General features: G+C 46.1%; 2 protein-coding genes across 2 annotated transcripts; both read left to right on the forward strand.

Annotated features, from left to right (window-relative positions):
- Nucleotides 1-864: 864 nt before the first annotated feature.
- LOC306972948 (uncharacterized protein) lies at nucleotides 865-45,538 on the forward strand (the record flags this gene model as incomplete). The annotated part of the gene is made up of 11 exons (XM_079569687.1): nucleotides 865-922; nucleotides 23,063-23,115; nucleotides 23,318-23,395; nucleotides 24,320-24,415; nucleotides 24,480-24,639; nucleotides 26,561-26,754; nucleotides 37,327-37,550; nucleotides 37,614-41,463; nucleotides 43,054-43,756; nucleotides 44,387-45,459; nucleotides 45,509-45,538. 11 exons carry the CDS (start codon nucleotides 865-867, stop codon nucleotides 45,536-45,538), a joined length of 6,519 nt encoding a protein of 2,172 aa, XP_079425813.1.
- Nucleotides 45,539-46,197: 659 nt separating this feature from the next.
- LOC306972955 (uncharacterized protein) lies at nucleotides 46,198-52,379 on the forward strand. The gene is made up of 5 exons (XM_079569697.1): nucleotides 46,198-46,264; nucleotides 47,057-48,789; nucleotides 49,054-49,205; nucleotides 49,956-51,115; nucleotides 51,750-52,379. The coding sequence occupies exons 2-5, from the start codon at nucleotides 47,149-47,151 to the stop codon at nucleotides 52,034-52,036; spliced, it is 3,240 nt and encodes a 1,079-aa protein (XP_079425823.1). The 5' UTR covers nucleotides 46,198-46,264; nucleotides 47,057-47,148; the 3' UTR covers nucleotides 52,037-52,379.
- The last annotated feature ends 19,710 nt before the right edge of the window (nucleotides 52,380-72,089 follow it).

The following is a 72,089-nucleotide window of genomic DNA, read 5'->3' on the forward strand; positions in this document are numbered from 1 at the left end:
TGTGCCTTAAGTGCAGGTGGAAAACTATACAATGTTTACCCATATCCAAAGTATCAAACTGGGAAACCGGGGAACATGTCTGCAGTGGCACACATCCAAAAACACACAGGGGAACCACTTCATGACATCAGCAGGTGGGAGGCGAGCCCTTTTAGGAGACAGACTGAATATGCAGGGTTCCTCCCACATGCTTGAATCGAAACACATCCCGGTAATGTGGTGACAGGGGTCCCCAAATGTTTCTGCCTGGGCCCTCTATGTGCAAGCCTTTTGAAATCTCCAATTGGCTTTTATTTTTTATTTTTGCTTTATTAAACTAACACGTCAGTGCCAAAGGGGACCCTCTGCAAACAAAACCTCCCGCCCTACATTGTGGCATGTGTAAAGTGTTTCAGCTGCAAAGACCCTCTGACAAACATCCCGCCGCGGCCCGGTCCGCCCGCAGCGCCGGGTTTTCTGCTGGCTGGCTCTGCTTGTGTCTGCCTTTGGCCTCTCTAAGCCCAGTAACAAGGCGCAACAATGGACGGGCTTTAGACTGACCACTAAAGTGCTGACTGTCTGCTCGCACTAACACCCCTATTCTGTCCGCTGGGCCGGACCCTGCTACTCTGCGGGACAGTGGTCAGATGTGCCCCAGAGACTGTCCCCTCCGCTGGACCCTGCCTCACGGTGGACTGCGCTGCCGGCCGAGCCCTGCCTGTCTTCGGGACAGTGGTCAGACGTCCCGGGGGGAGGGACCGCCTGTGCCTGTAGCTGGGACCATCCGTGGATCGTTCCCCTGAGCAGCTCCGGCCCTGCTCCTGCCCTGCTCCTGTCCAGCTCCTGCCCTGCTCCTGCCCAGCTCCTGCCCTGCTCCTGCCCAGCATGTGTGAGTGTCTGCGCGGCCTGCTGCGGGTCACCTGGACGCCCTCCTCGGACACGGGTCAGTACCACAGCTGTGTTGGGGGTGTTCGCCGGGGGTCAGCCAGGCGCCCCCTAACACAGCTCAATGTCCTCGACGGGGTCCAGACATTTGCAGTCATTCTAGAACGTCAGGTGATCATGTGAGCTGGACCAGGGCCGATAACTCAGAGGGAGAGACACAGTTTTGGAAAGAAATGTCCAAATGTTTTCCCTGATCTTTACCTGGACGTGATGGGACTCACACACTTATGGCTGAGGGTCCTTTCATCTGACCAACATCAAGCACAACAGTATTGTCTCTGCTACTGGACACCCTCAGACCTTCATGTGACCTTCGTTCATACGTGCTGAGAGAGAAGGCGTTGAACTGTGTGACAGTTTCTGTTGTATGTGGATAGGTCCAGCCAGTAGAGATATTGAACTGTAGATTCTTTATTTATCATGTGTTGTTGGGATGTGCTTAGGGACGAAACAGTTGGGTCTGATGGTTTCTCTGGGTTTGTGCCCTTTAAAGTTGGAGTAAACTAATAGAGTCCCATGAAACGCCTGGAATGAAGTAACAAAAGATTGACTTCATTGTATTGAAAATCTACACGAAATCAAAAATGGCAATAGAAGGCTTCGTTTGTGAAGGATGTTTTACAGCCGTTTGATGGAGGGTGAACCTGCAGCTCGTTGTTGTTGTTGTTGTTGTTCATTATATACTCACTACTGCCACCTCAGGTCTTATGTGTAACTGCAGCTTCTATATTAAGCTCGTGCATGACGACACTTCAGACCTGAAGCAACACCTTTCTGAGTGACAGTGCAGGATTTTAGAGGCAGTTGTGGTGAACAGGTCTGAGCTCATTCTACACATTAGGACATGGAGGAACATGTAGGGGGAGGAAAATATTTAGTTTAACAATTTTAAACTCCATATGGTCCCTTTAAGGCGAGTGGTAAACAGGTAACATTTTGGGCTTGACCTCCAGTTAAACTAAAAAACAGTAACTGTTAGAGCTGGGTCAGTGTCAGGTTAGGACCTGCTCCTGAAAATGAAATATTATATAAACCTATATATCCGCTGTTGAGATCATTACAACATGCAGATCATTTCAGATCATATCTTTGCAAGTTTTCATTTTTATCTTTGACTTTCTGTTGTATGTTGAAAACCCTCTGTCTTCATTTTCACTTCATTTCTATTTTAGTTCATGAGTGGTTTCTTTCCAATTCTAAAACAAACAGAAAATGGGCTTCAATTGAATGCAGATTTCAAATGAAACTCACAAATATGAATTAAAATAATGAAGACAAAATATCCGTCAGTGTCACTTCCCAGTATTTGGAGATATTCTGGTCTCAGCTCTGATGTCTTTTGCCCGGTCACTTTTTACTGAAGGTCTTTTTGACATGTCATGGGGGTAACGGCCATTTGCATCAGCGGATTCATGAGGAAAATACAGAACAATGATTCGCTGACTGAGAGTCACAGCCCCACATCACACTTGCTCTGGAGCGTAAACGAGCAGGTGAATGTAAGTAAGTGTTTTGAGCTCTCGAGAAGCAGAGACTGAATATGCAGGTTTGAGGTTTACTTGAAACCTACACGCAAGGATGAGTGTCACAAGAGTCCGAGATAAACGAGGAGCGTCGGTTGTTTTGGTGTGCTCTGTGAGAATGAGAAACAGCACAAACCATGGCTTTGCTTTAAAGGGCTCACCTGTGATGTGCACGCTCCACTTTGTCCACCAGGGGGAGCCAGAGCCAGGTCTGTGGAGGTTTAAAGAGACACCAAGCATATAACTATAACAGCAAAACCCTGTGTCTGATGATTGGATCAGATGCCCTCCCACGCACCACATAGGTCCAAACTGAAACCTGTCACAGAGGAGGAAGGAACGGTTCATCGCCTGAAGCCTCTGAAGAACATTTCTCCAGGTGAAGGAGCCTGTTCTGCTCTTCATCAGAATTGCAGAGAGATGCGTCTGCCCTTTGAGGCAGAGTGCTCAGTTGGAGGAGCCAACATAGATCATCTCTGGCTCTCAATGAAGTTAACGCATTATCCAGTTTAATATGCCTGTGAGTGTAACGTCATGGCAGGCAACTCTAGCGTGTGTACTGTTCTCTCAAGAAATATTGGCTCTTCTGGAAAATATGTGAGACAAAGACAGTCTTCTCCACTGGCTGTGATCACAGCTCTGAATCATCTCCAGGAACTTCTGATCAGGCTGAACAAAAATGAGACAATTCCTCAGCGCCAACTCATTAAGTCCATTAAGTCAAAGTAACAAAGGAAAGTCAAGCCCAGGTCCATGAAGAGAAAACTATTCCAGGATTTTTCCATGGGAATTAATAGGAATGAACCTGTTACTGATCAGATGTTTAGGGTCTGTAATTAGGGTTAGGAACGTCAAATGCATATAGGCTGTAAGCTCTCCTGTCAATATGTTTTGAGATTTAATTCGGACCCCAACCCTAAGATTGCAGACAACAGGTTAACAGGAATATATGGGAGTTAATGGGAATAAACAAATCTAGAGGTTCTTTACAGACAGATAATGTGAGAATGTGATTTGACGGTTGTACTTTCAAATATCTATCACAGCAGAGATGAAAAGTGTCTCAAAGAAATCATCTTCTCCGTCTGACACCAGGGTTTTTGGCCGTGGTCGATACAAAGAAGGGCTTTTGGAAATGGAAAAGAATCTGTATCTATGTTGTGTAAATTAACCAAGTGTATACAGTATTAAGAGTCTGTGCCATGTGTCTGTAGATTGCTCTATCGTTTAGGTCTGTTCAGTGTCTGTCATTATCAGAGTGAGACACTTAAGGAGAGTGTGATTGGTTTATTTCACACAATGCAACCAGCTGCAGCTTCTCTGTCTCTTGGCCAAGCAGCGTTTCTGAATATTTCTGTGAACTGCATTTGCAGTTTTTGTGTTCCACGTTGTTTTACGAGTCAATTTCTCTATAAGGCTATAGCTTATCTTCTACATCTTTGCCATGTTTTTGTGGAGTTAGCGAATTTCTTACTGCAAAATATCCTTGCTAGCTATGAACAAAAGATCTTTTTTAAATCAGAGCTAAAGGCTTTTGAGCAGCATTAGAAACCTACAAATCCAGAGATGTTGTCTTCTGAAGCACACAAGTCACCGGGGGCCCCTCACACCTGCAGCACAGTGGGGGCGTCACAAGAGGCGCTACAGGAAACACAAAAGGGGCAAACGAGGAGGTATTCGGGCAAGTCTTACAGCCAGGGGCGGACTGGCCCTGGACTCTGGCCAGCCTGGCCCAAATTAGCGTAAATGCGACACTTCCACGAATACACCCGCCTTAACCGAGAGCATTTTCTCCAGTTCGGCTTTACCCAAATCAAAAGGCTTCTTGACTGGAGAGCAACACTGTAACGCCTCATTTGAAAGCTAAAATCTAGAAAAGTGATGGTAACTTTTTGTCACGTTGTCACTGCATTTTTGTCATGTTTTTGCATTACTTTTTGTTTTCATCACTTTTTGTTTTCATCACTTTTTGTCACTTTTTGGTTGTGTTTTTGTCTCTTGTTTTTCGCCTTTTTTTCATGTGATTGTTGTTTTTTCATAGTTTTTTTCATTGCTTTGTCGTCACATTTTCCTCACATTTTGTTGTGTTTTTGTCACTTTTTTGTTGCTTTTCCAGCACATTTTTGTTTTTGATGCTTTTGTTTTAAGCTTTTAGATTTGGGTAAAGCTCGGTCACGCCCGGGGGTAAGGGTAAGGTAAAGTGAGAGGCCAGAGCAGTGGCCCTAGAGCCAGTGGCCCTTCTGTGCTCTTCCAGAATGGACATATGGCCAGTCCGCCCCTGCTTACAGCTAAACCACACAAGCCTTCTATCCCAAATATCATTCTGGCTAGTGTACGTTTACTGGAGAATAAACTGGATTATGATCGTCTGCTACGCTCCTCTCAGAAGATGTTGAAAGACAGTTGTGTTTTTATGTTCACTGAGACTTGGGTCAACTCTAATACACCAGACAGTGGAATCCAGCAGAGAGTTCAGCTTCCCGATGGCCCTGTGTACGAAACTGGCTTTCCACTGCTCTCGCGATGCGCTGGAGGCTCCCTCGGCAGGAGGTAGTGTTGCTGCCGTGCCACGCAGTGATGGAGCTGGTCAGGATGCTCTCTGTAGTCCCTCTGTAGAAGATCCACACAGTGATGGAGCTGGTCAGGATGCTCTCTATAGTCCCTCTGTAGAAGATCCACACAGTGATGGAGCTGGTCAGGATGCTCTCTATAGTCCCTCTGGAGAAGAACCACACAGCGATGGTCAGGATGCTCTCTATAGTCCCTCTGTAGAAGAACCACACAGTGATGGAGCTGGTCAGGGTGCTCTCTATAGTCCCTCTGTAGAAGAACCACAGTGATGGAGCTGGTCAGGATGCTCTCTATAGTCCCTCTGTAGAAGAACCACACAGTGATGGAGCTGGTCAGGATGCTCTCTATAGTCCCTCTGTAGAGGAACCACACAGTGATGGAGCTGGTCAGTATGTTCTCTATTGTTCCTCTGTAGAAGATCCACACAGTGATGGAGCTGGTCAGGATGCTCTCTATAGTCCCTCTGTAGAAGTTGGACATAACGGAGGCTGGGACTCTGGCTCTTCTCAACTTGTGGAGAAAGTAGAGGCGCTGATTACTTTCCTTGACCAGTGATGTCGTGTTCATGGTCCAAGAGAGCTTCTCTGTGATGTGCACACCCAGAAAGCAGCACCGTTTATTGTTAGAGGAGCATGCTTCGAAAGTCCACAACAATCTCTTTTGTCTTCTCCACATTTAGAGAGAGATTGTCCTGTGTGCACCACATGGCCAGACTGCTCACTCACTCCTGTAGTTTGACTCGTCTCTGTTGCTGATGAAGCCCGCCACTGTTGTGTCGTCTGCAAACTTGATGCAGAGGTTTGAGTCGTACTTTGGAGTGCAGTCATGGGTCAGCAGAGTGAACAGGAGGGGGCTCAGCACACAGCCTTGGGGAGCACCCGTGTTCAGTGTGATGGTTCTGGGGGACCTGTGGTGCTCCCAGTCAGAAAGTCCAGCAGCCAGTTGCACAGTGATGTGTTGTCTAAAAACAGCATTCTAACGTAGGAGTCCTTTGTTTCGAGGTGAGTGAGGGCTGTATGAAGATCAGTGGAGATGGCATCTTCATTTGACGATTGGACCGATAAGCAAACTGGTCTGGGTCCAGGGCGGGAGGGAGAACAGACTTGATGTGGTCCATGACGAGCCGCTCGAAGCACTTCATAAGAATTGGAGTGAGTGCTACTGGGCGGTAGTCGTTAAAGCAGGAGGGTGGGACTTCTTTGGCACCAGAATGAAGGTCGTTGCTTTGAGGCATGTTGGGACCACAGCTGCTGCAGAGATGTGTTCAAATGTCTGTGAAGACTTCAGTGAGTTCATCAGCACAACCTTTCAGCACACGACCTGGTATGTTGTCTGGACCCGGTGCTTTGCATGCGTTGATCCTGCTCAGAGATCCTCTCACACTCTCTGGAGATAGCTTCAGCACCTGGTCTTCTGGAGGGGGTGCTGACTTTTGTGCCGGGGTTCTGTTGAGTGCCTCGAAGCGAGCAAAGAATTCATTCAGCGTGTTCAACAGAGCAGTGTCACTGTCACAGGTTTGTCGAGGAGCTTTATAGTCTGTGATGGTCTTTATTCCCTCCCACAGACTCCGAGTGTCTCTGCTGTCTCTGAAGTGATCCGTTATCTTTTTGGAGTACTGCTTCTTGTCTTTTTTGATGCTGCAGGACAGGTTGGTCCTAGCTGTCTGCAGTTCCTCCTTGTCACCAGATTTGAAGGCAGCATCCCTGACCCTCAAGAGCCACTTCACTTGTATTCCAAGGTTTGTGGTTGGACCTGATAATGATGGTCTTAGAGTCTGTAACCGCTGTTACTCTCTTGGTTCATCAGGGGGTAAACGCAGCACAGATTGGCGCTGATACACATTATAAATACAGCCTTTTCTCATGGTTTAAAGGAATAGGCCACCGTTTTTACATACTAAAATATGTTCTTACCTCACTTTAGACGTGTTAATATATCCCCGTCTGGTCTTTGTCCGTGCGCTCTGTCACGCAAACGGAGCACATACGCAGCCTCTCCCACATGTCATATAGCTCCAAAAAAGCTCACGATAGAAGCTACCAAGCTCTTCCACGTGTTCCCTATTTAAATAAAGTTACGTGAAGTGTTTTCATGCGAAGTATATTTACACAGAAATGTAACATGTCGATTTTATAAGCAAATAAAAAGGGGGACTATATTGTGAGGCGTAATGATACGAGGAGCAAAACGTCCGCGCAGTAACTCCTAAAGACTTCCCCCGCTCACTTCCGTCAATAACCTTTAGGAGTCACTGCGCAGACGTTTTACTCCTCGTATCATTACGCCTCACAATATAGTCCCCCTTTTTATTTGCTTATAAAATCGACATGTTACATTTCTGTGTAAATATACTTCGCATGAAAACACTTCACGTAACTTTATTTAAATAGGGAACACGTGGAAGAGCTTGGTAGCTTCTATCGTGAGCTTTTTCGGAGCTATGTGACATGTGGGAGAGGCTGCGTATGTGCTCCGTTTGCGTGACAGAGCGCACGGACAAAGACCAGACGGGGATATATTAACACGTCTAAAGTGAGGTAAGAACATATTTTAGTATGTAAAAACGGTGGCCTATTCCTTTAAGCGCTCACATGACAACTGTTTGTTTGGTTCGATGGACAAGTTTAAGTGCACGCTCAGGCCTACGTGTTTTACTGTTATGATTACCGTGCATGTGTACATCACAATGATTATGTTAGCCTACCCATCACATGGCTCATTGTGAGTGAAAAAACTCACTAGCGACTACAGAACGCCCGTATTAGACACAATTATTCATTAAATGTGCATGCGAGTCGTGCATAAACATTGTGGAATGCCACATATGGCGGCCGCTGCTGTGGATCGAGAAACAAAAAAACATCTATAGTGAGTGACGGGTTATAGGGACTTGGCTTAACTTTTTTTTGTAATAACTCATCATCTCAGAATATCAAATGTGGAGACTAGTGGAGGTCACAGCTAGTATATAAATAACGGCGAATGCTTCATGTTAGTGTGGCATGGTGAGGAATGCAGGTCGATAGATTGTCAACAACGCCACCTAGGATAGGCCTAGGACCCTGCACAAGGCAGACACAGGTTCGTTTTACCTTTATAAGTAGGGCAGAGACAAAAACCTTTAATATAAAAATATGTATTTTTATTTAACACTTTAAAACGCCAATGTTCTTTAAAATCGCACAGTGGAACAAAATAAAGTCAACCCAAACAAAAATACAAACCATGCGACAAACAAATAGAAAATAAATCAAACACCAGTTATTTACAGTTAAAAATATACAATATGTACATTGAACTGTTCCCGTTGAACAGACGGGAACAGTTGTGGGAACAACAGTGGGGACTCGAGCGTTGGTAGCACTAAATAAAACTCAAAAGGTTTTACCAATTGTTGTCATCCAAAGCAACAGGGTGGGAGGAATTTCGCCACTGGTAGCAGCGCGTAGATGGTGTGGGCCAAGGCGGTATCCCCAGCAGACGCGGGAGGTGCAGTTGGTCCCGCTATGGTGGAAACGAACCATGTTAGGAGACCGATGGATTAGAATTTAAGAAAGAGGAGTCAGGCAGAAACCAGCAACTTACCAACAGGAAAAGCACCGGTCTCTAGACCCCGGCGGAGGCGCGCTCCCAGCCTCCGCAAACAACGTGCGCGATACGCACCACACTAAATAGGGAAGAAGGAATTAGGACGGGCAGGGCACGGCCAGACGGGTCAACAAGGCAAGACGTGCCGCTTACCCAAACGTCCCACGCTGATGGCCCAACAAACCCTGTCGCAGCCTCTACAGGCCGCGGTGACACTGGGGAAGGAGGAAGAACACTCGTAGTGTCTGCCGTGCACAGTACAGTGGCATGAGAAGCAACTATGTGCCAAACTCACCGGAGAGGTGTAAGCGGTGATTCCCAAAGCAGCAGCTGTAGGACAGCCGACCAGGCGTCAACATGCGCCAGAGCACTGGAAAGAGAGCACTGTTGAGCGCCAAGTGTGCATGAATTGTGCATAAAAGGCGGCATACAAAACTCACCAACGCAAAGTAAAAGCAGTGAGTACTGCACGGTGACCACGGCGTGTGAAGCCACCGCAAACGCTTCCCAAGGCGCAACTTCGTGGAACTTGTGTGAAGTTGGCCCCCCCATAGTGTCCGATTTGCTTCAAAATTGTGCCATTCGTTTGTGCACGTTTGTGCACATAAAATTAGCGTTTGTGCGCACATTGTTTTTGAGATATTGATCATTGATTGGTAATTGATCAGTCCCCCCATAGTGTCCGATTAACTCCAAACTAGTGTCATTGTTTAGCACTTCGTTTGTGCACGTTTGTGCAAATAAAACTAGCGTTTGTGCGCACTTAGTTTTTGAGATATTGATCGTTGATTGGTAATTGGCTCGGGTCTTGGTCCTGGTCTGATCTTTGTTCAGGTCTTGGTCTGGTCTTTGTTTGGTTCTTAGTCTTGATCTTTGTTTGGCTCTTGGTCTGGTTATAGTTGTGGTCTTGGTCTGGTCTTGGTCTTGGTTTTAGTCTAGGCGCATTGAGTTGCCTTGTGTACGAAATGCGCGGTATAAATAAAGTTGCCTTGCCTTGCCTAGTCTGGGTCTTGGTTTTAGTCTGGGTCTTGGTTTTAGTCTGGGTCTTGGAAAAGTTGAAAACTGCTGAAAATCAGGAAAAAGACGGACGTTTAATAAAAGATAAAGAAGATGAAAACCAATTATTGACGACGGAAGGATTCCACAGTCAATCAATATCTCAAAAACGAAGTGCGCACAAACGCTAATTTTATGTGCACAAACGTGAGCACAAACGAATGACACCATTTTGAAGCAAATCGGACACTATGGGAGGGCCAACTTCACACAAGTCTTCGTGGACCCACAAAAAGACCAGCGCGGGAAGAGGCAAGAGGGATCTGATTCACCGACCCAAGCCTAAATCCCTTCGGGTCTCCACCCCACAATCAGTGCCAAGCCAGGAGAGCGAGGAGGAGCGCGAGGAGGAGCGCCCCAAGAAACAGGTATGGGGAGGGCAGATGCCCTCCACACTGCCACATCAGCATCGTGCTAATGCTAACGGCTAGCTAGAGCTTGCTACGACTGCCCTTTTTTTCACTTCTACTGAACAATGTGCTGTGAGAAAATATCCATATGGACCCGATTTACATTTGCCTTTATTTGTGTGTGATAAATAACTTCAGATTCCATATTTGTGTTTATGTGGGAAAGTGGGGATTTTAATGCCATCAAATAAAAACAGTCTTCTATCACTGATTAGCACTTAGCTCAGCTAATCATTTAAATGTGTTGTTCGCATCTCAAAAGCTAAACGTTTGTTAGTTTTAGAAAAATATCACATAAATGTACTTTTTGCTATCGTTGGTGTCTGGCATTTCACTCGCAGTTTTGTTACTACAAGGCTGACGACAGCTCACATTACACGCTAAAAGAACAAATCAGCTGATGTCCACAGTCAGGTGCAGAGGTCGGGACGCTCGTCTTGACCCGAGGTTCCCAGTCGTTTTCCCCAGTTGAGCGAGCGTTCACGTGAATCCCCGAACTGGGAAGTCGTTCCTCCGAGTTCCTGAGGACCACATGAACGCACCGTTTGGGCTTTAGGCTCTGGTCAGGCAGCTTTTGGATTTGGGTAAAGCAGAACTAGAGTAAATGTGGGGATTATGAAGTTAAAACACACACTACCACTGAACTTTATTGATCTCACAGTGGAGGCATTACATCAGCTCTTCAGAACTTGGGGGTGTAAATAGTCTGGAGAATGTGCATACAAATACTAGTAAACAGAGGTATCTTCTGTACAAAGAATAATAAAAACTCTAACAGAAGGGGGGGGGGGCTTTAATTTGAACTTAAAGCCGCCAAAGGTCAGACTAGTCAGTGGTCAGTGGCCTCCTCCGGTACGCTGCAGCCCGCCCCCTCGCACCCTTATATGGGTGCGTGCCTCATCCCCCTGCCCAATCCGGAGGCGGGACATGCCCCTCTCCTAGTGCCCTGTCCCAGCCCGGCCCCGGGGCTGTCAGAGGGAGCAGCGGGTCGGCTGGAGCAGCACCACCACTACCGAGGGCACCCACCCACCAACACACCGCGACTACACCCACCGGACATGGGCACGAGCAGGTCAGCACCCCCAGGAACACACTTCACTTCTTATAGGACCTTTTAAAAGTGTATCAAAAACATAGTCCCCATCTTTTCCAAGACCGGATTCATTGTCTGCATGTGGATGCCTCTCGAAGGGCTCTCTGCCGTGACTCGTGTGCCGGAGCGGTCTGGCGCAAAACAATAGCGTGTTGTTGTGTTTGCGCTCCCTTCAGCCGTGTGCGCAGAGCAGGACATGCCACAGCCGCGGGACACTGAGCTATTCACACCCTCCGGGGGGAACTATTTGCAGCGTGGCATGTCACTATCCTCTGCCCGCTGTTTTGTAACCAGAGCCCAGAGCGGAGCGTCCGGCCCGCACGCAGGACGCATTTAGACCGCACAACATTCAGCGGGACAGCGAGGGCCCCCACACCAGAAGGTTGGCGGCTCAATCCCCAGCTACTATGAAGCAGCCCAGGGGCCGATCTCCTGATCTCTGTTCAAAAGCTCAAAATCCCCAACTACAGGATAGACATTGTTTCCGAGGGGCATTAAAAAAGATTCAGGCATTAGATGTAAATGTATTTTTCTATGTTTACTGCATGCACTCTTACGAAAGGAAAATACCAAGATTTTTTTGTATTTGTGGCATTCAAAATATTTCAGTAATTAATTACATTAGCATTACATTTGACTTGCTGCGTCCTGTAGACACCCTGATTTACCCCATGTGCATGTTTTGGAGACATAATCTACACATACACACAGAGAGAAAGTAAACAAACAAAATACATCAAATACATTCACAAATAATGAAGGCGCCTGTTGTTGAATAAAACATTTTCATCAAAACACCAAGTACATTAGAATAAGTCGACAAAGTCTAAAGGCACATATGATGAATGCTTTACTCCTGTGGGAGACTCTACACTGTCCTGAATGGATAAACTGTGGTGCACAGAGCAGCAGGACAGCGCTCAGTGATGTGAGGGCAGAAGGAGTGCATCTACATGAATGTCTGAGAGCTGATTGGCTGAGAGGCAGGGGGGGGGGGGGGGGGGGGGGGCAGGCTGGTTGATACTTGTGGGCATTTGACACGTTACTCCTATGTTCTAAGGCTGAGTGCTGGTATGTTGAAAGTCCTGACTGAGACATTGGCTCAAAAGAGATGAAGGTTTGTATGACACATTAATACCAGGAGCTGCGATGTCTGAGAGAAGACTGTTTGTAAAAGCTGGAGATGAGGGAATTGTCACCATCAATGACATGACAAAATAACTTATGAATTGTCTTTTGTGACCATTTAAATTGTGAGCGTGACTTCTCACATCTCTCCTTTACCCTGAACTGTCCCCGTCCCTGCTCCAGGTCAGGCATGAGGTGTTTTTCCTTTTTTTTTTGGGCACACAAACCAGATGGTTGACAGTCCAGTTCCAGCTCAGATCAGTGCACACTGTCGTCGTATCCTTGAGCAAGACACTTCTGAGCAGGGCGTGGTGCCTCGTGTCCGGTTTCACTGCGGGACAGCTGCAGGGCCATGGTCACAGGATCTGCTGACCTCCATTCCAGATCTCCATCAGCTGCTAATGTTGGCCCAGGGAGGAGGAAGGAGCGGCAGGCCAAGAGCCAGGCATTCTGAGGCAGGAGCAGGACACAACCCAGGCATTCTGAGGCAGGAGCAGGACACAACCCAGGCATTCTGAGGCAGGAGCAGCACACAACCCAGGCATTCTGAGGCAGGAGCAGGACACAACCCAGGCATTCTGAGGCAGGAGCAGGACAAAACCCAGGCATTCTGAGGCAGGAGCAGGACACAACCCAGGCATTCTGAGGCAGGAGCAGGACACAACCCAGGCATTCTGAGGCAGGAGCAGGACACAACCCAGGCATTCTGAGGCAGGAGTAGGACACAACCCAGGCATTCTGAGGCAGGAGCAGGACACAACCCAGGCATTCTGAGGCAGGAGCAGGACACAACCCAGGCATTCTGAGGCAGGAGTAGGACACAACCCAGGCATTCTGAGGCAGGAGCAGGACACAACCCAGGCATTCTGAGGCAGGAGCAGGACAAAACCCAGGCATTCTGAGGCAGGAGCAGGACACAACCCAGGCATTCTGAGGCAGGAGCAGGACACAACCCAGGCATTCTGAGGCAGGAGTAGGACACAACCCAGGCATTCTGAGGCAGGAGCAGGACACAACCCAGGCATTCTGAGGCAGGAGCAGGACACAACCCAGGCATTCTGAGGCAGGAGTAGGACACAACCCAGGCATTCTGAGGCAGGAGCAGGACACAACCCAGGCATTCTGAGGCAGGAGCAGCACACAACCCAGGCATTCTGAGGCAGGAGCAGGACACAACCCAGGCATTCTGAGGCAGGAGTAGGACACAACCCAGGCATTCTGAGGCAGGAGCAGGACACAACCCAGGCATTCTGAGGCAGGAGTAGGACACAACCCAGGCATTCTGAGGCAGGAGCAGGACACAACCCAGGCATTCTGAGGCAGGAGCAGGACACAACCCAGGCATTCTGAGGCAGGAGTAGGACACAACCCAGGCATTCTGAGGCAGGAGCAGGACAAAACCCAGGCATTCTGAGGCAGGAGCAGGACAAAACCCAGGCATTCTGAGGCAGGAGCAGGACAAAACCCAGGAGGGAGCAGGCTCAAACCCAGGGAGAGCAGGTTTAAGCCACACATTCTGAGGAGGGAGCAGGCTCAAACCCAGGGAGAGCAGGTTAAAGCCACACATTCTGAGGAGGGAGCAGGCTCAAACCCAGGGAGAGCAGGTTAAAGCCACATTCTGGGTTCTCCTGGCCCACGGACAGTGTGTGGTGCACTGAGGCTGGACGTGCACAGAGCGGTGAATAGAGATGGCAGTTTCCCGGCGGCAGACGAGGGGTGGTGCTCCAGGAAGAGGGGTCAGGAGCTGGGGCTGAGGAAACGTGTGCTGACATTTGAATAGGTTTGGACAGTTCCAGGAGGAAGTCTGGGGTAAACAGAAGGACGAGTTTGTCTTTGCAATAATAATGACAAACTTGGAATTTTTTAAGTTTAAATGATAAATAGTCTCAACTTTATTGAAAGCTTAAGGCAATATGGATGATGTGATCTTGGTGGTGGATTATACATGAACACGCCGTTTTTATTTGAAAGCTAAGAATGTGAAAGTGAGAGACAGTTCCCAGTTAATCGTCTTAACACATTGAGTACCAAAACTGAAAAAACGTGTTTTCGCTCCCATGTGTTGAGTGCCAATTACGAAACGAGACACTCTATGTCATATGGAGTATCATATGTGTGATTTTGGGAGCTCTGTGACGAACAGAACTGAAATAAATGACGATCAACAAGAAAAGTCTCATTTGTGGCGGTGCCACAGATTCAGCACCAGCCACCACGGTGCGGGGGCTGCTGCATCTGTCCCCCCGGCCGCCTCTCTGGATTGTTGGCACAGCTAAATCCCAAAAGCAACAAGCAGTTTTATGGTTGTACATTTGCAGCTTCAATTTTCTTTTGGAAACTTAACTCTAAGCTTTTAAAAGGTTTTTGGCTTTTTAAAGGGGCTAGATACAAGTTGGTCATTTTATACACACTGCTGCCACCTCAGGTCATACGTGTAACTGCAGCTTCTATATTAAGCTCGTGCATGACGGCACTTCAGACCTGAAGTAACACCTTTCTGAGTGACAGTGCAGGATTGTAGAGGCAGTTGTGGTGAACAGGTCTGAGCTCATTCTACACATTAGGACATTACTGGAACATGTACGGGGAGGAAAATACTTCATTTTTAAACTCTGTATAGGTAGGGCTTATCGTTCAATGAATCACAGATAAACAATATATTTGTGGGCTCGATATTTATCGTCTATACATTTATTAGCATTTCCCCCCTATTTATTCTTTGTAAAACTTTGGTTTTTAACTAAAGCAAATTGAGTTACATTATATTTCATGTTTTTTGCAGCTTGTGTGGTATTTCAGGATATGATTATGCACTTTTAGAACGAAGGTTTACTGTAATTGTTTTGCCTGAGAGTTGACAGTATCCAGTATCATCAGAGTCAATAATATCGTTGATCGCAATACTTTCCTGCCTTGATAATTTTGTTATCGTGACCGGCCTATGTATAGTCCCTTTAAGTGGGCTTTTTACTTCTCATCTCTAGACAGATTCTCGGAATGACTAGAGATATATTTCTCCCCGTCAGAAGTACTGCGAACCACGCCAAATCATCAACAAATAAAAGTGAATGAACCTGAACTGGTCATTCTTCTGAATACCAGAGCATCTATCTTCAGTGCTGACAGAGGAATGTGGTCCCCCTAAACAGCCACTTCCTGTTTACACGTGTGTGTTTCCGGGAGGTGCAGTGGGCCTGTGGGCGTGTCCTGTAGTTATCTGCTCATCTGGGTGTTGATGATGTGCGCCTCAGGGACCCTCTGCACACTCGAGGCGTGTTTACGTCCTTGTGAAACAGTGAGTACACTCTGGGGGTCATTTATTAAGGCAGATGCTAAATAGCGAGCGCAAACATGCAGCTATATGTGGACATGTTGCCCCTAATTTACCTTTTCAGATGACGTTTATTGCAGATTTAGCGCCAGAAATCCGACGTGCATGTAAATGAGACAATGCTCCGTGAATGACTCCACTTTGACACGTGCTACTGCTTTACTTGGTCAGTGACTTCCATCCATCCATCCATTTTCTTCCGCTTTATCCGGGGCCGGGTCGCGGGGGCAGCAGTCTCAGCAGAGATGCCCAAACATCCCGGTCCACACACACCTCCTCCAGCTGTTCTGGGGGGACCCCGAGGCGACACCAGGCCAGCTCAGAGACATAGTCCCACCACCGTGTCCTGGGTCTTCCACGAGGCCTTGTCCCACTAGGACATGCCTGGAACACCTCCCGCGGGAGGCGACCCCGAGATACTTGAACTCCTCCACTTGAGGTAAGGACTCCCCACCGACCTGTAGAGGGGAAGCCACCTTTTTCCGGTGGAGAACCATGGCCTCAGATTTGGAGGTGCTGATTTTCATCCCGGCCGCTACACACTCGGCTGCAAACCGCCCCAGAGCGCGCTTAAGGTCCTGGTTCGTTGAAGCCAACAGAACAACATCATCCGCAAACAGCAGAGATGAGACTCTGAGGCTCCCAAACCGGACGCCCTCCGGGCCCTGGCTGCGCCTAGAAATTCTGTCCATAAAAGTAATGAACAGAACCGGTGACAAAGGGCAGCCCTGAGGAGACCAACACGCACCGGGAACAGGTCTGTCAGTGACTTCCCTTTGATTAAATACAGTTCACACATTCAAAAGCAGCTGCCACGCTCACAAGCAGTGGTACGAGGGGCTATGGCTTTGGAGAAGTATTTTCATGTGAACAGTGGACACAGTGGAAGAGACACTTGGACTCCTCCAGCTTCAGACGCAGGACAAATCTCTTGGCATGAAGTGTTTAGTCATTAGAGGAGTGGGCTGAGAGAGCGGGCAGCAGACGTGTGAAGGCCTGCAGATGTGAGTGGCTATAATAAGACGAGCTCCACCAAGGCACGACCACCTGCTGCTGTCTGTCTGAGTGTGTTTATCTGCTTTGGACATGGCACGGATTCTGTAGTGGAATGAAATGAGATTATTGCAAAAGCAAAAACTCAAGTGCCTTTATCAGTGGTGAACGAGGAGCCAGTAGTTGTTGTTTACATCGCTGTGTCAGTGTTGCTCTATGCTTATAATAAACTCCTCCATGTCCAGAATTGGGATGTTGGAAATGTGTTTGAAAAGTTACGAATGAGTTTGGAAGCAACTAACTATTTCAAATGTATGCCCTCGCTCTCAAATCAGGCCTTTCTAGCTGCGTAGTGGTGAAAATGACTTCCATGACTTGGTCTCATGAGGACAGGACCGTAGACCAGAGCCTGCGTGGGTCTGTTTTAGTGGAGCAGATTAATAACCAGTTTGACAATGTACTCTTCTACATTTCTGTTATTGAATTTGATGTATTTTTGATTGAAAACAGCATATTTAAGGGAAATTAGGCCAAATATCAAAATACAGTATCCAAACTAACGTCATCAGAAGGGGGTCCCGAGTGGTAGGTTGTGCTTTTGGGGGTCACGGCGTGAAAAGTTTGGGAACCCCTGCTCTTCTACCCTCAAGTTGGGTTTCCATGTCAAATCAACAAGATATTGAACCTTTTTTTGTGTCAACCATCCGACCTGATTGTTGTTGCTAAGGCCAACAGTGAGAGTGTGAAGTTTCGGAGAGTCTGTGTCATTTGTAGCAGATTTGTGTTTTTGGCATTTATTACTATTCCGTTCTCTGCATTTGACCCGTCCTCACTGGGGCGACCTGTAGGAGCAGTGGGCAGCTGCAGAAGGCAGGCGAGCAGGGGACCCATCTCCAGATGTGGAGCCAGGCTAATGGTCAGAAACGCCTGGCTGGAGGTAGTTTAGTAGCACAGTGGTTAGCGCTCGTGCTTCACAGCTAGAAGGTCCCAGGTTTGATTCCCACCTGGACGGGGCCTTTTGCATGTTCTCCCGTGTCTGCGGAGGTTTTCCTCAGGTTCACTGGTTTTCCCTACCACAAACATGTACAATAGGCCAGGATGAATAAGAGTGTTTGAAAGTGCACAAGGGGACGACGGATGGAAATTAGCCCAATGCTACAATCCGGTGAGGCTTGTTTACATGCATGAGTTCAGTAACATGCACTGTCCCGACCAAATAAACCAATAAATAAACTCAAACGCAAAATCTACTGGAATAAAAAGATACTAAACTTACAGTTGTAGTAGTCCCGAACCTGTTCCCTGCCCGAGTCCCAGCACAGCTGACGCTGGGAAACTCTTCTGTCCCGGGCCAAGCGTCTTCGTCCCCCTGCCGTTCCCACAGCTTTGCTATCAAAGCTCTTCATGAGGAAATGGCGCCAAATATCTGAGATGAATAAATCCACTTCATTTTGCCTCACGCGGACATTTCAAAAAGAGGAATATCTGTTTATCCAGCCTGCACTTCTGATTGGTTGGTTACATTAGGGGTAGCAGATGACACTGCAGGCCCTGGGGGGCGCACTGTCATTGTACATAGACTTCTGATTGGCTGATAATCTTGTCAGTCAGGCTGAGTGTCAAACATGTGGCGGTCTGACAACACTGGGCCTGCAGAATCTGTACTGATGGCCCTGAGAAGAAGCAGCTCGCCAGAGGTGTTTAAGGCACTTTTTGAGGAGGAAATTACAGTTACACATCAGCAAAACTCAACTGTACATTATATAAATAAATAATAAATAATATACAACAATAAACATATACAATTTAGACATTTTACACTTTCTTCATTTAGCCAGGGCTAGCAGAGAAGGCCTTGCTGGACCACCACTGGTTTTACAGTCCATGTACAGCGCCTTTAACTGTCCTGTGATGAGGCCAGTCCTGTTACCCATTAGCTCTCCGCCCGGCCGTGAGAGAGACGGTGTGACTGTTATATAATGCTGTGGGCGGAGGTGGGGTTTGGTGCGAGATGTTTGGGTATTTCGAACCTGTCCACGGTGGGGGGCTGCGGCGGTCAGCGGAGTGCACAGATGGTACGGCCAGAGCTGCGAGCTGAGGCCATGGAAAGAATGCGAGGCGCGCTGTCCCCTTCAGGGAGAGGGGGGTTCTGGGTAGAGGGGGTGGAGGGGGACATGCCTGCCGGGACACCTGAGCCCCCACTCTCAGAAATACCATCACAACACAAATGTGGACTAAACATTTCAATGTGATCTACCAGTCCATCACTGTTAGATGATCTGTGTATAAAAGGATCTGTATCCTGCTATTTTATCCATCCCAAAGTAAAGTATAGGCATTCATATCATATATTGTACCTCAACTATGGACTATGGAGTACTCATTTTTGTGATAAATATAAGTAATTTCTGGGAGTATTTTGCAAACCCGGAAGACACGTTTCGATTCAGTTAACTCCGCCCCCTCTCTCCGAGCAGATCTGCCCATGCATTATTAGCAGTAAAATAAACATTAATATCACAGCAATAAGTGAAGTTACTTCACAATACAGTTGTAAGGAGTTGACATCTGCAACACAGCTTCACACACACGCTAACACACAAGCTAACACACATGCTAACACGCTAACACACAAGCTAACACACATGCTAACACGCTAACACACACGCTAACACGTGTTTTGATTGACTCACTGCTCTGTCCTGGCTGCTCCATCACTGTTTACATGATGGGACTCGCGTTGGTTATAAAAGTGAATCCGCTTTGATTCAGGCGAAGGTTCACCAAACATCCATCAGAGACAGTCACAGAAAACAATATTTTGATGATTGTCGCTGAATCCCGGAGAGAAAAAACAACTTCTGACGAGTGGCCTCTTTGGCAGGTCGAATAAAGTCCTTGCAGCCAAATGCGCTTTTTTTAAAGGATCTGTATCCTGCTATTCTAGCCATTCCAAAGTTAAGTATAGGCATTTATATGATATATTGTACCTCTACCATTATGAAGCACTCATTTTTGTGATAAATATAAGTGTTTTCTGGAGGTATTTTTCGAACCCGGAAGACACAACGCTTCGATTCAGTTAACTCCGCCCCCTCTCTCCGCACATACTTTACCGTAATATAAATAAACAGCAATAAGTGAAGTTACTTCACGATGCAGTTATACGGAGTTGACATCTGCAACACAGCTTCATAAATGGCTAACACACATGCTAATATGCTAACACACAAGCTAATATGCTAACACACAAGCTAACCCGCGTTTGGACTGACTCACCACTCTGGTCCATCGCTGTTTACATTATGGGACTTGCATTGGTTAAAAAAGTTAATCCACTTTGATTCAGGCGAAGGTTCACCAAACATCCATCAGAGACAGTCACAGAAAAACAACCAGAATAAGTTGCAACGAGCTCCATCGTCAGCTGCAGCGCAAACATGACTGATCTGTCCAGACGCTCAGGGGATGTGTTTGTTTTGGCCTCAGCTGACCTGGAAGCACTTCGGGCACATCCTTTTATTTTATTTTTTTCCTTTTTTTTTTTTCTCTTTGCATCTCTCTTACGACAGAAATAATGAAAAAGCTATTTTACAAATTAAAATCCGGCCGTAAGCATAGAATTTAGACATTACATTACAGACGTCGAGCACTTCCGTTCCGCTGTGACGACACAACTGAACAGGTCAGTCGTTCACCAGCAGAGGGCGGAGCAGCTGCTCAGAGAGCAGGATTCAGGAGGATTACTGAGAGCTGCGTGAATGAAGCCACAAACCACTCTGGGGGTGTTTTTGATAAGGAAATAGTATAACAACATGGCTAAAAGCTCTAAAAAGTCGATTTTGCATGATATAGGACCTTTAAGGAAAAAGAACAGGCGTCCAGAGTAGGTTAGAAAGAGCTCTTTCTTCACAACTTTCAGTGCAAACATGACATCTGTTCAGACGCTCAGTGTTTTGTCCGCGGGGTCAGCGCCTCTTTTGTTTTTCAGTGTCAGTCGTTCACCAGCAGAGGGCGGAGCAGCTGCTCAGAGAGCAGGATTCAGGAGGATTACTGAGAACTGCCTGAATGAAACCAAAAACCACTCTGGGGGTGTTTTTGATAAGGAAATAGCATGGTTAAAAGACAAGCACTCCAAAAGGTCGATTTTTCATGATGTATATATATATATATATATATATACTGGTTAGACGATGGCTATTTATTTAATCATTTGAGAAATTAGGCAAATTTGCCTGGGTGCCCAAAGATCTGAGTGGGGGATTAGCGGCTATGAGTCATACAGTATTCAATGCAATAGTCGAGGCCATTAGCAATACAATAAGCCCCAAACACCTCAGAGCACTCACAAGTTTAGAGCACTTGTTGATCATCCAGGTCCAGGACTACGGTCTGGCCTGGCTCCTTCTCCTTGGTGCGTGCGTTGTGCACGTGTCGTGGGCTCCAGGCCTTCTCGAGGTCCTGGCCTGTTTCACTGCCTTCACCGGAGCTGTTTGTTCCTCTGGTTTTGTCCAGTCTCATTTTGCCGTGCTCTTTCGGCGCACGCTCAGTGTGCGCACGCACAGGCGTGGATTGCACCGAGCTATGTAGTATTTGGCATATGATTCAGGGTGGGTTTGCCTGCATGTCTGCTCATGCATGTTTATTTGTCAGTTTGTTTGCTTTACATGTCAAGTTAATTTGTCCATTTTCCTTTTATTCGTTTATAATTTATTTGTGCTTGTTTTGTTTTGCTTTGCTATCGCATGGTTTGCTTCTGCCTTTTCTTGTAACAATTGCCTAATTATCCGATATATTTAATTGCTGATTATGTAATGGCGCTGCCCCAATTGTTTAAAGCTGCACTGTGTAAGATAAAATTGTTAAAGGTGTATTGTGTAACGTTTCTCTGCTGTTTTAAAATCACCACTAGGCCTATTTTAACTTTTGTACTTACTAAATTAATATTCTATTTGTAATAAAAATCCACCTCCTTTATTGTCCTGACCTCGCTCGGCCTTCTGGGGAAATTATAAGCAAAACCAAACCAGTCTGGTCCATAACCCTTATGGTTGGTGCTACACTTCAAACTGGTTAAAGGAGAACAAGGAGATTTAAAAACAAGAATCAGCCTAATGACCAGGGGCTGCTCATTGATGAAGACGGCAATCCGGGTATTTATGACGTATCCCCTTAGTAACAACGTCCGCCATGTTGGCATCGGGGAAATTCTTCAAGCAATTCCTATGGGCGTCTATGCAGCAAACACGCAAAACTGTTTTTTAGTGGCAGGTTGCACCAAAGAAAATGGCCTAAACTGTGGTCGTTTCTGAGCTTGTTCCTACACATGCACACTATGATTTAAACTGCTTCACGGACCTATAAATAGAGCTTTATCTCATGGTCTGGAGTAGAGCTGGAAACGGGCCAAAAAAATCAAGCCCGAGCCCGAAACAAACCTGACATAAATAATGATTTATTTAATGCCCGGTCAGAGCCTCTGCACAGTGCATTCATTTCAGCAGAAGCACCAAGAGAAGAGTGCTGTATGTGAGAGGTACGCGCAGTCGCGCACGGCACGTGCACACACCTGTGGGAGACCTGTGTGTGGTGTGTGGGGCAGGTTACACGCTCGAGCAGCAGCAGGCTGTGAGTGTCCCTCCTGCCGTCTCTCTCTTCTCATCCTCGCTGTCCATAAACATAAAGCAGGAACCAAACTGCTCATTCATCCTCTGTCAGTGAAACGCTGTCCTGAGATGAAGAGTGAGTAGCGATGTTCTCTGTGTAGCACAGGTATCAAAGGTGCCTGGCCATGCTGCTAAAATGCAACAACAATCAGCACGTGCGCCAAGGATCCCAGGCAATGGCCGCTGGCTGCTCTGCTTTATGCCCACAACACTGGGGGCCGCCATTGCTGTAGTACCTCCATATCACCGCTGGGGCCCCATTGAAAAGCATTGGACTTTAAGACACCTTAAAAACAACTTTAAAGCCTGGTCCCAATTTTTTTGGAACTACCTAGAGCTAGATATTCCTCCTGTGATTACGCTGGGTTAGTTACAATTAAGGGGACCAGGCTGGTTTTCGTAAGAAGAATTGTTAGCATTGGAGCAGCGCGAGCTACACGTCACGCAAGGGCCGAGTCTACAGTGAAGATCCCGCCCTTATGCCCTTTTTAGGCACATGCTTCGTCAGAGCTGGGGAGGAGGAGTCTGTAAACCTGCCATGAATTCCCCCATGAGCGTGGTCATTATGGTAAACGGGGAGGAGTGAGGAGAAGCTGTTCATTTATATATACAGTCTATGATCCCAGGTTTACAACCAACTTCGGTTTTTCGTCATTGGACACGACTGGTTTCCCTCCTTGCCTGATGTGTGAGAACGTCAGCAGCCGTGGCTCCAGAGGGATGGTCTCTGTGTGGGGATACTATCATGATGATAATCTAACAGTGCTGTTCTCTTCCAGACTCTGACCGAGAGGACAGCCATGTTTCTGACCCCACTCGCAGAGGCTCAGCCGTAAGTCCTTCTCCCTTGTCCCCTCTGCACATCGCTCCCACACAGGGACGTCCTGACGTTCAGCCACACCGCAGCCAAAAGGGGGGGTTTGAGGAGCAAAAAAATATCTACATGTTATCTGACGACAGTGAAACCACAAACCACATTGTAACCACAAAGTTCTCTCAGTATTTGTTGTTTAGCACCATCCCTCTGTCGACAGGTGAGGGACCGGAGAGTACCCCCACGGCACAGCCCCTACAGCAGCCCCCCGGAGGAGCAGGACAGCCCGGAGAGAGTGGTACAGCAGCACACACACTCACACTACTCACGATTGAAGTGGTTGGATATTGGATATAGGAGACCACTCAAGCTTGTTTGGGGTTGGTTTTTCAGGATTATATCGAAAAACTGCTGTCATAGCTTTAACCCAGTGGAGATAAAAAGCTTTGATAGTTCAATCTGTTGAATGGATCACATCTGAGCCTTTCTGTGGGATTAGTGTGTTTGTTTGGAAAAGCGATCTCTACAGGATTTAGCCACTATCGCCAAAATGACCACTCCCCACATGAGCACAAGGTCCCTCTATCCCTGTTAGCCGGTCACTCCCCCTGTTATGATTAGGGTTAGCAATGGCAAATGTGATGGAAGTGGTTTCACCTGCACAGATATTACACAGTTTTAGAAACTAGAAGGTCTTGGCTTTCAAATGAGGTACCACACTGGCATAAAGGCTGTAAGCTCTCCTGATTTGGATATGCATAATGACCTGATAACCGGTTACAGATGGATAGCTCGCTCTAATATTTGGTTGTTCCGCTTTTAGCTTTGATCCCAGCACATTCTCTGTGGTGTTTCAATGAGTTTCTGCAACATTCAAAGATCCAGTGTTAGATCCTGTGTCGATGATGGGATAGTGTGACCACTGCGCAAAGCCTTCTCCAGCACATCCCTAAGATTCTCAATAGGGTTTGCCTTGTGCTTATTGCCTTTTGAGAGGGTTAAAACTTCAGTTAATCATAATATCTACAAATCCTTCCAAACAAATGTTGAAATGTGAGAATTAGGAAAATGTGCTACGTGTCAGTCTATTCATTGAGTTAAAGAACAATCAGTAGCTAAACAGAAGGTTTCTAAGTTTGCATGGTCACAAGTCGCCAGCGGAATAGTTCTGACGCCCCCTCAGCACATGTCCATACACTTACTGTACTGCTCATGTGTGCAGGTGCAGAAGGAGAAGCTCCATGCTGAACTAAAGCAGGTGCTGAGTCAAAAGAGAAGCCTGAGAATCATGGAGCCAGAGCCAGCCGACCAGCCCTCGGTCAGTACCCCACATGCACGCTACGGAAAAGAAAAGCCCTGGTCTGAATGTCTGTGTGTGTCAGGAGGCGGAGACCAGCTCTGAAGAGGTGGAGATTGTGATGGAGACGGAGGCCGAGGCAGGAGCCAGTGGCTACAGTGTGACCGGAGGAGGACATCAGGGGATCTTCGTAAGAGATGTCCTCAAAGACTCTCCGGCGGCGAAACACCTGAGCCTACAGCAGGGTACGGCCGCCACATTCACATCTACTATTATCTACTATCTACTAATCAGTCTGCCAAACGCCCAGAAAACTTCTAGTTTATTAACATATCACTTAAAGTGATAGTCTGTATAAATGTTTTACAAATTTGCTAGATTGTGTATAATTGACACATGGGTCTGAAATTTGAGGAATTATTAACATGTTGAATGCCAAAAACGGAAAAATTTGTTTTTGCTGTTTTTTTTTAAATTACGAAACTAGACACTCTAATTCACCTTATGTGTGATTTTGGCAGCTCTGTCATGACCAGAAGTGAAATAAATGACCATCAAATCTTGTAAAAAGTCATGATCTGGACATTTTATATATATTATTGTGCTTCTCCCGAGGGGGCGTGGTGTTACGTAGCTAACAGCTGTAAACGCGACATTTCTCTCTTGCTCTCTGGAGTGACAAAGCAGAGCGGCTTCTCATGTACAGATCGTAACAGTTGAGATTTTAAAGTTTCTCTGAGTTTTTAAATGGTCAAAATAGGTCCAAGGACGACTGAGAAACATCCTGATAAAGTCTTAAATCTCAGAACCAGGCACACGCCATAAAAAGAGATCGAGAACACGCGTGTTTCAAAACATGTCAACAATGAGGTCGTTGAAAATTGACTTGAAACTAATATGTTTAGGCATTTGCCTCTTCACATAACGTTAGTGCCACAGGAGAGAGTTGGAGAGAGAAGTTAATCAGAAAGGAGAGTGTTTGTTAGAACGGAATCTAGGAAAAAATCTGTGATTTTGATCCAAACTAGCCTCTGTTTAGCTTTGGATTTCTCAGGAACCGAGGCACGTAGAATTAAACTGTTTTTTTGCCGGACGCGGGAGCATCATCAATGGATTTTGTTTTTTTCCTGCATAATAAGCCATGCGCCTGACAAAAGGGGAAAACACGAGATAAATGCCTAGTTTTAACATTAATGTCAAGGCGGAACTGCTTTTACGCGTCTCACCATAAAGAGTGTAACACAACTCCATAACAAGAAATATTATTATTACATTAATACATTATTACATGACGGATTAAAGACGTACGGGCACTGTGTAAACTACTGCGTATAACTAAATTGTGAGTAGTACTTCAAATGAGTGAGTGGGCATGTTGCACCTGATTTACTATTAGAAACTGTTATACATAATGAGTTTACAGCGGGAGCACAGTCCGCAAAACTGCTCTTCTTCCTGACTGAGCCTTTGAGGGAACATTTATAAGTTATGATGGATAAAATGACCTGTTCACAATCAATAACTATCACTTTAATAAAATAAAAAAAATATTATTATTATAGCAAATAAATATTCTTGATTTTTTGCCTTCAATTATTTAATTGTGTATGTGCACGTGTTGGCGCAGAAAAAAATAAAATAATCCAAGCTCTTCACGCACACGTCAGCTGCTGCACAGGCCACGGTCATATCTAGACGTTTCTCTTTGCCCTCACTCCTCGGATCAAATCAAAGTCTCCCATTCTGCTGCTCTCTTTACAGAAGGTAAAGACATTATGACTCGATCAAACTTTAGCTCTGTTCTGTTCGTGTTCTGAAGGCACAGCGTGCCCTCCGTCTGTGGAGTTTCAGGCACTCGAGTCCAAAGCTCGGCTCTACTCGGTTCTATAGTGAACAAGCTCATGCACGTGTGAATTAGAAGGCACTTCTGCCTGTAGAACTGCGATGGGAACAAAAACAAAAATGTTGCATTTATATTTTTGTTCAGTGTAAATAAATAATTAAATAAAATTGAGGTAAAATACAATATATTTTCAATGAATTATTGACATATTTCATAATTACATAATGGATCAATGAATCAATGACACATTTATGAATGAATATAGCCCTCTAACTGTGAGGACTTAAAGTGACTCTGACTCCTCTTTACATCATGTTTTGCAGGAGATCAGCTGCTGAGTGCCAAGGTCTACTTTGATAATGTCAGGTATGAAGATGCCTTGAAGATCCTGCAGTGTGCAGAGCCATATAAAGTCAGCTTCCAGGTCAAGAGGACCATCACGGGAGCGGACCCCAGTGAGAGGGCCAGGCTGCCCAGTGTGGAGCTCAAAGGGCCCCGCGCCAAACTGGCCAAACTGGTACCTACTACTCTTTTTGCTTTTTTAACCTTTTTTTACATTAAACAATTTAGTTGATAAAGGTGATGATTATTTTTTAATCTAAACAATCAAACACCTCTGGATTTGTAAACAATATTTCTATAGGATGTGCTCTTACTGGTTCCAAAAAGGTGCTAAGCAGTAAGAACAATAACACATTATTTCACATTTTAATGGCAAATAACATGAATGTGGTTTTATTCCACTCACAGACAAATCAATAACATGGTTGAATCCTGAAACTCTGTAAATGCGGTTGTAATGACACTTTGCCACTAGATGTCACTGTGAAGTGATTGTTTCGAACTGATTCGAGGCTCCGGCACAATCGCTTCAACTGTTTCATGAAGCTTAATTTACTTTGCCCATCCCTAGATATAACACATGGGGCCAGATCTTGTGGCGGCGCACGGGGCGGCGCAGGCTCTTGGCGAATTATTTTCCGAGTGGCGGCGCTATATGTGCCATTCGCCTCCGTCAAGCCATTATTTGTTATAATGATGATTTTGGCTCAGTTTGTAAAAGCCCAAAATTCAAAATCTCAGAAAATTAGAATATTGTGAAAAGGGACTATACTGTAGCTTAAAGTGTATCTATGCTATAGGGGGCATGCACAATAATATTAAATAAATAAGATACATAATAAAAGGTAAAATATGGTAAGACGACAACAAATGACATAGAACAACAGCAGGATTATATTTACAGATGTGTCGGTGTATAAAGTGATAAAGTGATAGCAGCTGATCTAAGTGTGGACACCACACAGTGCAACAGGGCAGAACATCCATGAGTCTGTGCCTACGTTATGGGTTTTGTTTTTTGTTCATGAGTCTTAATGGTGGAGGGGAAAAAACTGTTAGCGGGAGGTGTGGGTCTTGATAGATTGTAGCCTCCTGCCTGAGGGGAGAGGGGTGAATAGTCCGTGTCCGGGAGGTGAACAGCCAATCACCCTCTCAGCAGCAGCACAATGCACTGCAGTCGATATTTGTCCCGGTCTGTAGCACTGGGGAACCACACCGTGATGGAGGAGGAGAGGATGACTTGATGATGGCCGTGTAGAACTGCACCAGCATCTTGGTGGGCAACTTAAGTTTCTGAAGCTGCTGCAGGAAGAACATCCTCTGCTGGGCCTTCTTGATGACGGAGCTGATGGTTGGCTCCAATTTGAGGTCCTGGGTGATGGTGAAGGAGTCCACGATGGAGATGGGGGTGGGAGAGTCTGTCAAGGCCAGGGGGGGGGGGGGGGGCGGTGGGGCTGTGACTTTCCTGAAGTCCACGATCATCTCCACTGTCTTCTGGGCGTTCATCTCCAGGTTGTTGTGGCTCACCTCTCTCCTGTAGGCAGACTCATCACCGTCCAAAATGAGCCCGATAAGGGTGGTGTTGTCCGCAGACTTGATCAGTTTAACAGACTGGTGACTGGAGGGGCAATAGTTTGTGTACAGGAGAAGAGCCCGGGGGAAAGTACACAGCCCTGAGGAGCACCAGTGTTTGTAGTCCGAGTATCCGAGACGATCTTCCCCAGCCGCAAATGCTGTCTCCAGTCCGTCAGGAAGTCAGTGATCCACCTGCAGAGGGAGTCAGGCACGCTGAGCTGGTAGAGTCTCAAGCAGTCCAGGGAGGATGGTGTTGAAGGCAGAAGTCCACAAACAGGATCCTGGCGTATGTTCCTGAGGTGTCCAGATGCTCCAAGATGAAGTGGAGAGCCAGATTGACTACGTCGTCCACAGACCTGTTGGCTCTGTAGGTGAACTGCAGTGGGTCCAGGAGGGGGGCGGTGATGTCATTAAGGTGAGGCAGGACCAAGCGCTCAAAAGACTTCATGACCACAGACGTCAGCGCCACCGGCCTGTAGTCTTAAGTCCTGTGATCCGTGGTTTCTTGGGAACAGGGACGATGGTGGACGTTTTGAAGCAGGACGGCACATGGCACGACTCCAGGGAGGTGTTGAAAATTGTCTGTGAAGATGGGAGCCAGCTGATCTGCGCAGTGTCTCAGGGTGGAGGGGGAGACACCATCCGGCCCGGGGGCCTTTCGCGGGTTCAGTCCTAGAAATTGATGGTGCACAATCCAAGATGCTTGAAGTCCAGTGTGAAGTTTCCACAGTCTGTGATGATTTGGACAGCCATGTCTTGTGCTGGTGTTGGTCCACTGTGCTTTATTGAGCCCAGAGTCAGCGTACCTGCCCCCCAGGAGGTTTTAGAATACTTCATGCTTCCTTCAACAGACCAGCTTTATGGAGATGCTGACCTCATTTTCCAGCAGGACTTGGCATCTGCCCACACTGCCTAAAGTACCAGCGGTTCAATGACCATTGGATTACTGTGCTTGATATGCCCGCAAACTCGCCTCATTTTACACGTAAACACTTGGTTAATGAGCCCCTAAGAGTGCACTCACACTTCTCCATCCAAACCATGTCCAAGCGTGGAAAGCCGCTATAGCGCAGTTCATCTGTGTAGTATGAGAGTGAGTAAATCAGGCCCAGGCATGGCTCGGTTTAGGTGAGCCAAGGCACAGAATGGCTGCTCATGCATGCGCACACAATGAACAAAAAATGACTAAATGCAATTTTCAAAACTGGTCAATGCCACTGTGCTGTGCATGCTTCTAACTAATGAAGAGAGCGTGCCGCGGTGGTCGCATTGAAGCTTTTTGTATCCTTTGGCCCTCACGATACGATATACTTAATAATCCCAAAGGAAATTCAGTTCATCAGCTGCACACATAAGTCATAAATCAGAAAAACAACAGATTAAAAAACTAGAAAAATGATTCCCAAAACCAGACCGAATCTAGATCAATAAATCATATCACTAATTGACCTCACCTCCACATCGCAGGTGCTCGTCATAAAATTCGAATATCATGAAAAAGTGCATGTACTTTTTTTTTTATTTAACCAGGATAGTCCCACTGAGATTAATAATCTCTTTTTCAGGGGAGTCCTGGCCCCAGAGGGGAATCTATTGTACATGTTTTTAGTGGTAGGGGAAACCGGAGCAACCGGAGGAAACCGGAGCAAACACGGGGAGAACATGCAAACTCCACACAGAAAGGCCCCGTCCAGATGGGAATCGAACCCGGGACCTTCTTGCTGTGAGGCTTGAGCTCTAACCACTGCGCCACCGTGCCGCCGTACGTCTGTTATTCAACTTAAACTGTGCAACTAATATATGATATAGACTCATTACATGCAAAGTGACATATGTAGCCTTTATTTGTTGTAAAATCCCCAAATTAAAAATCTCAGAAAATGTGAATATTTTAAAAATGGATTGTAAGTCATAATCATCATGTAGTGAGTCTACCATATATTAGTTTCACATTTTAAGTTCAATAACAGAAGTAAATGCACTTTTTCATGATATTCTAATTATATGACGAGCACCTGCATACATACAAGCGCTTTAGCTCGACATGTAAACAAACAGTCAGTTAGTTACATACTGCATGAGAGTCAGTTTACGGACTTGGGCTTCCCACAAACATCATGCAAGTGTGCAGTGCAGACACTCCCCGGAGACCGCAGCGACTTCTCGCGCACCTCGAGTCCGAGCACTCATGAAGGGCCACGGGGCTCCTCCTCTCGCACGTTGGGACTGAGTGCCCGAGATGTATATGCAATGGACTTTTAAGTTATAGTTTAAAAGTCTATTTGACTGAGTGCTTCGTAAGAGTCTGCCCGTCAATATACACTGACCGGCAGGTATGTGTCCCGGCGTGCGCCCCCCCGTATATGCCGATGTTACGTGCTTATCCAGGTTCTCAATCTACCGACTCTGATTGGGACATAGATGATTATGGATTGACCAAAAACAGTAATGCATCATGTTTATTCATTTAACAATAGACTGGATGCAAACTATATGATATAAATGTGTAAGCCGTCTTATTTTTAGACACCATGAGATAAGTGCTGTGGATGTTGTGGCTAACAAAAATGCTAAGAAAAATGCTAAAAGCAAAGTAGTTCTTAGAGCCTTTATTAGCACAAGATGACAGAGTGAAGGCAGTTGCAGAGAGTCTGCAGGTTTAACAAAACAACCAGCTTTTATACCAAAGGGGCTGATCTATAAGGTCTTACATCAAAGCATTCTTTAGTAAACAGATAATAAATGAACGTCCTGCTTTACGACAAGTTTACGACTGCAATATCCCCAAAAGCAGTCTCCTGAGCTCCTTTGTGTCTCAGGTCAACTGATGGTCAACACAGGTCAACAGGTCACAGGAGATAGCAGAGAAACAACTGTTATCTCACTTTAAGCTAAGAACATATTATATTATTTAGAAAAAGAAGAAGACACATATTTCCACAGTGCCAAAATTAAACAAAACGATATACCTGAAACATCCCGACTATAACAAACATACAGCGAACGTGTCTGCTGTTTCGTATATTTCTTCTCCGTTGCTTTATCAAACCAACATGGCACACACAACAGGCAGGAGCTACGCCAGGACCTGCATTTTCACAGGTGAATGAAAATAGTACTTCTTGTTATTGTAGTTTACAGGCAATGCCACTTACTTGACTGGGGTGAGGTCAAACCCATCGATGTTGCGCGTGACGTAAGGAACACGTTCTCTGCACCAATTTGCAGATGAGTGGTGTCCCATTTCTTAGGGAAAGTCTTCACTTGCACTTCCCTCAATGAGGGGACTTTACTGTGGAGGGAATTCATAGCGAATGTTCTCAGAGCCAATTCATTCATTCACAGACTGAGAGAATGAACTCAAGAAATGTGAGGTGTTCTAATGATGAATTCTTTCCTATGGTCAACAAAGATACAATGTACAAAATGTCGAAATGTCAATAATGCCTTTGTAAAGTTTGTGAAGTTTGTTCATGTGTTTATTTCAAAAGAAATGTATTCCTTAAATCACATTACCGTAAGACTTCCTCCCACTCCACTGTGACTTGTGTCCCGGCTATATCGAGTTACAGACTGAATCGATTGGCTCAGACTCCCGAGGAAACCGAGGGTCCGCCCCAGTATCACCCAAAAAGACACAACTCACAGGATATGATGCTGAGTGAGAAGTTGAGAGACAATGGCTTGTCCAACAGCCCATCCTGCTGACCTCTGAACTTCTTTGTTTCAGAGAGGAAGGATCCTAAATCTAGGCCCGTCGAAAAATTCGACGTGATTGTAGGTATTCAGTTACTTCTTTTAAGGACATTTTGCATTTTTACAACAAGACAACAACATTTTTGACCATTTTGAGTCAAACTTGACTCGACAATCCTCCTGTGTGAGCTGCTGAGGGCCCTGCTCTGATCTGCATCAGCGCGAGATCATCAAGACAAAGGAAACCACGACCACGCGGCCTCATCAATACCGACCACAGTTGGACACCAGCTCATCGACCAGGACCACATTTGACGTGGAGAACCTTTCCTTTTGTCGTAAGCACACTTACAGAGCTGGCTTACTAATTTAACCTGATTTTTATTATTTACCCATTATTTAAACCTAGGACTTCCAGGCTGCCTGTTCAGATTAGAACCCCATTCTGTAGTGTAATATTACGTTTTGCATTTCCTTATTCAATACCGTCTGTCAAGTGATTTTGGTCATTAAACCTCCATAAACCACATTTTGTTTTGGTAATGTCTGTGTTTATTATTTCAGACTAAGAGTCAATGTGTATGGGTCAAGAATTCACATCCTTCAGATAAATCTGTAGTATAGATTAGCTTACTTTTATATTGTTCACTTTTTCGAACTGGTGCCCCAAATTAATTAACGCTAATCTACCAACCTATTAGTTAATTAACACATTAATTGATTAATAAACCCTCATATACTACACTATTCTCAACAATAGAAAATGTTTTAAACCCTGATTCTAACAAACCTCATTTAACCCCACAGACGCCCTCTGTGAGGCGTTTGCAGACCACTTCAGGGGATAGATAGACACTATCAGACATAATATTTTTTCTACCCAAAGTAACACAGTTCTAAATACATCTGATGGTCTATTTGTTCCAGAGGAAACGCTGGACAGTTTTGTCCTGGTTAATGCTGAGATGCTTGATAAAGCTTTCTCCTTAGTGAGGCCCACCACATGTTTTAAGACCCTGGCCCAACCCCGTTTTTTAAAACATTTTATGGATCTTTCAGAGATGAACTTTTACACATAAAGTGGCGGTGGTGAGGCCCCTGCTGAAGAACAATATGGACTGTAATGATTTTTAACAATTTCAGACCTGTATCCAACTTACCATTCTAAAGCAAAATCTTAGAAAAACCTGTCTTTATCCAAATGAATGATTTTATTGCTCCACATAATGTCCTTGAGAAATTCCAGTCCGGCTTTAGGGTAAACCACAGCACCGAGACCGCCCTCTTAAAGATTTTAAATGACCTTAGATTAAATGATGACACACAGAAGGTCACAGTGTTGGTTCTTCTGGATCTGAGCGCTGCCTTTGATACAGTCGACCACACTATTCTTTTAACTCGTTTAAAACACATCGGCCTCTCCAGTGCTGTACACAAATGGTTTACTTCCTACCTCACAGACTGGACATGGATGCCTCTAATGTCAATAAAATTACATGTGGTGTGCCCAGGGTTCGATTTTAGGCCCAGTGCTTTTTAATCTGTACATTCTCCCTCTTGGTGATGTCATCAGGAGACATGGAGTCACTTTCACAGTTATGCTGATGATACACAGTTATACATCTCCATATCTCTTGATGACACCAGGCCATAGATGCACTTTTTAACTGCATTTTAGAATCAAATTCTGGATGGCAGAAAACTTTCTCCAGCTTAACCAGGACAAAACTGAAATGTTAATCATCGGCCCTGAGGCCCAGAGAGAGAGACTTTTACCCAAACTACAGTCACTGTCTATGAATCCTTCCTCACAGGTGAAGAAACTGGGTGTGATCTTTGACTCTGAGCTGGCGTTTATTCCACACATTAAGAATATCACAAAGATAGGTTTTTACCATCTAAAGAACATAGCCAGAGTCCGCCCCATTCTCTCTCGGGCCAATACGGAGACGCTCATGCATGCTTTTAACACCAGTCGTATCGACTACTGTAATGCCCTGCTATCTGGTCTTCCCAAAAAGAGGATCTGAGGTTTACAACTTTTACAAAATTCAGCAGCTCGTGTCCTGACGAAGACCAGGAGGCGGGACCACATTACACTGGTTTTAGAATCGCTGCATTGGCCCCGTGTGTTTCGAGACTTTAAAGTTTGTTTAATGGTTTTTAAATGTGTCAATGGTCTGGGTCCTTCTTATCTTTCAGAATTGCCTTCACGGCCCCTGCGCTCCTCCGGCAGGGGTCTCCTAGTCAACAAAAAGACTCAGGACGAGGCGTCTTTCCAATATTACGGCCCTCGCCTCTGGAACGACCTGCCAGAGGAGCTCAGAGCCACAGAGAACGTTCAAATTATTAAGAACAGGCTATTATCAAGACCCACCTTTTTAGCTTAGCTTTTTATTTTTTATTTTTTTATTTTATTAGTTTATTTGAACAGGGACAATGCACATTAATTAACATCACTGTAAATGTGCCAGTTTTAGCTCTAAAGCTAGTTTTCAACTGTAGCCCCTGGGCAAGATGTAGATTGCCAACAGGAAACAATATACAACAATAACAACAATCCATTAACCTCCATCCATCCATTTTCTTCCGCTTTATCCGGGGCCGAGTCGCGGGGCAGCAGTCTCAGCAGAGATGCCCAAACTTCCCGATCCATGCACACCTCCTCCAGCTGTTCTGGGGGGACCCCGAGGCCACATCAGGCAGGCTCGGAGACATAGTCCCACCAGCGTGCCCTGGGTCTTCCATGAGGCCTTGTCCCACTAGGACATGCCTGAAACACCTCCCACGGGAGGCGACCAGGAGGCATCCGAAACAGATGCCCTAGCCACCTCAGCTGTTCCTTTCAACGTGAAGGAGCAGCAACTCTACTCCGAGCTCCTCCCGGGTAACTGAGCTCCTCACCCTGTGAAGGAAACTCACTTCGGCTGCTCGTATTCGCGATCTTGTCCTTTCGGTCATTACCCAAATCTCATGACCATAGGTGAGGGTGGGAACGTAGATCGATCTGTAAATCGAGAGCTTTGCCTCAGACTCAGCTCCCTCTTCACCACGACAGACCGATACAGCGACCGCATCACTGCTGACGCCGCACCGATCCGTCTGTCGATCTCACGCTCCATCCGTCCCTCACTCGTGAACAAGACCCTGAGAAACTTGAACTCCTCCACTTGAGGTAAGGACTCCCCAGCGACCTGAAGAGGGGAAGCCACCTTTTTCCATGGCCTCGGATTTGGAGGTGCTGATCCTCATCCTGGCCGCTACACACTCGGCTGCAAACCACCCCAGAGCAGCTGAAGGTCCTGATTTGTTGAAGCCAACAGAACAACATCATCTGCAAACAGCAGAGATGAGATCCTGAGGGTCCCAAACAGGACACCTTCCGGCCCCTGGCTGCGCCAAGAAATTCTGTCCATTAAGGTAATGAACAAAGGGCAGCCCTGGCGGAGACCAACACGCACCGGGAACAGGTCTGACTTACTGCCGGCAATGCGAACCAAGCTCCTGCTGCGGTCATATAGGGAACGGACAGCCCTTAGCAAAGGGTCCCGGACCCCATACTCCCGGAGCACCCCCCACAGGGCATCGCAAGGGACACAAACGCTTTCTCCAGATCCACAAAACACATATGGACTGGTTGGTCGAACTCCCATGAACCCTTGAGCACCCGATGAAGGGTATAGAGCTGGTCCAGTGTGCCACGACCAGGACGAAAACCGCATTGTTCTTCCTGGATCCAAGGTTCGACTATTGGCCGGATCCTCCTCTCCAGCACCCTGGAGTAGACCTTACCGGGGAGGCTGAGGAGTGTGATCCCTCTATAATTGGAGCACACCCTCCGATCCCCCTTCTTGAAGAGAGGGACCACCACCCCGGTCTGCCAGGGCGCTGTCTCCGACCGCCACGCGATGTTGCAGAGACATGTCAGCCAAGACAGTCCTACAACATCCAGAGACTTAAGGTACTCAGGACGAATCTCATCCACCCCCGGAGCCACCGAGGAGCTTTCTAACCACCACGGTGACTTCAGCTTGGGTGATGAGCAAGCTCAAATCCGAGTCCCCAGCCTCTGCTTCCTCATCGGAAGACGTGACGACGGGATTGAGGAGATCCTCGAAGTACTCCCTCCACCGCCCAACGACATCCCCAGTCGAGGTCAGCAGCTCCCCACCCGCACTGTAAACAGTGTTGGCGGAGCACTGCTTCCCCCTCTCTTGAGGCCTGGTTTGCCAGAATCTCCTCCATGGCTTCTCCAAACACCTCCCATACCCGAGTTTTTGCCTCTGTGACCACCCGAGCTGCAGCACGCTTGGCCTGCCGGTACCTCTCAGTTGCCTCGAGTCCCACAAGCCAACAAGGCCAGGTAGGACTCCTTCTTCAGCTTGACGGCATCCCTTACTTCCGGGCGCCACCACCGGAGGAGGAGAACATGGTCCACTCGGACTTGATGTCCCCAACCTCCCTCGGAACCTGGGAATCCATTATCCTATAAAATGATAAAACAATTCATTAGTATAATCTCTAAGTTAACATTCGGCACAAACACTACACCATAGACAAGCTTTTAGCTGATATCTATTTATTTAGTCCTGATTATTTATTTATTATGTTGATAATTTATGATATTAGTGAATTTTTATATTAATTTCTAGCTTCCTTAATAGCCTTTACTTCTGGATTTTAAACTCCAGAAGTCCTCTGGGGGCCTCTGGCTCGGGAGCAGTGACCGGCTGTGGCTGTGTGGGTGCTGTCCTGTGGTTGATCAGGTGGAGGTCTGGTGTCTCTCTTGGGTCAGTGCCCTGTAGCTGTGGCTGGACTGCTGCTCCCAGCACAGACGGCTCCTCAAATGGGGCTTCCACACTTGTCCATCTGTACCCAGCCTTATATATCTACTTTGTGTGTGTGTGATTGAGAGATCTGTATATGATCGGGGGATGGGCGGGTGTGCCTGGCGTATTGTTTTAGATGCTGTAATTTGTAAAGCACTTTGAGATACCTTTCTGTAGAAAAGCGCTTCATAAAAAAAGTTTGTTTTGATTAACTTTAAAAGGCCAAATCTGTGTGAAAAGGTGTGTCATTTTCAGGTATTCACATGACATCCTAATGGCAAAGGCGAAGGTTGTAGAGAGGCCCTGCTTATGCAGCTCAACAACCCCACCACATTGGCCTTTGCCATCAGTACGTCATGATAGTGTGAATACCATTTTGCACAGAAATGACTGTTTCACTTAAATTGTTGTTTTCAATAAAAGCTTTATTCATTTCTTTTGTCTCAGTCCCATTTCTTCTTGTTCCATATTGAGGTTCTACTTGGTACCTTAAGATCCAACCATGCAAAATGTTATTTTTTGCAATTGTTCAGGTCCTAAATTTTGATCGGACTGCATGTATTGCTAGTGGGGTAAATAAACTGTTGTTTGTAAAAATTCTGTGCATATCTGCATCTGACTAACACCAATAATCTGTGATGTTGCAGAGTGTGAAAGGAATGAAGCCGTTCAAAGTCCAAAAGAAACGGGGAGGTCGCTTTGGCCTGAAGCGGCTGAAGGAAAAACACAAAGACGAGCAGGTGATAGATAGCTCACCTGGAGAAGATGCGAGCGATGTGGATGTGGAGTCCTCTCTCCCCACAGCGAAGCTGACCAAGGGTTCCAAGGGCCATGCTGGTTCTGCAGAGGGGAAGACTAAACAGTACATTAGGTAAGCGACAACTGTGTCTCTTGATTGAAACAGGCCTAAAACATATGTACCTTTGTTTGCCAGGTTTCCCCACATGAAAGCAAGGGCTGGCCGCGGAGCAAAGCCAGAAGATGAGGAGGATACATCACAGATGGAGGTGTCCGGAGATAAAGGGAAGGTTCAAGGCAAAGTCCACAAGTTTGGCGTGAACTTCCCGAAGTCCAAATTCCCAAAGTCTGCTTCTGCTGAGCTCAGAGGACCCCAGGTGACAGTGCCTAGAGATGGACAGCAGCCAGAGCCCAGCACAATCAGAGTGGACATCAGTAAACCTTGTGTAGACTTGGCACATCTTTCGGGAGGGGCAGATATCCACGGAGAACTGAGCGCAGAAGCTGGGAAGGTTGATGTTGGTAAAGGTAATGCTAAGCTCAGAATGCCAAAGTTAAAACTACCAAAGGTTCGACTGTCACGGCATTCAGACGAATTAGAAGGTGACGTGAAAATGAAAGGAGATGTCAGAATACCTGCTCCACAAGTGACGGTGACAGGGGCAAACGACCCAGGGATGGCTTCTGTGCATGTTTCTCTGCCTGAAGCTGATGGGCAGACAGGTGCAGACGTTTCACTGCCACAGGTGAACCAGGCTGAGGACATCGTAGTGCCAGGAGTTAATATCCGTGCGCCTGATGTGAGTTTGGAAGTGGACACTGGACAGAGAGTTCCTGATGAAGTTGAAGGGACACTTAGACGTCCCAAAATCTCTTTGCCAAAAATTGAATCGGATTTTAGTCGACAAGCTGGTAAAGCAGAAGTTACGTTGAAAAAAGGAAGTGTTGATGTGGACATGGGTCGTTTCGTTGGAGGGGATGGACAGTTTAAAATGCCAGATTTTCAACTGATTATGCCAAACACTGACCCTCTGAAGACAGAATTACAAGCACAAGAAGAAGGGACAACCCCAGATATCGGTGGTTCATTTTCCGAAGAGGCGTCTTTTCAAATGCCAAAATTTGACGCGACGCAACCTAAGCTGGGGCAAAGAGTTGTCAATGAACATGTATCAGTAGGTATAGAGAAACGTAAGATCGATGTATCCGAGCCTTCCATTGGGGTCTCTGTTCCAGAAATGTCTCCAAAAACAAGTGATGTTACCATGAGAATGCAAGAACTCAAATATGAAAAGGTTAGGCTTCCATGCATTGACATCGTGTTACCAGAAGGAGACCTGGGGGGAAATAGTAGTGAACAAGGTCTACATTCTGATATACCCCTCGCTGATGTCAAATTACCTGACACAAATATACAATTTCAGGGACCAAAAGTTGAAGGTGGAGGAGGGTTTGAGATTCCACAAATTGATTTGTCGCTGCCAAAAAGGAAATCTCAAGGAGGAATTGAAGTTGACATTATATTGGATGGAAAGAAAAAACTCCCTAAAGTAGACATTTCTTCTCCAACAGTTAATATTCCACAAGCCAGTGCAGACGTTAAAGGGCCTGAGGTAAAGGGTAGGAAAATCCATATGCCAGATATTGATGTTACTATCCCTAAAGAAAAGGCAGATGGAGCAGGCGCTGGCATCAAATTTCCACATTTTAAGTTACCCACAGTTGATATTTCAGCACCAAAGGTTGATTTAGATTTTGGTCGCTCAAAGCAAGGTGATGATGTCGAAATAGAGCTGCTCCGGGCTGAGGGCAGCAGACCTTCTTCAGGTGGTAGCTATGATCCTCCCAATCTTTCAATCAAAGTGCCAAGTGCATCACCAACAATGTTCAATGGAGAATCAAGAGAAAACGTTGATATTTCATCTCCAAAGGGAAACCTTTCTCTGAGACCAACACCTGCAGACAGTAAGACTGGGGCACTGCATGCTGACAAAAAAGTTAAAGGGAAGAAAGCAAAAATTAAAATGCCTTCATTTGGATTTTCTAAAAATAAAGCTGCTGACAATGTCCCCACTTTATCTCCACTGAAAATACACCTCCCAGAGGGAGGAGGTGGGGCCAAACTAGAGTCTACCACAGAGGTAAGAGGGGGCTTCCGAGGACCGGATGTTCAAATAAAACTACCAAAGTTTTCAAAGGCAGGGACATCAACAATTAAATCTCCAGAAAGTGAAATCCTTCTGCCAAAAGCAAAAGTGGACGTTTCAGGAGCAGACATTAAGGGCTCTGATGGAAGCATTAAAATTCCCAAAATACCATCAATTGACGTCTCAGTCCCAAAGTTTGACCTAGATTTATCTTTGCCCAAGGGTCAAGGGGCTGATGGAGAGGAAACAGGATCAGGCAAAATCAAAATCAAAAGGCCAGACATGAAAATGCCAGATGTTGACATATCTCTTCTAAAAGGAAGGATAGAAGGACCGGACATGGAAATTGAAGGTATGACTGGAAAGTCAAAAGATATCAAAATGCCTACATTTGACATAACTCTCCCAAAAGGAAAGATTGAAGGCCCAGAGATCACCACAGATGTTCCTGAAGCTAATCTTGAAGGATCAGCAGGAGGAAAGTTCAAAATGCCTCACATGAAAATGCCAAATATTGATATTTCATTACCAAAGGGAAAACTTAAAAGTCCAGAATTAGATATCGAGGCATCAACAGGAGGAAAAATCCCAGATATTGACGTTTCTCTTCCCAAAGGAAGGTTAGAGGGACCGGAGCTGGAAATTGAAGGCAAAGGCGGAAAATTTAAGATGCCACATCCAAATCTTCCTTCTTTAGATATTTCACTTCCAAAAGGAAATATCAAAGGTCCCGATGTCAACGTTGATGTTTCTAAAGGAGGTAAATTAAAAATGCCCGATCTAAAAATGCCTTCTGTCGACATCACACTGCCTAAAGCCAAGACCAAAGGCCCTGACGTCAGCATAGAGGCCCCTGGATTCAATGTTGAAGGACAAAAGGGGGGAAAGTTTGAAATGCCTCACATTAAAATGCCTGATTTCGATATTTCTTTGCCCAAAGGGAAGATTGAAGGCCCTGAAGCTGATACTGAAGGAGCTAAGTTCAAAATGCCTGGAATAAAGATGCCTCATATCGACATATCTTTGCCGAAGGGAAAAGGTAAAGGTCTAGATGCAGATGTTGAAGGTGCTCTTCCTTCTGTTGATATTTCCCTCCCCAAAGGAAAGGTTGAAGGTCCAGAGGTGGATATAGAAGGTCCTTCTGGAGCTAAATTCAAAATGCCAGATATCAAAATGCCTACATTTGACATAACTCTCCCAAAAGGAAAGATTGAAGGTCCAGAGATCACCACAGATGTTCCTGAAGCTAATCTTGAAGGATCAGCAGGAGGAAAGTTCAAAATGCCTCACATGAAAATGCCAAATATTGATATTTCATTACCAAAGGGAAAACTTAAAAGTCCAGAATTAGATATCGAGGCATCAACAGGAGGACAAATCCCAGATATTGACGTTTCTCTTCCCAAAGGAAGGTTAGAGGGACCAGAGCTGGAGATTGAAGGCAAAGGCGGAAAATTTAAGATGCCACATCCAAATCTTCCTTCTTTAGATATTTCACTTCCAAAAGGAAATATCAAAGGTCCCGAAGTCAACGTTGATGTTTCTAAAGGAGGTAAATTAAAAATGCCTGATCTAAAAATGCCTTCTGTCGACATCACACTGCCTAAAGCCAAGACCAAAGGCCCTGACGTCAGCATAGAGGCCCCAGGATTCAATGTTGAAGGACAAAAGGGGGGAAAGTTTGAAATGCCTCACATTAAAATGCCTGATTTCGATATTTCTTTGCCCAAAGGGAAGATTGAAGGCCCTGAAGTTGATACTGAGGGAGCTAAATTCAAAATGCCTGGAATAAAGATGCCTCATATCGACATATCTTTGCCGAAGGGAATAGGTAGAGGTCTAGATGCAGATGTTGAAGGTGCTCTTCCTTCTGTTGATATTTCCCTCCCCAAAGGAAAGGTTGAAGGTCCAGAGGTGGATATAGAAGGTCCTTCTGGAGCTAAATTCAAAATGCCAGATATCAAAATGCCTACATTTGACATAAGTCTCCCAAAAGGAAAGATTGAAGGTCCAGAGATCACCACAGATGTTCCTGAAGCTAATCTTGAAGGATCAGCAGGAGGAAAGTTCAAAATGCCTCACATGAAAATGCCAAATATTGATATTTCATTACCAAAGGGAAAACTTAAAAGTCCAGAATTAGATATTGAGGCATCAACAGGAGGAAAAATCCCAGATATTGACGTTTCTCTTCCCAAAGGAAGGTTAGAGGGACCAGAGCTGGAAATTGAAGGCAAAGGCGGAAAATTTAAGATGCCACATCCAAATCTTCCTTCTTTAGATATTTCACTTCCAAAAGGAAATATCAAAGGTCCCGAAGTCAACGTTGATGTTTCTAGAGGTACATTAAAAATGCCTGATCTAAAAATGCCTTCTGTCGACATCACACTGCCTAAAGCCAAGACCAAAGGCCCTGACGTCAGCATAGAGGCCCCAGGATTCAACGTTGAAGGACAAAAGGGGGGAAAGTTTGAAATGCCTCACATTAAAATGCCTGATATTGACATTTCTTTGCCCAAAGGGAAGATCCAAGGCCCAGAAGTTGATACTGAAGGAGCTAAGTTCAAAATGCCTGGAATAAAGATGCCTCATATCGACATATCTTTGCCAAAAGGAAAAGGTAAAGGTCTAGATGCAGGCATTGAAGGTGCTCTTCCTTCTGTTGATATTTCCCTTCCCAAAAGCAATATCCAAAGCCCAGAAGTTAATCTGGAGGGACCTAAAGGAAAGAAGTTCAAGATGCCTCACCTTAAAATGCCGGATGTTGACTTATCTTTACCCAAGGTGAAAGGTGGGGGTCCAGAGGTGAGGATTGAAGGTGCTATTCCTTCTGTTGATATTTCCCTCCCCAAAGGAAAGGTTGAAGGTCCAGAGGTGGATATAGAAGGTCCTTCTGGAGGTAAATTCAAAATGCCAGATATCAAAATGCCTACATTTGACATAAGTCTCCCAAAAGGAAAGATTGAAGGTCCAGAGATCACCACAAATGTTCCTGAAGCTAATCTTGAAGGATCAGCAGGAGGAAAATTCAAAATGCCTCACATGAAAATGCCAAATATTGATATTTCATTACCAAAGGGAAAACTTAAAAGTCCAGAATTAGATATCGAGGCATCAACAGGAGGAAAAATCCCAGATATTGACGTTTCTCTTCCCAAAGGAAGGTTAGAGGGACCGGAGCTGGAAATTGAAGGAAAAGGTGGAAAATTTAAGATGCCACATCCAAATCTTCCTTCTTTAGATATTTCACTTCCAAAAGGAAATATCAAAGGTCCCGAAGTCAACGTTGATGTTTCTAAAGGAGGTAAAATAAAAATGCCTGATCTAAAAATGCCTTCTGTCGACATCACACTGCCTAAAGCCAAGACCAAAGGCCCTGACGTCAGCATAGAGGCCCCAGGATTCAATGTTGAAGGACAAAAGGGGGGAAAGGTTGAAATGCCTCACATTAAAATGCCTGATATTGACATTTCTTTGCCCAAAGGGAAGATCAAAGGCCCAGAAGTTGATCTGGAGAGATCTAAAGGAAAGAAGTTCAAGATGCCTCACCTTAAAATGCCGGATGTTGACTTATCTTTACCCAAGGTGAAAGGTGGGGGTCCAGAGGTGAGGATTGAAGGTGCTCTTCCTTCTGTTGATATTTCCCTCCCCAAAGGAAAGGTTGAAGGTCCAGAGGTGGATATAGAAGGTCCTTCTGGAAGCAAATTCAAAATGCCAGATATCAAAATGCCTACATTTGACATAAGTCTCCCAAAAGGAAAGATTGAAGGTCCAGAGATCACCACAGATGTTCCTGAAGCTAATCTTGAAGGATCAGCAGGAGGAAAGTTCAAAATGCCTCACATGAAAATGCCTGATCTAAAAATGCCTTCTGTCGACATCACACTGGCTAAAGCCAAGACCAAAGGCCCTGACGTCAGAATAGAGGCCCCAGGATTCAATGTTGAAGGACAAAAGGGGGGAAAGTTTGAAATGCCTCACATTAAAATGCCTGATTTCGATATTTCTTTGCCCAAAGGGAAGATTGAAGGCCCTGAAGTTGATACTGAGGGAGCTAAATTCAAAATGCCTGGAATAAAGATGCCTCATATCGACATATCTTTGCCGAAGGGAATAGGTAGAGGTCTAGATGCAGATGTTGAAGGTGCTCTCCCTTCTGTTGATATTTCCCTCCCCATAGGAAAGATTGAAGGTCCAGAGGTGGATATAGAAGGTCCTTCTGGAGGTAAATTCAAAATGCCAGATATCAGAATGCCTACATTTGACATAACTCTCCCAAAAGGAAAGATTGAAGGTCCAGAGATCACCACAGATGTTCCTGAAGCTAATCTTGAAGGATCAGCAGGAGGAAAGTTCAAAATGCCTCACATGAAAATGCCAAATATTGATATTTCATTACCAAAGGGAAAACTTAAAAGTCCAGAATTAGATATCGAGGCATCAACAGGAGGAAAAATCCCAGACATTGATGTTTCTCTTCCCAAAGGAAGGTTAGAGGGACCGGAGCTGGAAATTGAAGGCAAAGGCGGAAAATTTAAGATGCCACATCCAAATCTTCCTTCTTTAGATATTTCACTTCCAAAAGGAAATATCAAAGGTCCCGAAGTCAACATTGATGTTTCTAAAGGAGGTAAAATAAAAATGCCTGATCTAAAAATGCCTTCTGTCGACATCACACTGCCTAAAGCCAAGACCAAAGGCCCTGACGTCAGCATAGAGGCCCCTGGATTCAATGTTGAAGGACAAAAGGGGGGAAAGTTTGAAATGCCTCACATTAAAATGCCTGATATTGACATTTCTTTGCCCAAAGGGAAGATCCAAGGCCCAGAAGTTGATCTGGAGAGATCTAAAGGAAAGAAGTTCAAGATGCCTCACCTTAAAATGCCGGATGTTGACTTATCTTTACCCAAGGTGAAAGGTGGGGGTCCAGAGGTGAGGATTGAAGGTGCTCTTCCTTCTGTTGATATTTCCCTCCCCAAAGGAAAGGTTGAAGGTCCAGAGGTGGATATAGAAGGTCCTTCTGGAAGCAAATTCAAAATGCCAGATATCAAAATGCCTACATTTGACATAAGTTTCCCAAAAGGAAAGATTGAAGGTCCAGAGATCACCACAGATGTTCCTGAAGCTAATCTTGAAGGATCAGCAGGAGGAAAGTTCAAAATGCCTCACATGAAAATGCCAAATATTGATATTTCATTACCAAAGGGAAAACTTAAAAGTCCAGAATTAGATATCGAGGCATCAACAGGAGGAAAAATCCCAGATATTGACGTTTCTCTTCCCAAAGGAAGGTTAGAGGGACCGGAGCTGGAAATTGAAGGCAAAGGCGGAAAATTTAAGATGCCACATCCAAATCTTCCTTCTTTAGATATTTCACTTCCAAAAGGAAATATCAAAGGTCCCGAAGTCAACGTTGATGTTTCTAAAGGAAGTACATTAAAAATGCCTGACGTAAAAATGCCTTCTGTCGACATCACACTGCCTAAAGCCAAGACCAAAGGCCCTGACGTCAGCATAGAGGCCCCAGGATTCAACGTTGAAGGACAAAAGGAGGGAAAGTTTGAAATGCCTCACATTAAAATGCCTGATATTGACATTTCTTTGCCCAAAGGGAAGATCCAAGGCCCAGAAGTTGATACTGAAGGAGCTAAGTTCAAAATGCCTGGAATAAAGATGCCTCATATCGACATATCTTTGCCAAAAGGAAAAGGTAAAGGTCTAGATGCAGGCATTGAAGGTGCTCTTCCTTCTGTTGATATTTCCCTTCCCAAAAGCAATATCCAAAGCCCAGAAGTTAATCTGGAGGGACCTAAAGGAAAGAAGTTCAAGATGCCTCACCTTAAAATGCCGGATGTTGACTTATCTTTACCCAAGGTGAAAGGTGGGGGTCCAGAGGTGAGGATTGAAGGTGCTATTCCTTCTGTTGATATTTCCCTCCCCAAAGGAAAGGTTGAAGGTCCAGAGGTGGATATAGAAGGTCCTTCTGGAGGTAAATTCAAAATGCCAGATATCAAAATGCCTACATTTGACATAACTCTCCCAAAAGGAAAGATTGAAGGTCCAGAGATCACCACAGATGTTCCTGAAGCTAATCTTGAAGGATCAGCAGGAGGAAAGTTCAAAATGCCTCACATGAAAATGCCAAATATTGATATTTCATTACCAAAGGGAAAACTTAAAAGTCCAGAATTAGATATCGAGGCATCAACAGGAGGAAAAATCCCAGATATTGACGTTTCTCTTCCCAAAGGAAGGTTAGAGGGACCGGAGCTGGAAATTGAAGGCAAAGGCAGAAAATTTAAGATGCCACATCCAAATCTTCCTTCTTTAGATATTTCACTTCCAAAAGGAAATATCAAAGGTCCCGAAGTCAATGTTGATGTTTCTAAAGGAGGTAAATTAAAAATGCCTGATCTAAAAATGCCTTCTGTCGACATCACACTGCCTAAAGCCAAGACCAAAGGCCCTGACGTCAGAATAGAGGCCCCAGGATTCAATGTTGAAGGACAAAAGGGGGGAAAGTTTGAAATGCCTCACATTAAAATGCCTGATTTCGATATTTCTTTGCCCAAAGGGAAGATTGAAGGCCCTGAAGTTGATACTGAGGGAGCTAAGTTCAAAATGCCTGGAATAAAGATGCCTCATATCGACATATCTTTGCCGAAGGGAAAAGGTAAAGGTCTAGATGCAGATGTTGAAGGTGCTCTTCCTTCTGTTGATATTTCCCTCCCCAAAGGAAAGGTTGAAGGTCCAGAGGTGGATATAGAAGGTCCTTCTGGAGGTAAATTCAAAATGCCAGATATCAAAATGCCTACATTTGACATAACTCTCCCAAAAGGAAAGATTGAAGGTCCAGAGATCACCACAGATGTTCCTGAAGCTAATCTTGAAGGATCAGCAGGAGGAAAGTTCAAAATGCCTCACATGAAAATGCCAAATATTGATATTTCATTACCAAAGGGAAAACTTAAAAGTCCAGAATTAGATATCGAGGCATCAACAGGAGGAAAAATCCCAGATATTGACGTTTCTCTTCCCAAAGGAAGGTTAGAGGGACCGGAGCTGGAAATTGAAGGCAAAGGCAGAAAATTTAAGATGCCACATCCAAATCTTCCTTCTTTAGATATTTCACTTCCAAAAGGAAATCTCAAAGGTCCCGATGTCAACGTTGATGTTTCTAAAGGAGGTAAAATAAAAATGCCTGATCTAAAAATGCCTTCTGTCGACATCACACTGCCTAAAGCCAAGACCAAAGGCCCTGACGTCAGCATAGAGGCCCCAGGATTCAATGTTGAAGGACAAAAGGAGGGAAAGTTTGAAATGCCTCACATTAAAATGCCTGATTTCGATATTTCTTTGCCCAAAGGGAAGATCCAAGGCCCTGAAGCTGATACTGAAGGAGCTAAGTTCAAAATGCCCGGAATAAAGATGCCTCATATCGACATATCTTTGCCGAAAGGAAAAGGTAAAGGTCTAGATGCAGGCATTGAAGGTGCTCTTCCTTCTGTTGATATTTGCCTTCCCAAAGGCAATATCCAAAGCCCAGAAGTTAATCTGGAGGGACCTAAAGGAAAGAAGTTAAAGATGCCTCACCTTAAAATGCCGGATGTTGACTTATCTTTACCCAAGGTGAAAGGTGGGGGTCCAGAGGTGAGGATTGAAGGTGCTATTCCTTCTGTTGATATTTCCCTTCCCAAAGGAAAGGTTGAAGGTCCAGAGGTGGATATAGAAGGTCCTTCTGGAGGTAAATTCAAAATGCCAGATATCAAAATGCCTACATTTGACATAACTCTCCCAAAAGGAAAGATTGAAGGTCCAGAGATCACCACAGATGTTCCTGAAGCTAATCTTGAAGGATCAGCAGGAGGAAAGTTCAAAATGCCTCACATGAAAATGCCTGATATTGACATTTCTTTGCCCAAAGGGAAGATCCAAGGCCCAGAAGTTGATACTGAAGGAGCTAAGTTCAAAATGCCTGGAATAAAGATGCCTCATATCGACATATCTTTGCCAAAAGGAAAAGGCAACGGTCTAGATGCAGGCATTGAAGGTGCTCTCCCTTCTGTAGATATTTCCCTTCCCAAAAGCAATATCCAAAGCCCAGAAGTTGATCTGGAGGGACCTAAAGGAAAGAAGTTCAAGATGCCTCACCTTAAAATGCCGGATGTTGACTTATCTTTACCCAAAGGAAAGGTTGAAGGTCCAGAGGTGGATATAGAAGGTCCTTCTGGAGCTAAATTCAAAATGCCAGATATCAAAATGCCTACATTTGACATAACTCTCCCAAAAGGAAAGATTGAAGGTCCAGAGATCACCACAGATGTTCCTGAAGCTAATCTTGAAGGATCAGCAGGAGGAAAGTTCAAAATGCCTCACATGAAAATGCCAAATATTGATATTTCATTACCAAAGGGAAAACTTAAAAGTCCAGAATTAGATATCGAGGCATCAACAGGAGGAAAAATCCCAGATATTGACGTTTCTCTTCCCAAAGGAAGGTTAGAGGGACCGGAGCTGGAAATTGAAGGCAAAGGCGGAAAATTTAAGATGCCACATCCAAATCTTCCTTCTTTAGATATTTCACTTCCAAAAGGAAATATCAAAGGTCCCGAAGTCAATGTTGATGTTTCTAAAGGAGGTAAATTAAAAATGCCTGATCTAAAAATGCCTTCTGTCGACATCACACTGCCTAAAGCCAAGACCAAAGGCCCTGACGTCAGCATAGAGGCCCCAGGATTCAATGTTGAAGGACAAAAGGGGGGAAAGTTTGAAATGCCTCACATTAAAATGCCTGATTTCGATATTTCTTTGCCCAAAGGGAAGATCCAAGGCCCTGAAGTTGATACTGAAGGAGCTAAGTTCAAAATGCCTGGAATAAAGATGCCTCATATCGACATATCTTTGCCGAAGGGAAAAGGTAAAGGTCTAGATGCAGATGTTGAAGGTGCTCTTCCTTCTGTTGATATTTCCCTCCCCAAAGGAAAGATTGAAGGTCCAGAGGTGGATATAGAAGGTCCTTCTGGAGGTAAATTCAAAATGCCAGATATCAAAATGCCTACATTTGACATAAGTCTCCCAAAAGGAAAGATTGGAAGTCCAGAGATCACCACAGATGTTCCTGAAGCTAATCTTGAAGGATCAGCAGGAGGAAAGTTCAAAATGCCTCACATGAAAATGCCTGATATTGACATTTCTTTGCCCAAAGGGAAGATCCAAGGCCCAGAAGTTGATACTGAAGGAGCTAAGTTCAAAATGCCTGGAATAAAGATGCCTCATATCGACATATCTTTGCCAAAAGGAAAAGGCCACGGTCTAGATGCAGGCATTGAAGGTGCTCTCCCTTCTGTAGATATTTCCCTTCCCAAAAGCAATATCCAAAGCCCAGAAGTTGATCTGGAGGGACCTAAAGGAAAGAAGTTCAAGATGCCTCACCTTAAAATGCCAGATGTTGACTTATCTTTTCCCAAAGGAAAGGTTGAAGGTCCAGAGGTGGATATAGAAGGTCCTTCTGGAGCTAAATTCAAAATGCCAGATATCAAAATGCCTACATTTGACATAACTCTCCCAAAAGGAAAGATTGAAGGTCCAGAGATCACCACAGATGTTCCTGAAGCTAATCTTGAAGGATCAGCAGGAGGAAAGTTCAAAATGCCTCACATGAAAATGCCAAATATTGATATTTCATTACCAAAGGGAAAACTTAAAAGTCCAGAATTAGATATCGAGGCATCAACAGGAGGAAAAATCCCAGATATTGACGTTTCTCTTCCCAAAGGAAGGTTAGAGGGACCGGAGCTGGAAATTGAAGGCAAAGGCGGAAAATTTAAGATGCCACATCCAAATCTTCCTTCTTTAGATATTTCACTTCCAAAAGGAAATATCAAAGGTCCCGAAGTCAATGTTGATGTTTCTAAAGGAGGTAAATTAAAAATGCCTGATCTAAAAATGCCTTCTGTCGACATCACACTGCCTAAAGCCAAGACCAAAGGCCCTGACGTCAGCATAGAGGCCCCAGGATTCAATGTTGAAGGACAAAAGGGGGGAAAGTTTGAAATGCCTCACATTAAAATGCCTGATTTCGATATTTCTTTGCCCAAAGGGAAGATTGAAGGCCCTGAAGTTGATACTGAGGGAGCTAAGTTCAAAATGCCTGGAATAAAGATGCCTAAAATCGACATATCTTTGCCGAAGGGAAAAGGTAGAGGTCTAGATGCAGATGTTGAAGGTGCTCTTCCTTCTGTTGATATTTCCCTGCCCAAAGGAAAGGTTGAAGGTCCAGAGGTGGATATAGAAGGTCCTTCTGGAGCTAAATTCAAAATGCCAGATATCAAAATGCCTACATTTGACATAACTGTTCCTGAAGCTAATCTTGAAGGATCAGCAGGAGGAAGGTTCAAAATGCCTAACATAAGCCTTTCACCTGGAAAGGCCGACTTTACAGAAGGTCGTGTTGATCGTCCAGTTGGTCTAGAACTTGATGGTAAAGGAGAGTTATCAATGGATTTACCTGACCTAGGTAAGAACACTAATGGAACCAGTGGCAAGAAGACAAAAGCTAAACTGATAGGGACTAAATTTAACATAGGAATGCCAAAAAAGAAATCACCGAAAGACACCACAGGAGCAGACAAACAAGATCACCCAACGTCATTGAACAGGGATATAGCCATCACGGCACCAAACACACAGGTGGGAACAGCGTCCGATGGTAGTTTCCCTGGACAAATCATGGTGCCCAGAATTCCAGACATTGACTTTGACATTGGCACATCACCTGAGGAGGAGGATGAAGTATCTAAAGATATTACATTCAAAATCCCTAAATTTGGAGTTCCGTTACCTTCCTTAGCATCTCCAGAAGGAAGACATGATGTCCGTGGGCAAGAGATTCATTTTGTAGGTCCAAAAGTTCCCAAGGTGAAGAAAGCTGTATTTTTGCTTGTAAATCCGGATGAGGCTGCTTGTCCAAGTTCAAAACAAATCAAAACAGCAGAAGTGGAATCCATTACAGGGGAAATGCTTGCGAGATTTAGGAAGTCCAATCAAGCATCGTGTGAAGAACTGGAAAGTTCCGTTGAAGAGAGGAGGTCAGTGACCCAAGTCTTGTCACCTTCAGGCAAGACAGGGCCATTTGGAGTAACAACGGTGCAAGAACCAATACATGTATGTAGCACATCTGAGAAGGGGGGGATTAGTGGTGAAATCAAACTTCCAAAAGTAGAAATAACATCCTCACACAGCCAGGTGCCCCTTACAGAAAACATCTTGAATCTTAGTAGCAAACTGGGAGAGCAATCAACACTGGTGTGCAAATTGTCAAAGGAACAAGTTTCTGAGGCCATGACGGACACGTTACATATGTCAAAAGAAGTAAGAAGTCACATGCTGGACAGAGGCAGCTCAGAATCCCCTTCCCGCTTCACTGTGGAAAGCTCCAAGATGCTGACCTGGACAGAGGCGGAGAGTAGGAGAGCAGAGCCTGGGTCTGAAGAAAGGGAATCCTCTCCATGGTTCAGGGTTCCCAAGTTCACCCTAAAGCCACACTCCACTGGTAAGCAAAGAAACTACAGCATCTTCCCTTTCATTTAGCAAACACAAACCGTTTTAAAGAGCCTGCTGAAACTGACTTTTGGATGTTTTAAATCAAGCTTCCAATGAAGGTTCTTGGGTGGACCTCCTGTATGACTGAGAGCCTACACAGATAATTAAACTAAGTTTTTAGACTTTTCCCTCATCAAGAACATACCCGGAGTGGTGCCTATTTAGTTCTTCTCCTACAATTTCAAAACACATCCCTGTTCCAGTGTATGTCAGAACATGATTCACTCAAAATGCCAGCAGAGGGAAATTGACAAAAATGGTTAGCCTATAATTAAGATTTTTTTTTTTTTTAATGTACTGGGAAATGTTTCACATTCAGAAAGTTAACATGAAAAGTTTGCTCTGTTCTTTTGACAAAGCATATGTAAATCTGTGGTTTGTCTTTTGAATGTCTCATCTCGTCCTTGAAGCGCTATGTCCATACCAGGGTTAAGGCTACCAGGGCTCTCTACCAGTTTATTTTAGGAGAAGAATTTCCACTTATAAACTCTTCAATCATGCAACTGTGTTCAACCTTTGACTGATAATCTGAACGTATCAGATCCTAAAATATCTTTGTTTTTCCAACTGTCCTTGTTTCACAGGTTTTCTGCAGATAACCCCCGAGGGCTCTCCCCAGGCCCAGCGCAGAGGCGAGGTTGCAGGGGAGCAGGATGTGCCAGGCTCCTTCTGCTTCCACAGCATCTCCACCCAGCCACTGTGTGAGGAGCACCAGAGCTCAAGCACCTCCACCCAGCACCAGGAGCTCCAGGGCTCTGCAGCTGAAGGCACTGTCACGCTGCTAACCAAGACCACCAGAGTGACCCGGCACGTGACAAGAACCCAGACCCAAACCCCTGAACCCTCTGAATGGACTGAGCCGAGACACTGAGGTCATGCTGCAAACCTTCTCCTGATGGGCTGAGGTGGAAACCTTCTCCTGATGGGCTGCGGTGGAAACCTTCTCCTGATGGGCTGCGGTGGAAACCTTCTCCTGATGGGCTGAGGTGGAAACCTTCTCCTGATGGGCTGCGGTGCAAACCTTCTCCTGATGGGCTGAGGTGGAAACCTTCTCCTGATGGGCTGAGGTGGAAACCTTCTCCTGATGGGCTGTGGTGGAAACCTTCTCCTGATGGGCTGAGGTGGAAACCTTCTCCTGATGGGCTGTGGTGGAAACCTTCTCCTGATGGGCTGAGGTGGAAACCTTCTCCTGATGGGCTGTGGTGGAAACCTTCTCCTGATGGGCTGTGGTGGAAACCTCCTGATGGGCTGTTGTGGAAACCTTCTCCTGATGGGCTGAGGTGGAAACCTTCTCCTGATGGGCTGTGGTGGAAACCTTCTCCTGATGGGCTGAGGTGCACACCTTCTCCTGATGGGCTGAGGTGCACACCATCTCCTGATGGAATGCAGTGCTTTTAAGCCGAACCTTTGCCTTAACCCAATCTATTTATACTAGTTTTTATTATAAATATTTGTTTTCATACGTTTGTGTAGTTCTTATTAATCAGCAATTACGATTGTGGTTATGACATGTATTTCATGTGGTCAAGTTGGATTCATGCATTATTTATGTTCATTCTGCTGGATTATTATTATTATTATTATTATTATTATTATTATTATTATTATTATTATTATTATTATTATTATTTAAGTCAATATTTAAGGAAAGACTGCTTCAGGAACTGCACTTTTTGTATATATACAGATAGATCTGGTAAAATGATTATGATTTGGTACACGAAATGTAGTACAAGAGTGAGGCCACAAGAGGACTCCCTCCCTCTTTCACCGTTTGAGAATGAACCCAGCACAGAATGGAGCTCAACTGTCCAGAAATCACATAGATTCCAGATTTACATTTTCCACTCATTTTCTTCATAGACTTTGAGTTCAGTTTATAAAGTTTTACATAAATCTAAATTAGTGTGTTTTATGGTCATGAAATGCCACAGGCTAATTAGCTTCAGTCATTCTTGATATTCAGTATTTTCAAAAATCTTGGAAAATTTACTTCTGAGCGGGTTTCAAGTTGAGCTCCATTCTGCTCGGAGGGATAGAGATGGGACTTGCTCATTGCCCTTATGTACAGTATGGTCGCAGGGTGACATTTGTGGAATTCCAGCCTTCTATAATAAATGCCTGAGTCATTAAATGACCAAATTGACATTTTGATTTCATTCTACTCTCCAAACATTGCTACATTATGTATCACTGGCTCTGTCCTCAGCCAATAACAAGGCGTGTCACAAGTAAAACAACAAGAGCTTTTTTCCATTTTTCCTTACAACTTTAAAATATGACGTAGGCAGTTATGCTGAAGGCTGACGATATGTCGAACCCTGTGCCCCAAAATTGTTCAGATATCTATTTTTTTTTTTTCTTCTTCTTTTTTTGAATACAACATATTTTTTACACTTTTCCTTTTGGGTGCCAACATCCAATGAAATCCTTCACTTTGGGTTATCAGACATTATGGCTAAAACTAGCCGAGAGGGCTAGCTCTCCCACTTCCACAATCCCAGCTCCTGTCCCCAATCAGGTCCTATTCAGTGCTAGCACAGCGTATGCGGTGACTGAACTCTGGAGGTTCTTGGCTTGTGCTTGTGTCCTCATCTCAGCCCCAGAGTTCAGCTGTAGTGCCTTTTTAAACCACCTACACACACAATGTTTGTTCTTGGTGGTCTAACCTGTGTGTCATATGCACTTTAAAGATAACAAATACACGGCTACTACTCTCTCTACAGATAAATCATCAGATTAACTGTGTGCACCAGACACTGGCTGCATCAACAATGTGCCTTGTACCTTGATAACAGTCGAAGTATGTTGTTCTGTAAAATTGTTTGAGCAATAGCCAATATCTTTAAGATTGCTGAGCGCAACCCAAAGAGCTGCTGCTTGTAGTCCTGAATGCTGTCAGTGCTGTAGAAATCATACTTGGTAGCCTTCAGAGTGGGACGGTATTGCTGAAGTTGTTCTTGTAAATATGCGTTCTTTGGTTTTGTTTATAATCACCATGTTTCCGCGGAGAATCGAGACGGGTGGAACAGAGGAAGCATTTGAACTGTACTTACTTAGCCTCATACATAAAGCTGAAGTTGATCGTGTTTGTCAGAAAAAATAACTAATTACAACTTTGTCTCATTAAATGTGACATGAATAAACACAAAATTCCATCTGCGTGGTTTATTCACAGCGTTGACACTTCTTTTTACATTCATATGTTCTGGGTATGGGCCTGATTTAAAACATGTAAACCTTCTCATTGAAACAAAGAACATTGTCAGATTCCCCCAAATTTGATAACAATTCATCTGCCCCCATTGAGTTCAGCTGAGATCAGGAACATCATATGTGTTAGGAAGACCAGGGGGCAGGGGCGGATCTAGAGGGGTGGCACGGGGTGGCAGCTTCCACCTCAAGTAAATGTCTTGCCACCCCAGCTGCCAACCCATTGATGTCATGTGATGCCTCACATCTGCTAGAAGCTACTTTGCTACTCTACACAGAGGCTCACTCTCAGTTAGTACTGTTTTGAATTTTAACAACTTTATAGCTAAATAAGGAGCCAGGTGCAACTCCTGTGGCTCAAAAATGATTTTTTTTTGTTTTATTCTTTTTTTTTTTTTACAAAAGTTAAAATTTTACCTGAGTTAGAAATCCCATGGACAACGCTCCTCTTTGAATATAATTTTGGGAGGCTCATCCTGCATCTAAACGGAAAAATTGCGATTGTGATCAAGCAAAACCTGCGTACCCCCGCTATAAACATTTGACATTGTAAAATGTGTTGCCACCCCAGACATTTTCCCTGACCCTGCTTGTCACCCCGTGATTTTTTTTCTAGATCCGCCCCTGCCGGGGGCTGTTTGTCACTAGTCTAGGGGTTATGCGCTAACGACTTCCGTGAAGTGAATAAACCACTTCCAGTCACCGTGTTATTTAATAGGAGCAAGAACTTTTTAGCAGCTGAAAACACTGTCACATGTTTTACACATTGTAAAACGGGTCAAAATAGCTCCAGTAGAGCTACAAATTCTTCGTTGCTCAAACGAGAGATTCCAGGAGGAAAAGTTGCGTATTTATTGGATGCTAGTGGACCCGTAGCCATCATTAAGCTAGCTTTAGCCGCCTCACCCAACGCACTTTATTTAAATTCATGTACTGCCCACGGACGTGTATTTGCATCGTCTGTGATCACAAACAATACACAAGAGCCAGTTTTAATAAAGTATATTCAACAGAAGACTTGGAACTGACGCGTTATTGATTTAACTGGACTGCTACGATGTAGCTGTTCTTCTATAGCTCCATTAAAGGGATATTTCAGGATTTTTGACATAGGGCCTCATTTCCTAGTTATCCAGAGTGTTGCTGATTTCCTGGAGATATTTTTTTTTTGTAATTCATGCAGTTCTTATATTTAAAGAGTTTTGTGGCGCTAGGCTAGTGCAAGGCTAGTGCATTTCTATGGTATCAGCTACACTGCATTAAAAACAGTCTGACCCGCTCCACAGAGCACCTGAGGCAAATCCCTTATAACACCAGACTAACCATATACATGTCTGTGTCGATAGAATAATTTTTGTAATATAACTGACCTGCATCACATGAATGATCACATTTTGAGGGACTATTTTCTAGCAGATCCCTCCGCCGCTGCGTAGCTTATACAACCACGAAGCTGATGCTGCTCAAATATAAGGTATTTTAAATGCAACATGGTTAAAATTATTCTATCGACACAGACATTTATATGGTTAGTCTGGTGTTACAAGTGATTTGCCTCAGGTGCTCTGTGGAGCGGGTCAGACTGTTTTTAATGCAGGCTAGCTGATATCGTAGAAATGCGCTAGCCTTGCATTAGCCTAGCGCCACGAAACTCTTCAAATATAACAACTGCATGAATTACAAAAAAATATCTCCAGGTATCAGCAACACTCTGGATAACTAGGAAATGAGGCCCTATGTCAAAAATTCTGAAATATCCCTTTAAGCCTGTTTTGAAGTCTTTGCACACACTGCCTCTGGATACGATTTTCACATGTTGTATGTATACTTCACTGAAGGTGTAAAAAAGGCCCCCTTGTGGCCGCTCAGACACTTTACTGTGACTTTCTCTCTCCTACGAAGGGACGTCTCGCTTCACCTGAACTCTTAGCCAATCACAAGTTGACGCAGGCTCGCGCTGGTATCATTCAGCACGAGACTTTTGCCAGTAGTGTACGCTCGCAGCACCCATAAGCCACCTTGTAAAGACAACTGTCCTGTTATTCTGTAACCACGCACGCACGCACGCACGCACGCACGCACGCACGCACGCACGCACGCACGCACGCACGCACGCACGCACGCACACACACACACACACACACACTCACATATACAGTTGTAACTTCAATAAATCGAATCCAAAGAAACATCTGGTGGGATTCTGATCGATCACCCTCTGTGGGCTCTACTTAGCGATCCAACACAAATCTAAATCAAGGAAGCCAGTCTTCTTCCGCACAGAAGGCTTAGCTGAATTTATGAAACAAAACTGGTTTAATCGATGCAGCCTCCGTGGTGGAGCTGCCTGTGCGTCAGGACGCATCTCTACCCATAAACTGACTACGTATTCGTATTAATTGGTCAATTATTTGCGGAGATCTTCAAAATTTCGGATTGCAACTAAGCAGCATCCGTTTAATGGAGTTTATTTACGTGCGCCTTTACCAGTTCAGGGGAAACACGCGATGTCTGGCACTTTATAGATCATGGCACAAGTTAAGACGCAGAAGATTTCTTACCGGGCGGTCGCCATGAGCGCGGAGCTCTTTTACGCACCACAAGATGTGAAGCTTCGCAAGTCCCGCAGAGCAGCTCCAACCAGGTAAAAGACACCAGCCTCCGACTGTCCACCAAGGCATGTTAAAGTTCAGAGCACCTGCTCCTCCCGGTGCAGCTCGGTCTTTATGAGAGAGAGACGTGAGCTTTTGTCCTCAACTTGGACCTGCACCGACCGCAGACTTACGCGTCTGTACAGCATTATATTTATCCAGCATTTAGAACATTATTTAATCATTTAAATGCATTCATAATTATCATAGAAATATGAAGATTATTTTAACATTCAGAAACTTCAAGTTTTTTCCTTCAAATTTTAGAAACTTCAAAAGTTTCAATGTCACGTCAAAGGGGCTGCAGCATTAGCCTGCAAAATTAAAGAGTATGCTGCACATGACGCACACACAGACTATCTCATGCAATCTTGTTTAACAGTCCAGCAGAGAGCGTTTATAACAAAATACAGGCTTTATTTTCCACTTGTTTGGGAACAGGCCTCATTACACACAGACTATAGATGGTTTTCCGTTCCCATGATCCTCTGCGCACACATTTGGTGTGGCGTTCGACAATGTTTATGCAAGACTTGCATGCACATTTAAAGGATCTATATCATGCTATTTTAGCCATTCCAAAGTTAAGTATAGGCATTTATATGATATATTGTACCTCTACCACTATGGAGCACTAATTTTTGTGATAAATATAAGTGTTTTCTGGAGGTATTTTTCAAACCCGGAAGACACAACGCTTCGATTCAGTTAACTCCGCCCCCTCTCTCCGCACATACTTTACCGTAATATAAATAAACAACAATAAGTGAAGTTACTTCACGATGCAGTTATACGGAGTTGACATCTGCAACACAGCTTCATACATGGCTAACACACGAGCTAATATGCTAACACACAAGCTAACTGACTGGACTGACTCACCGCTCTGGTCCATCGCTGTTTACATTATGGGACTCGCATTGGTTATAAAAGTTAATCCACTTTGGTTCAGGCGAAGGTTCACCAAACATCCATCAGTGACAGTCACAGAAAAACAATATTTTGGTGATAGTCACTGAATCCCGGAGAAAAAAAACAGCTTCTGAGAGAGTGGCCTCTTCTTGAAAAAGGTTGAATAAACTCCCGTCCTCGTAGCCAAACGCGCTTCTTTTTCTCCGTCCGTGACATTACCGTTAGGTAAGAATAAAGAACAGGTGTGTCCAGAATAAGTTGCAACGAGCTCCATCTTCACAGCTGCAGCGCAAACATGACTGATCTGTTCAGACGCTCAGGGTTGTGTTTGTTTTGGCCACAGCTGACCTGGAAGCACCTCGGCCACATCCTTTTTTTTTTTTTTTTCTTCACTTTTTTTTTCTCTTTGTTTCTCTCTTACAACAGAAATAATTAAAAAGTTGTTTTACAAATTAAAATCCGTCCGTAAGCATAGAATTAAGACATTACATTACAGACGTCGAGCACTTCCGTTCCGCTGTGACGACACAACTGAGCACTCAGTCGTTCACCAGGAGAGGGAGGAGCAGCTGCTCAGAGAGCAGGATTCAGGAGGATTGCGGAGAGCTGCGTGAATGAAGCCACAAACCAAAGCTCCAAAAAGTCAATTTTGCATGATATAGGACCTTTAATGAATAATTGTGTCTACTACGGGCGTTCGGTAGTCGCTAATGTGTTTTTTTCACTCACAATGACCCATGTGATGGGTAGGCTAACATTATCATTGTGATGTACACATGCACGGTAATCATAACAGTAAAACACGTAGGCCTGAGTGTGGACTTAAACTTGTCCATCGAACCAAACAAACGGCTGTCATGTGAGCGGTTAAACCATGAGGAATGGCTCTATTTATAGCGTGTATCAGCGCCAATCTGTGCTGCGTTTACCTCCTGATGAACCAAGAGAGTAACAGCGGCCACCTCGCTCTCGCCTCCCCGGCCTTCTCCTCACACTCTCCCCGACCGACTCACGCTCTTCCCCGGCCTCAACGCGCTCTTCCCCAGCCTTCTCCTCACACTCTCCCCGGCCGCCTCTCGCTCTCGCCGGGTCTCACTTTACGGGGACGGCCTGTGCTTCCTCCTTGATTTGTCCGAGTCTCATCTCTCTGCTAGCTGCTAACTGTACCTGGTTTGCGTTTGGCAGCAGCATGAAATAATACAAGTGTACAACGAGCAGGGTTGCCAGGTCTGGGCAGCCAAACCCGCCCAAAAATATCTGAAAACCGCGGAAAACCCGCGGACATACGGCGCGGCTGGAATTTTCAATATTGTTTACTAGGTAACAGAGCCCATGTGCTCCTACGATGCGAAACCGCCCCTATTTCCCCCCCTTATTGAAAAAGCAGCTTACAGAGCCTTGGATTTGCCTTCGAAATAGTGATTTTGATCAAGTCAACATTGATTACAGCAAGGCAAAAAAACGCGGACAGTTTTTTTCACCCGCGGAATGGCTTTAAAAACCGCCCAATTCCGCGGTTTAACCGCGGACCTGGCAACCCTGACAACGAGCTCATCGTAGACTTGCTTTATTTCATGCTAGCAGCTAGCCCCGTTGTCAAATCTGTCAAATCAGACCCGACACCCGGGACGAGCGGTATGCGGCCATAGTTTAAATCTCTCGTACTAAAGTTTTTATGTTTCTGTTCCTTAGTGATGAATTACTTTTGGGATATTGAGACATTTTCTCTTCGTCATGTCGGGATCAGCCCCACGCAACACAGGTGTGAGCACTATTTCTTCACCATATTATCAATGATCCGTAACACAAACAATTAGACACACAAGATGGCGCCATATGGAACTATGCGGCAGTGTGACGTCAATGGAAAACTATCTAGACTATAGTAAATTAAACTAGCCTACATGAAAATGATATAATTGCCTAAATGTAACGTTGTCCGTCGAACCCATGTTGTTAGGCTCATCTCGTTGGTTTAGTTTACAAAATGACTGCGGTAAATAGTTGATGAATTCTGCGTTTTGCTGTTCCATGCTCTGCGTCTTTCCTTCGTGGAGGGGGAAAAACATTGAGGTCTGCGCAGGGGCATTGGGACTTGCCCTGAGGTCATCAAGTCTCGACGCTGATGACTTCCATCAGAGGCAGGCAGTAGTTTGGCTTTTGTAGCTCACACCTGCAGCTTGCCCTGACTAATGCAGATGTGGGGCGGCTGTCAGCCGCGCGTCCTGACGCACTGGCAGCTCCACCACGGAGGCTATATCGATTAGACCAGTTTAGTTTCTTAAATTCAGCTTAGCCTTCAGTGAAATATACATGCAACATGTGAAAATCGTATCCAGAGGCAGTGTGTGCAAAGGCTTCAAAACAGGCTTAATTTATCTACAGAAGAACAGCTACAGCATCTAATAGTCTGGTTAAAGTCAGTTCCAAGTCTTCTGTTGAATATACTTTATTAAAACTGGCTCTTGTGTATTGTTTGTGATCACAGATGATGCAAATACACGTCCGTGGGCAGTACATGAATTTAAATAAAGTGTGTCGGGTGAGGCGGCTAAAGCTAATGATAAATTAATGATAGCTACGGCTCCACAAGCGTTAGCATTCAATAAATATGCGACTTTTACTCCTGGAATCTCTTGTTTGAGCAGCGAAGAATTTGTAGCTCTACGTAGTGGAGCTATTTTGACCCGTTTTACAATGTGTAAAACATGTGACTGTGTTTTCAGCTGCTAAAAAGTTCTTGCTCCTATAAGCCGAATGCCCATCTCGGGTCACCCGTTGCATTATGGGTAAATCTAAGTTACCTATGTAACTATAGTTCTTCGAAATGTGTGCGCCGCCCTTAGGCTGCGCTATTGCACATCTCTCGGAAGTGCTAGCTTCCCGCCCTGGGAGGATCAAAGAACTGACTGCTCCAATCACACTTGGGGTCCACCCACCCCTGACCCCTATAAAAGGGGGACTCTCCCTTCAATCGTCTCCTTTGAACTCAGCCATCGAAGAGAGGTCGTGCCTGCTGGGCCCGTAGCTAAGGGCCGCGCACACATAGGTAACTTAGATTTCTACTTCAATTGTGTGCTTTGCCCTTAGGCTGCGCTATTGCATAAAGCAACGCGCAGCCGTGGCCGACCAATGTACTCCCAGCAGGCATGGTCTCGCATGAGTGGAGCAGGCCCGTGGCAACTCTATGCATCCCAGGGAGCGGCCCAGCGCTCCCTAGGTAGCAGGGGCTCACGGCCAGGGTGAGGGGCAGCCGATAGCCACTAACAACGCCAGAGCGCCTCACCCCAGAAAAAGACAATCAGGGGACGCCTGCACGAGCCGCCTCTCCCAAGAGCGCTAGTGCAGACTCACCCCTGATAACAAGGGTGTCCGAAGCAAAGATATGGTCCAGTTCGGCCAAGCCGCCACTCCCAAGAGCGCCTGAGGCACCGAACCGACCATGCAGGAAAAACAGGAGCTCGGAAGCCGGGGGGGGGGGGAATTCATGACCGTCCACCACCCTAAACTGAGTGCGTGGGCAACTGAACCAGTGCCAACGTCCTGCAGATATGACTGCACAGACGTTGAAGAGGACGACCAAGAGACCTCCTCAATCGAAGCGCCATGGAGCAGTGCCGTTGAAGCTGCAACCCCACGTGTGGAGTGTGCTCTGACCACTGCTGCCGGAGGGAGTCCTTGTGCCTTATAGGCAGCACAGAGCCTCTTCACAATGTAGTGATTGAGAACCCGCTCTGAGCGGCTCCACCTCTGCTATGGCGCCGTGCTGTAGCAGAGAAACCAACTCTCTTGTGAGCGCTCGGCTGCGCTGCGTAACCTTGTCTTGAGGATACCGCGAAAGCCTGGAGGTCTCCGAGAGAATTGTAGAGCGTATCCCCTTCTGAGCGTTCTGTCCAGCCAGGGCGCCCTGAGGAGCCCTGTGTCTTTCCAGACCTGGTAAAACTCTGTCAGGGGCCGTACCCCGACACTGAGTGAGAGCGGGTAAACGGGCCCGCCCACAGGCTCCGCTCTCGGCGGTGAGCCGCAGCGTGGGGGGCCCTGCTCGAAAGGGCTGACACTCCTGGGAGAGAGCAGACTCATCGGCCGAGAAAAGAGCGCGCTCAGATCTACGCTACTTAGCGGGGATTAGAGAGCGCTTGGGAAGTGTAAGGGAAGAGGGTCTACACATAGACTTACACCGCTGCCCGAGGCTTTTAGAAAAGCATGCTGACGAGCTGCAACATCATGGGGAGCTAAAGTGCCTGACATAATGTCATATTGCCTTTTTTCTCTCCCACTTCTCAGCGGCAGAGAGTGGGAGCACGGAGACGAGCACTGAGCAGAGGTATCAGAGCCAATCACAGGCCTTGTCCTGCTCAAGCCCCCTTTTTCTTCTACGTTCGCTGTCTTACGTACAGTCAACCAATCACTGTCGAGGAACAGCGCATCAGAGCTGGGTCTCGCTGTCAGAGCAGCAGTATGCCCACATTCACTCATGTGAGACAGTGCGCTTGCGTTAGCGGTAGCCGCGGTGACACGAGGGATAGCTCCAGCCGCAGCCCGAGTGCAAGAGTCAGAACGTGTTACACACGCGTCCTTGACAGGCAGCGGAGCTGAGCGGCAAGGAGCATTCAGCGGGGCCCCCTGAGACCTGCTGACTGTAACCATATTCCCTTTCCGAGTGGCAATAGGCAGACTTGTGGCGCCTTCAGCATGGAAGGAATACGAAATAGGCTCTTTTATGAAGAAACGGGCCAAACGGCCTTTATTCACATTTTTAAATCCCCCTCTTCCTCCCCTGAAGTCCGGAGCAGGACGGCGGTCACGCCTCGGGCTGGGATCATCGCTGCGCCGACGATCCAGAACCTGGGGGCGTCGAGGAGCTGCACGTGAGGAGGACGCGGGGCCTCGGCGAGGGGGAGATCTGCCTCTTCTTCCTCCTCGTTCGGAGCGCCGGCGTGAAACAGAGCCCTGGTCACGCTGAGGACGGAAATGATGGGCCAGTTGAGCGGAGGCTTTAGCGGCGGTCTCCAGTCGGTCCACCATAGCCTGGATGCCAGGACCGAAGAGGGAGGACTGGTGGAGCGGCAAGCTCAGGAGACTGCGTTTGTCCGCCTCCTTCAGCGTGGACAAGCCCAGCCAAAGATGAGCTTGTCCAGAGAGGCGGTGAGCAAGGCCATATTGTTAGCTAACGCCACGACCTGTGCAGCGTTAGCATAACAGCGGTTAAGGACGGAAGCTGTGAACCTATCCCGCTCTGAGGGAAGGTCCCCTCTACCGCCGGGCCAGAGAGAAGAGGACGGGAGAAGGGACATTCTAATCCCGTCCTCTATGGCGGGGACGCTCTTCGGCTGGCCCCATCCTTCCACAGTGGCGTACACACCGTACGCGAGGGCGGGAGTGCGGGCGGAGTACGGACTGCCCCAGTCACGCATAGCGTAGTGGAGGAGGGAATCCACACGAGGGGCAACCACCACCGGTCGCTGCTTGTTGCGGGCGTAGCCAAACAGGTCCCGGAACAGATCCGACGCTGGAGCTGGGGGCTGCGGAAGCATCGTCAGCTCCATTCGAGCCGCAGCTGAAGTGATGAGGCCCAGGAAACGATCCATGGGGTAACGCTTCCGCGGCTGCATCTCCTCGGAGAAAAGAGAGAGTGTGTCTTCATCAAACAAGCGCTGCTTATCATCTTCATCGTCCACTGCCCAGTCCCTTCTCGGGACAGGCGGAGGCGGCGGGCTCCGCTCCCGCGCCGGGGAGGCTGAAGCCGGGGGAATCCCCGCTCGAAGTACCCGATTCCTGATTGGATAACTCTTGGGAGGCAGGAGCCATAAAGGTGCACTCTTCCTGCATGTCACTCCCTGAGGGTGAGGCAAGCGGCACAGGAACCGTCTTCTGCAGAGTGGCGCCGGCCCAGGCAGAGGAAGCAGCTAGCATGCTGATCCTCCGCGAAGAGCGGCGCCGTGCAGGACCCGCAGACCTGCTGCCTGACGCCGGTGGGCGACGGGTGTTCAAGCGAAGGAGTGCGGTGAGTCATCCTGTCAATCTTGAAATCTTGAATCCAATTCAGAGCAAGCTGAGAGAAAAAGGAGCCGATTGAAGGGAGAGTCCCCTTTTTATAGCGGTCAGGGGTGAGTGGACCCCAGGTATGATTGGAGCGGTCAGTTCTTTGTTCCTCTCAGGGCGGGAAGCTGGCGCTTCCGAGAGATATGCAATAGTGCAGCCTAAGGGCAAGCACACAATTGAAGTAGAATGGAATCTCTTTCGGCTACCAAACAGTATTGATACTTAGCGTTAAGCAACGAAGAAAGCTCTGATTTGGACCGTTTTAACAGCTGGAAAGTTGATGATATAAAGTGCTTTTATCGTCACCGTGGAGCTTGTTACGATATTAGCATCAAGTCTATTTTTTACAACCAGGGCTGCGTACAGAGATGGACAGAAACTGAAAGAACTGAACGGCCGTTCATATGTAGAGCTGCTGTCAAAGTGACGACCAGTCCTTGTTCACATAGTTGGAAAAAGTATGTGAGAAAAACATTTCTGACCCTTGAAGGTGACTGTTGGACAAAGTCCAGGGTCTGAAACTGTGGCCTCATGTCGCCGATATTCAGAACATTTAAACTGGAATGAGAAATAAACACGTAGGTTAGTTCTTTTTTTGTCAACAAGGAGGTGGATAGTATACAAAATCTTTTTTTAAATTATTATTATTGTGACCAAAGAAATCCACGTGCACATATAGACTATGCCATCTAAATTGACTTTATTTGTATTTTTTTTACGAGTGATCTAATGGTGTACAACATGGCTAATCGATCACTAATTTGACAGATGGAAATGTACCCACTATATTTAACATCAACACCGTTTTGAAACCAACCCCGTGAACTGCTACCTTAACGTGGTGGGGTTGTTTGAGTGCCCGAATGAGCCGAGGATCTATGTTGTCTAGGGCTTTATGCCCCTGGTAGGGTCTTCCATGGCAAACAGGTCCGAGGTGACGGGTCAGACGAAGAGCAGTTCAAAAGACCCATATGGACGTACAAGAATCAAGGACCTTGACGTCGCAGCCGGGGCGCCACCCTGGAGCCAGACCTGGGGTTGGGGCCCGAACACGAGCGTCTGGTGGCCGGACCTCTGCCCAAAGGGCCCGGCCGGGCACAGCCCGAAGGGACGACGTGGGCCCGCCCTCCTGTGGACTCACCACCCGCAGAGGGATCCGTAGGGGTCGGGTGCGAAGAGGACTGGGTGGCAGTCAGAGGCAGGTGCCTCGACGACCTGGTCCGCATGCGCAGCTTCTGGCGTTCGGGACTTGGAACGTCATTTCGCTGGGGGGGAAGGAGCCTGAGCTTGTGCGGGAGGTTGAGAGATACCGGCTAGATATAGTCGGGCTCACCTCCACGCACAGTTTGGGTTCCGGATCCCAACTCCTGGAGAGAGGCTGGACTCTCCACTTTTCTGGAGTTGCCCGCGGGGAGAAGCGGCGGGCTGGGGTGGGTTTGCTCATATCCCCCCAGCTCAGCCGTCACGTGTTGGAGTTCACCCCGGTGGACGAGAGTCCCTACGCCTTCGGGTTGGGGACAGGTCTCTCACCGTTGTCTCGGCCTACGGGCCCAACATCGGTGCAGAGAACCCGGTCTTCTTGGAGTCCCTGGGAGGGGCGCTAGATGGTGCTCCGACTGGGGACTCCGTTGTTCTACTGGGGGACTTCAATGCCCACGTGGGTAACGACAGTGAGACCTGGGAGGGAGGTTTTGGGAAGAACGGCCTCCCCGATCTGAACCCGAGTGGTGTTCTGTTAGTGGACTTCTGTGCTAGTCACGGTTTGTCCATAACGAACACCATGTTCGAGCACAAGGGTGTCCATAAGTGCACGGGGCACCAGGACACCCTAGGCAGGAGGTCGATGATCGACTTTGTAGTTGTGTCGTCTGACCTCCGGCCGCGTGTCTCGGACACTCGGGTGAAGAGAGGGGCTGAGCTGTCAACCGATCACCACCCGGTGGTGAGCTGGATCCGCTGGCAGGGGAGGAAGCCGGTCAGACCTGGCAGGCCCAAGCGTGTTGTGAGGGTCTGCTGGGAACGTCTGGCGGATCCCTCTGTCAGTGGGGTCTTCAACTCCCACCTCCGGAAGAACTTCACCCGGATTCCGAGGGAGGCTGGGGACATCGAATCCGAGTGGACCCTGTTCTCCTCCTCCATTGTCGATGCGGCTGCTCGTAGTTGTGGCCGTAAGGTCTCTGGTGCCTGTTGCGGTGGCAATCCCCGAACCCAGTGGCGCCCGGAAGTAAGGGATGCCTTCAAGCTGAAGAAAGAGTCCTACCTGGCCTTGTTGGCTTGTGGGACTCCAGCTCGGAGACATAGTCCCATCAGCGTGCCCTGGGCCTTCCACGAGGCCTTGTCCCACTAGGACATGCCTGGAACACCTCCCGCGGGAGGCGACCAGGAGGCATCCGGAACAGATGCCCTAGCCACCTCAGCTGGCTCCTTTCGACGTGAAGGAGCAGCGACTCTACTCCGAGCTCCTCCCGAGTAACTGAGCTCCTCACCCGATCTCGGAGGGTGCGCCCAGCCACCCTGCGAAGGAAACTCATTTCGGCCGCTTGTATTCGCGATCTTGTCCTTTCGGTCATTAACCAAATCTCATGACCATAGGTGAGAGTGGGAACGTAGGTCGATCGGTAAATCGAGAGCTTTGCCCCGACTCAGCTCCCTCTTCACCACGACAGACCAATACAGCGACCGCATCACTGCTGACGCCGCACCGATCCGTCTGTCGATCTCACGCTCCATCCGTCTCTCACTCGTGAACAAGACCCCGAGAAACTTGAACTCCTCCACTTAAGGTAAGAACTCCCCACTGATCTGTAGAGGGGAAGCCACCTTTTCCCGGTGGAGAACCATGGCCTCAGATTTGGAGGTGCTGATCCTCATCCCGGCCGCTACACACTCGGCTGCAAACCGCTCCTGTGCGTGCTGAAGGTCCTGATTTGTTGAAGCCAACAGAACAACATCATCTGCAAACAGCAGAGATGAGATCCTGAGGGTCCCAAACCGGACCCCCTCCGGCCCCTGGCTGCGCCTAGAAATTCTGTCCATAAAAGTAATGAACAGAACCGGTGACAAAGGGCAGCCCTGGCGGAGACCAACACGCACCGGGAACAGGTCTGACTTACTGCCGGCAATGCGAACCAAGCTTCTGCTGCGGTCATGCAGGGAAAGTCGAAAGCTTTCTCCAGATCTACAAAACACATGTGGACTGGTTGGTCGTACTCCCATTAACCCTCGAGCACCCGATGAAGGGTATAGAGCTGGTCCAGTGTGCCACGACCAGGACGAAAACTGCATTGTTCCTCCTGGATCCAAGGTTCGACTGTCGGCTGGATCCTCCTCTCCAGCACCCTGGAGTAGACCTTACCGGGGAGGCTGAGGAGTGTGATCCCTCTGTAATTGGAGCACACCCTCCGATCCCCCTTCGTAAAGAGAGGGACCACCATCCCGGTCTGCCAATCCAGGGGCACTGTCCCCGACCGCCACGCGATGTTGCAGAGACGTGTCAGCCAAGACAGTCCTACAACATCCAGAGACTTAAGGCACTCAGGACGAATCTCATCCACCCCCGGAGCCTTGCCACCGAGGAGCTTTCTCACCACCTCAGTGACTTCAGCTTGGGTGATGGGCGAGCCCACCTCCGAGTCCCCAGTCTCTGCTTCCCTATCGGAAGACGTGACGGTGGGATTAAGGAGATCCTCGAAGTACTCCTTCCACCGCCCGACAACATCCCCAGTTGAGGTCAGCAGCTCCCCACCCGCACTGTAAACAGTGCTGGTGAAGCACCTATTCCCCTTCCTGAAGCGCCGGATGGTTTGCCAGAATCTCTTCGAGGCCGACTGATAGTCCTCCTCCATGGCTTCTCCGAACTCCTCCCAGACCCAAGTTTTTGCCTCTGCAACCACACGAGCTGCAGCCCGCTTGGCCTGTCGGTACCTCTCAGCTGCCTCCGGAGTCCCACAAGCCAACAAGGCCAGGTAGGACTCTTTCTTCAGCTTGACGGCATCCCTTACTTCCGGGACGCCGCCGCGACAGGCACCAGAGACCTTTCGGCCACAACTACGAGCAGCCGCATCGACAATGGAGGAGGAGAACAGGGTCCACTCGGACTCCATGTCCCCAACCTCCCTCAGAATCTGGGTGAAGCTCTTCCGGAGGTGGGAGTTGAAGACCCCACTGACAGAGGGATCCGCCAGATGTTCCCAGCAGACCCTCACAACACGCTTGGGCCTGCCAGGTCTGACCGGCTTCCTCCCCTGCCAGCGGATCCAGCTCACCACCAGGTGGTGATCGGTTGACAGCTCAGCCCCTCTCTTCACCCGAGTGTCCGAGACACGCGGCCGGAGATCAGATGACACAACTACAAAGTCGATCATCGACCTCCTGCCTAGGGTGTCCTTGTGCCACTAGCACAGAAGTCCAATAACAGAACACCACTCGGGTTCAGTTCGGGGAGGCCGTTCTTCCCAATCACACCCATCCAGGTCTCACTGTCATTACCCACGTGGGCGTTGAAGTCCCCCAGTAGAACAATGGAGTCCCCAGTCGGAGCACCATCTAGTGCCCCTCCCAGGGACTCCAAGAAGGCCGGGTACTCTGCACCGATGTTGGGCCCGTTGGCCGAGACAACAGTGAGAGACCTGTCCCCGACCCGAAGGCATAGGGACGCAACCCTCTCGTCCACCGGGGTGAACTCCAACACGTGACGGCTGAGCTGAAGGGCTATGAGCAAACCCACCCCAGCCCGCCGCCTCTCCCCGCGGGCAACTCCAAGAGTTTGAAGATGAAATGGTAAAACTCACCACGGAGTTAGAGAGGTGTGGAGTGAGAATAGAAGTCCCAAAAAGGCCATACATTGTAAATCCTTTCAATGGAAACTAGAAGATTTCCAAACTGCGCGCACTCACGACGAGGGGCAACACGGAGTCACCTGACAACTTCCAGCATGCACTTCTTTGCAAACATTTGTCTAAAATGTACAAAAAAATAGAGGTCTAAGGTTCTGTGGGTCCTATAGGGTGTTACAATAAACAATTTCCTCTTATATTCGCAATGTGAGGGGCATGAGTGTTATGTCAGAGAAGCCCTTTGCTCATTATACGAGATTATCTGGGAACCATGACTCAAGAAAGCATGCTACCAGAAGGGTATAAAAAGTGTAACATCCCTCTATTGGAAGAGTCGTGTAATTGCATCTATGTAAAGACAGATAATTTGATGGCTTTTTCCGCTAATTGTGGGCCAGTGAAAGGTATAACGGGCCTTATCTCAGTCTGACTGGCCCAACCGGCCCAAAAGGACGTCGGCCCACCGGGAAAAGTCCCGAATATCCCGATGGCCAGTCCAGCCCTACTTTGGATTATTCTCACGAAGGACTGAGAGAGGGGAGAGAGAGGAGAGAAAGAGACGCGGTGCAGGAGGTACGAAGTTACGAGCTCACGGACCGTAAGCTACGACGCAAACGTGTACATATTGTCCCGTTCACCCACTGTTTCTGAAACATTACATTAAAATTGAGCAAATGCAAATAATAAGCTCCGATTTGCATTAGTGTTAGTGTGATAAGAGCACTGGTATTGAGGAGGAATTGATGCCCTGAATAAGTCGTTCTCCTCTCAGACTTTACGCACGAGTTTTAATACATTGCTGTGGCAAAATTCGTGTTCCATGACTCTTTTCAGATCATGTTTAGTTTAGATCCATTTATCCTGCAATCTCACATTTTCCTAACATAATTACTCATATGCAGCATATATAGGCTATGTAAATGTCTTTAAAAATGCTTATAATGAGAAATGGACGATGTCACTGTAACATCGATGGTTCACTGTAAACATCGTCAACGGCCAATTAAGGGAACATCGCCCAACCCTACTTCATCCATTAATAGTTTTGGCTAATAACTTCTGTGTCACTGTTGATTGAACTACAACATAGTGGTGCAGCGAGTAACGTACCTTTGTCAATACGAGTGATTGCGAGGTCGTCACATTCAGGGGCCATGGTAGGCATTTTATGTTTTAAACAAATGATAGGAATACTATGATTGGCAAAAACAATGTTCATAATCAGGGCATTGCTTCTCTTGCGCTTTGCAATTATTTTATAAAACCGTGTTAGAGGCCTGGATGCATCGGCTGTTGCCGACCATTCACCAAAACATCCAGCGAAAATTGCAGAAGTAAACAATAACAGCGATCGCTCGTATTCTCTGTGACGGTCGGGATTGGTCCGGCCTTAGCTGCACATCAGTCACTTGTTTACCGTATGTCCAGACCCACCTACTTTCACGAATAAAAGAAGTGGGTGTGGTTTACCAGGCTAAATAACAAGAGGGACGACCAATCCCACTAACTGGGACGACTGGCCCCGCACATGGGGCACACTGTCACAGTGGATTTTCCTGTCTTTGACGGTTTATAACTGTTTAATGCAATAAGAAATAACAAAGAAAGCAAGACCTACTTCAAGCCAAGGGTTTAAGCTTAATTTAATGTAAGTGTGGCTTTTGTGGAAAGTGGGCTCTACAAAAAAAAGGTGACAAGCAGCTCCAGTTTCCCCAATTGCAGATTTGTGTGTGCAGGCGCAGGCCTTTTCACTTACAGTAAGTAAGTTGCTTCAATTGCACCCAATGTTGTGGAAAAACAACGAGCTACAAAAATGTTCCAAACTGTGAATCATGCCAAAGTCTTGTGGGAGCAAAATACAAAGCCTACCATGTCGGATAACAAAGACATACAACTTTATTACTGGTATGTCAGATCACAACTTAACATTAATAGTTCGAAAACTACCAAAAATTCAATTAAAAGATCAATATAGCATGGGAAATAATAAAATGGTATCATTTTTGCCACGCAGAAACATACCAATGTTTGAAAATGAACTTAAAGAAATGCAAAAATGCGATAGAAAAAACGAAATCCTTGATAGAATCTTATTCAAAAACAATACCCCTGAAAAAGAGATCAAAACACAAATTGCCATGGTTTAATAACTCAATCTGGCTCCAGATGAAAAAGAGAGATCTTGCTCTAAAAATTTTTTTTAAGTCAGGTCTCACCACTGATCGGTTTGTATATAAAAATTGCAGAAATAAGGTCACTTCACTACTCAGAGCCGCAAGAGCAAATTTCTTTTTGGATATAATAAAAGAGGCAAAGAGAAATAATAAAATTTTGCGGAAAAATATTGATAATCTTTCAGGAAAAACAAAGTCAGCAAATCAGATTATACATTTAAAAATAAACGGAGAAGAACAACACAACAATTTGGTTGTGGCAGAAAGTTTTAATTATTTTTTAAAATTCTGTTTTAGAATTAAGTACAAATTTTACCAGTGAATATTCTAATCAAATTGTAGCTAGTGATGAAACTTCTCTCAACCTTAAACCCACAGATGAATTAATGGTGAACAAAGTTCTCTCATCCCTCTCAAACTCTAAAGCTAAGGATATCTATGGACTTGACACCGTATTTCTCAAAAAATACAAACATTATTTAACGCTTCCAATAACCAAATTAATAAACAGTTCCCTTGAGGAATGTACTTTTCCCACAGCACTAAAATCTGCCATTGTAACCCCTATTTACAAATCGGGCGATAAACAAGCCATAAGCAACTATAGGCCAATAAGTATACTTCCTGTTTTGTCAAAAGCTATAGAGAAAGTGGTTGCTGAACAGCTGACGACACACCTTGAAAATGAGTCCCTATTGCACCCTATGCAGTTTGGCTTCAGAGCCAATCATTCTACTGAAACTGCCTGTTGTTATTTTATGGAATCAATCAAATCCAGCCTTGACACAGGAAAGGTGGTAGGTGCTGTATTTTTAGACCTACGAAAGGCTTTTGATACCGTTAATCATCTGGTGTTATTGTCCAAACTAAAACAATATAATTTATCCATCAATACCCTTAGCTGGATTAAATCCTATTTAGCCGGGCGCTCTCAGTGTGTCCGTGTAAGTGAAGCAGTGTCCCAACTGAGAGAGTGCACTATGGGAGTGCCACAGGGATCTATCTTGGGGCCATTATTGTTCAGTTTATATATAAATGACCTCCCATCCGTGTGTGATGATGTTGATGTCCAGATGTATGCTGACGACACCGTTATC

The sequence above is a fragment of the Gobius niger genome (genome assembly GCF_951799975.1).
Source record: "Gobius niger genome assembly, chromosome: 1".
NCBI classification, from domain to species: domain Eukaryota; kingdom Metazoa; phylum Chordata; class Actinopteri; order Gobiiformes; family Gobiidae; genus Gobius; species Gobius niger.

Coding starts and splice junctions, on each gene's coding strand:
- LOC306972955 (XM_079569697.1), top strand. CDS start 47,149: ATGCCTCACCTTAAAATGCCGGATGTTGACTTATCTTTACCCAAGGTG. Junction 48,790..49,053: donor GGAAGATCCAAGGCCCAGAA/GTTGATACTGAA, acceptor GAAGGTCCAGAG/GTGGATATAGAAGGTCCTTC. Junction 51,116..51,749: donor CCTAAAGCCACACTCCACTG/GTAAGCAAAGAA, acceptor CTTGTTTCACAG/GTTTTCTGCAGATAACCCCC.